This window comes from Panicum virgatum, chromosome 5N, assembly GCF_016808335.1.
Source record: "Panicum virgatum strain AP13 chromosome 5N, P.virgatum_v5, whole genome shotgun sequence".
NCBI lineage: Eukaryota > Viridiplantae > Streptophyta > Magnoliopsida > Poales > Poaceae > Panicum > Panicum virgatum.
The window spans coordinates 19615455-19687082 of NC_053149.1; the positions used below are offsets into that span (position 1 = coordinate 19615455).

Here is a 71628-nt window from a genome sequence, read left to right on the forward strand (position 1 = left end):
GAAAATTCTTAAGGATATAAATTTTTGAAAAACCTAGATATTAAAGTGAGAAATACTGAAAAGGTGAAATAGCGAAGACCTAAAGACTAGGAAACTATTTCGTCACAATTTTTAACTTTTACATCTTATTTTGTATCTAGTTTTTCATTATGTAATTGTTGTTCACCGTCATAGGTGGCACCCTAAATTGGTGACGCTTAAACAACCTTGGTTAGTTTGATAAGAAATTAGTTATTTGTCTTTACTGAAGTGCAATAGCTAGCTTCTGCAAATTCTTACAGAGAACTAGTGCCAATCAAAGTGTGATAGCTTGGGTTGGAAACAAAGGATGATTTTGGTTTGATAAGAGAAGCAAAGGGTAATTACTCGGGAAAAACAAAAAAAAAAGACAGAAAGGGTGATGGATGTCTTCTATTTTAATAGAGGGTGATAGTATTATCACCATCATGTCCATCCTAATGATGGAAGCAAATCAGATTCGTGTGGAATCGGATTCAGATAGCACTTTTTACCATATTTTAACTCGAATACAGATACAAGTTCGGATATTCTTGAATATGAATGCAGAACAGAACCTTTCTGATTCGGATATTTACTCGATACATAAGATAATATTTAGCTATTTTCTTTATGAATTGTTTTAGAATACAAAATTTTTATACATGTACAAACTAATAAAGTATAATGACATAACAAAGATAGATTGTCAAAATAGCTTATTCACAAATATTTTCGTAAATAAATAATAAACTAGAATTTAAAATATATTTCAATAAAAATATAAACAATTTTTATTAATATAAAATAAATAATTATAAATATAATTTTAATAATAAATAGATAAATTAAGAATATTTAGAAGTAAACTTAATCTTCTTATACCTTTATTATAAAAAAATAATGACATTGGTTACAGGAAATGAATATGATTTCTGAAATAGTTTTAGCGGAAACGGATATGAATAGTGTCGAATATTGTTGAATACAGATATTGAATCAGACAGATAAAATCAATGAAAATTAAATTAGGACTACCACATTTAAACATATTAAATTTGAATACAGAAATGAATATTCATATTAAACATATATGGATATTAGATATTTCGGATATCCATATTCATATTTGCATCCTTGCAACGCCGTAAAGTCGTACTCCATCCGTTTCAAATTATAAGTCATTCCAAGAATTTTGGAGAGTCAAACCATCTCAAAGTTTGATCAAAATTATAGAGAAAAATATAAAATTTTTTGACATCAAATAGGTATACTGCGAAAATATAGCTAATAAAGAATCTAATGATATTTAATTAGTATTATAAATGTTATTATCTTGTTATATAAATTTGGTCAAATTTAAAAAAAAACTTTGAATCTTCAAGAGTTTTAAAATGACTTATACTTTGGAACAGAGGGGTGAGATACGTAGAGAGCGCCATTGTGTGCCGTTTAGGGCCAGGCTCGGGGATAAGGCTTGCTCCAACGGAGCCCTCCCCCACCCCATATCGGGGGAGCTATGGGGAAATCGTTTCCAACGGTTCCCCCTATAGCTCCCTCTATATATGGGGGAGTTTCAACTTCCTCCATATATAGATTGAGTTTCAACTCCCCCTATATTCTAATCACACTATTTCGTCGCGATATTAATCCGGTTTGAGCCCCTAACATGATAATAATATGTATTATGATAATACAAATACTGTATGATTTTTTTAAATTCAAAAATAATAAAAAATAGTTAGTTAATGAGTGATAATATATAGGGGGAATAGATATGGGGGAATGGTTGGAGAGAAGAAATTATAGGGGAAGGAATTTTTTGGAAGGAGATAATAAAATATAATAAACAGTACGTTTGGGGGAGTTGGACGGGGAATGGTCGGAGATAGCCTAACAAGCAGCCGACCCGGAGACGCGAGTGAAAAAAAAACAGCGGCGGAGCAATGGCCGGGCAGGAGACGACACCGAGCTCGAAAGCAGCGGCGCCGCCGGCGACCATCGGCCTCGTCAACTTCATCTCCGAGGAACAGGCAAGGCACCGACCACTCCCTTCAGCCTCCTCGCCCCTCTCGCTCCCCACTCGCCTACCGCCAGCCCTAGCAAGTAGAATAGCAATTCACAAAACCTAGGAAGAAATCTCGCTGAAATTTGTGGGGGAAGCGCTGAGATTTGGTGGTTGTCGAAAATCGCAGCTCGATGAGGTGAAGCGGACGCGAGGGGAGCGGGTGGAGGACGGCACCGCGCAGCGGGACAAACCCCTCTTCCAGGTGAGCTCGCCCCTCTTAACCCTTTGGAGTTTGGACCCGCTTTTGCAGCTAATGTGTCTTCTCGTGTCTCCCTCCCCTTTGCAGATTCTTCAGGAGAACAAGGAGAAGAAGGATGCGGAGTTCAACGAGCGCTTCAAACACAGTATGTCTGCTATTCATATGCCCTGATACCATCTATGGTCTGTCTGTGTTTGCGCAATGTGGACACAGTTTGTCATTTGGATTTAGGTGGAGTTTGTTAGTTATAATCTTCATGAGAATGCAGCCACCAAGAAATTGGACAATTACGTGTGATTCTGCCATGCTTTGTGGCAGCTAAAGCATCACCTGTAGGAGCCAAATGCTTACTGGTCACTGAAGCATGTGAGTAGTAGTAGTATGACTAAACATTGCAGCTCAACTGTTTTTCTTGACTTTAGTAATAGAGGATTCTGTCCTTGTTCTAGTGGGGATTAATTGGAAGAAAGTTTGCAGCTCTGCTTAACTTTTCTAACCTGCTATTCACCTGTCCATTGCTATTCTGTTCCTGCCTGGGTAAAACGAGTGAAGTGTAGGGAACATGAACACTAAAATTTTGAAGGTTGATTGAAATTTGTCTCTTATTTTGATATTATCGCTATCTATTCTACCTAGGACCTCCAAAAGCTTTGGATGAGGATGAGACAGAGTTTCTTGAAAAATTGGCATCGGTAAGCATTTAATGTAACATAGATTGCTTAGAAATTCAGTTGAAGCTCCAAAACAAAACTGCATGTTTCTACCTTGTCTACATATCACTAAGCTGAAATATTTAACAACAGTAGGATTGTATAGCTGAAATATTTAAAAACAGTAGGATTGTATTTTTCCATGCTTCCTGATGTATTTTTATGTGTACACCTGCTTAAGGGAACTTCCCCCCAGCCCTTATTGCCACCTACTAGGAGCACAACATTGGGGTGTGGACGGCTGCTGTGTAGAGAAACACCATTTGTTCATTTATAAGATATTAAAGGATTTAATAGAGTATTGTTATCCTGATCTTTGTATTGCTCTGTCACTCTTCATTCCCCTTTCATTTATGAGGGGTAAATACTAAAAACCTTCAAATCAGAAGCCTTCCGAACTTGCAGGAACAAAGTTTAACATAGTATAATAATGATAGTTTCTAATGTGACTAAAACTAGACTACAGTGCTATAGTTAATGAAAAGGCAGTGACTACTTGAGCTGCTGGGAATACTATTGTGATTATGTCTTGTGTCATCCCAGGTTCCTAATAGGGCAATTGCCAATTGATAGTAGTAACCTTGTGGATATTCTATATTAGGAGAGGCTTCCCAATCGCACTGGATCAGGGTGAGAGGATAAGAGGATTTGGGCAAACTAGGGCTCTTGAGACTTGAGAGGGGAGTGGTTTGGTGAGGCTAGACTGAATGTTCAGTAGGCGGGCAAGATTGTCCTCCCATGTTCCTATATTTTTTTCCATTTTGATTTTATGAATTACTTTTGAGGTCTTGAAGTAACAATTCAAAACTGATGGACTGAGTAGTGGCGGATGGAAGGTAAATGAGTCAATTTCAGTGGCAATTCGTTCTTTGATAATTGCAAATTCGAGCCAATGGGCTGAAGTAGTGCGAAATTGCAATTTCCATATTATTTACTACTTTGGTTAACATTATGAGAAACATGAACTGTATTATTCATGTTCTGAAAAGGAATTCCAGGTGAGTATGCTAAGGGGGGACAAAAACATATACGTGCTTTTATTTTCCTCTTGATGAGGATCAGTGTTTGTTATCCATGAATCGTGAAAATAATCTGCCCATGGTGTATATTGCATCAAAATTATTGGGTGTAAGAAAACAATCTGAAACCTAATTTTTGGTTAGCCTGTTTATGACCTTCATAGTTAGTACGCATTTACTATGTGAATACATAAAAATTTCAGATGTAAACATATTGGGTCATAAGTATATTAGCTTTATTTGCAACATCTCAGTTCCTTGTTTCATGTTACTTCGGTGCAGTCAAGGAGGGAATATGAACAGCAAGTGGCCAATGAAGAAGCGGAACAACTCCGCAGTTTCCATGTGAGTAACATCTAAATGTAGTAGACTAGTAGAATAGAACAGCACATTGTGGAGCTTCTAGATGCTCCATAGTGCTACTTCTTAGTTTTATCTTAAGCTACTTCCTCTGATTTCAAATATGTCCATTACAGTCTCCAATACGACACTTTGACTAACAATATCTAAGAAACATATTATTCTATGTAGAAAGAGTTATATATCATGAAATGTACTGTGATGAATCTAGTAATGTCCTCTTTTAGAAATTGATGGTCAAAGCCAAAAGCTTGATTAGGGCAATCGTAAATGGACTTGTATTTGGGATGCAAGATAGTAGTAAATTTCAGTAATTGTTTGTATACTACGAGACTATTCACATCTGTTCTCATATACCAGGCAAAGTTCACATTACTGACTTATAAGTGTTTTTCTTTTCAGGAGGCTGTGGCTGCCCGATCCAATATTGTTCATGAACTGGAGACTCCTACAGTCTCTAGACCAGAGGTATGTTGGAATATACAAATGCAAAAGTAGAATTGTGTTACTTGCGATCTTGTCATAGTTTTAAGATGGGATGAACAAAATATACATGTAACACATTGTGCTCCTCTTCTCTCTGTGCAAGTTTTTTAGTTACATTCCTCATCATGTTGATATAAATGGAGCATCATGATACGTGTTTCACAAATCTGTCTTGCTGAGCCTGAGCTATGCATGTGACTACTACTCTTTAGGAGAGCAGGCCTAAGCCACCTACGAAGAGGAACCAGCCTCTCCTGAAAAATGTAATAATTTCTGTGAAGCCGCAAGCCAAGAAAGCAAAGGTTGATGCGGAAGCTAAGCCTGCACCCAAGGAGCAGCGGTCTTCGAGTGGTGATGACGCTGACCAAAAGCTACCATTGGATGCCACCAAGGTCACGCTGGGCTCTCTGGTGGCTTATGATGATGACGATGACGAAAGTGGTGACGACCAAGATTGACAGCGTTTTTCTAGAAATCAGGTTTGGATACCACAAGCTCATAGGAAGAAATGCAATGGACGCGTGGAGCAGCTGCAGCCTGTCAGGTTTGCTCGACCAGAGGCGAAATGGGCTTTCTCAGGTTGCCCCTATTCACAGGAAGGATCTGCTGAAATTTTCTTGTACGAAGGTTACGCAGACTGTTTGATTTGAACATGTGCTGACTAATGAACTCTGTAGCATAGGATTTCTGTTTTTGTAAACCGAATTCTGTAGCAAGTAGTTGCATTTATCTGGTCAGCCAGCATTTTCTCCATGGATTGGTGATTAATTAGGTTAAGCTAACTAATTCAGTGGCTGCGTATATCAACCAGATCGGAACACGTGGCTATCTACCAGATTGGAACATGTAGCAACTAGCAAGAAAAAAAGAAAGATGTATTTTTTTTCGCCACCTCTATATATCTCCGGTGAAAACGGTGCCTCGTTTTGGAACCAAGTTGACGAAAATGACAGAAATAGGCCATGGCCGTGTTTAGTTACAAAAATCAAAATTCCAAAAAAAAATTCCGGCACCTAGACTTAAATCTAGACGAAATAAAAAACGCATTGCGACTGCTGTCTGTAAATGGCGAGACGAATCTAATGAACCTAATTAGGCTGTAATTAGATGCTAAATTGTTACAGTAATGCTGCATTAAATAATCTCTAATGACGGATTAATTAGGCTCATTAGATTCGTCTCGTAATTTACATACGAGTTTTGTAATTATTTTTGTGATTAGTTTATGTTTAGTATTTTAAATGTAGAAAGATGCATTTTCAAAAACTTTACAACGCGCAACTAAACACGGCCATGCGTTTAGATCTTTACCCGTAAACTCCGTAAACACAAAAAAACATCACATCGAATGTTGGGACACATGCATGGAGTACTAAATGAAGTCTATTTACAAAACTTTTTGCATGGATAGACTGTAAATCGCGAGATGAATCTAATGAACCTACTTAATCTATGATTTGCAATAGTGATACTACATTAACTATCCACTAATTATGGATTAATCATAGATTAATTAGTATTATTAGATTCGTCTCGCGATTTACAATCCATCTATATAAAAAGTTTTATAAATAGACTTCATTTAGTACTTCAAATTAGTAAGATTTCAACTAAGATTCCAACGTAAAATTTTTACACGTAAAGAACAACCCATCGGTTTCCTGTCAGAAATTTGACAAGTGAGAGGATGTACTACATGGCCTGCTGCCGCTGGAATGCTGGATGTACGAGCAGGACAAGTCGAGACGATGGTTTGGTGAGCTGCTGCTCCTGTGTGTGTGTGCAGTACGCGTTGTACTGACGAGGCCAGGACGCCAGGTCCGCCCGCGCCTGCTGTGCTGTGTACTCCACTCCAAAGCTCCAGGCGCGTTGTTGTACTGACGGGCGCCACTCGTTGCTTCATTGGAATTGCAAGACTAGCAAGCAGTACTGTACTGCACCGAGACGGGAAGCCAGCGTTCCGCTGTTTATATATATATAGATCTCCGATTAGGGTTCTCATTAGCGTCGATTGCAGCAGGTTGCCAGGTTTGGGCGTTTGGTTTGGTGTGCAGGTTATGTGCAAAGGGGAGAGGGACAGAGGGTGAAGGTGGTCTGGATTGGAGACAGGGATGAGGCAGAGCATGGGATGGGGCCATCAACAAAAAAAAAACGTTTCTTCCACTGCGAAAACATGCTTGTTCGCTTGCCTGCGAAATAGGGGAGGCAGTTGTGAGAGGTTCTTCATCAGGCACACAAAAGGTTGAGAGCTCCGCTGGTGTTGTTGCTCCCTCCCCTGCACTGCCTCTTCCCTGGCTCCCCCATCACGTCCGGCCCATCCCTCCCTCTATATCGATGCCCTTTTGTTTATTTTTGCCTGCTTATTATTATTATCTTTTCATAGTACATGTAGTAATTTTGTTTTTTTTTCAAATTGGACTGGCTATCACATTTGTTATTTGTATCGGTCAAAGTAGCCCGAAGATGTTTTTAACTCAATCTACTTTCCACTTTCTTCCTCCCGGGGATGTTCAGACAAAACCTATGACTTCGTGTATTCTTCTAGTGGACTCTATTTACGTTGTACTTGAAACTGTTTTTAGTACAGATCCGGGGGGACGCCAGTCCGACGGAGTGTGGACAAGAAGCCAGCGACACCTTCAAGATTACTCTGAACAAGGCCATTGGCAAGGACAAAGAAATGCCTATTAGATGCTAATTCTTAGTTACATTTCAAAATTTGTTTTTTTTCATGTATCAGTTTCCTCTCTATATACTCCTACATATGTAATCTAGTAAGGAGTAGTGAAGGTTCCAGAGATTCCCAAACACTTCATGGTGTCAGAGCGAGGCTGGGCGACGGTGATGCCGGCCGTTGCGCCAAGCTCGCCGTGGTGAGAGCAGGTGGTGCTGCACGTGAGGTGGTGTGTCCGTGAGCATTGGAAGGGTGCAGCCGGAGGAGCATACAGCGGTAGAGCTGGTTGGAGTTGGCGAGGTGAGATCCCAAATCGAGTTTTGGTTGGGTGCTATCGTGCTCTATCAGATGGGATTTCGTGAGAAATCAGCAAGGATTTGAAGCTGCTTGGTGCTATTGTGCTCCTTCAGTTGGAAGGATTTTGTGAGGAATCGATATTTATCTCCTCTGTTGGAGAAGACATCATCACTCTGTCTCTTCCTGCATCACGTGGTCATATGGTTGTTGACATTTTATTTTGTGCTGGGTGTCACAACATTTATTTTATTCTGTTTGGGTCATCATCTAGTGCACGCTGGCCATTTTATTCTAATCCGTATCTGTTCCTATGGCAAGTAGTGTCAATAACTTTAGATCATGGAAAATCCTTTGTTGGTATATGAGACGTTTGAATTCAGATAAAAAATAGGATGCTATTCGTGATAAAATAGCTGAGTCAAATTGTGATATTATTTGCTTACAAGAAACCAAGAAAGAAACCTTTGATCGATAGTTTATCAAAAAAATTTGCCTACCTCACTTTGATGCTTTTGAATTCTTGTCATCAAATGGTGCATCGGAAGGGGTGATCACCATATGGAAATCACACTTGTTTCAAGGTAGCCTGGCTTTCAGCAATGAGTTTGGCATTTATGTGGAGTTCACTTCAAATCATAGGGCACTAATTGGCTCCTGACCAATGTTTATGGTCCCTATACACCATCTGAAAAGCAACAATTCACCATATGTTTAAAATCCATTCAAATGCCTGATGATTTCCCTTGGCTTCTCGTTGGTGACTTCAACCTCATGAGATCCCCAGAAAATAGAAATAGACCAGGTGATGACAACTCCGAAATGCTTCTTTTTAATGAAGCTATTAGTGGGGTTGTTGAATTACCCCTCCAAAGAAGAAAGTTCACTTGGACTAACAAGCAGGATCCTCTTCTTCTCAAAAGGCTAGATTAGTTCTTCACTTCCAATGATTGGAATTCCACCTTTCCTGAAACTTCAGTTTCCACACTCACTATGAAAACTTCTAATCATGTTCCATGCCTTATGATAGCTGGAACAAATATCCCAAAAGGAGGCATTTTTAGATTTGAAAATTATCTGATGGAGCATGATCACTTTTATGGATGTGGTTCTTCATGCATGATCACTTCCCACATATCAGTGTGACATGGAAAAGGTGATCACAACAAAATTTAAAAACTGAAGGGAGTCAATTAAATATGGCAAGCACATCTGTCAAGTCTCAAAGCCAATATTGTCAATGTTAAGATTGTCTTAGCTTTCCTCAACCTTTTGGAAGAATTCAGAGATCTGACAGTTGTAGAACAGAACTTCAGAAAATCATTGGAAGACAAATTGCTTTTTCTGTTGAAACAGCAAAGAATTTACTAGAAACAACGTGGCATTGTGAAATGGGTGACTGATGGTGATGCTGACACCAAGTTCTTTCATGCCAATACCACCATCAAACACAGAAGAAATTTGATTACTTCTCTAGTTTACCAGAATGGCACCCCCCCCCAATTTGCACACCATCTGAAGGCCAACATTCTCTGGGATGCTTACAAGGATAGGCTTGGCAAATCTGAATTTTAGTCTATGGAATTTGATCTAAATGAACTTCTCCTGGCTTCCTATGAATTGAATTGTTTAGAAGACCCTTTCACAAATGAGAAAATTGATAAAAATCATTCATAATTTGCCATCTGATAAAATCCCCAGGCCCAGATGGTTTCAACACAGGCTTTGTTGAAAGATGCTGGCCAGTTCTCAAGCAAGATTTCTACAATCTTTGTCATGCATTTCACATTGGAAATTTAAGCCTTCAAAGCATAAATGGATCCTTTATTGTTTTGATCCCCAAAAGTGATGGTGCATCCTCTGCCTTAGATTTTAGACCAATCTCCCTGCTAAACACCTCCATGAAAATTATCATTAAGCTCCTGGCAAATAGACTCTAGTCAATCATTCAGTCTCTAATTCACAAGAACCAGTACGGTTTTATCCAATCAAGAACAATTCACGATTGTCTTGTTTGGGCCTTGGAATTTCTGCATATTTGTCACAAATCTCAAAAGGAACTTATCATTCTTAAGCTAGATTTTAAAAAAGCTTTTTACAAAGTAGAGCATCAAGCTATGATTGATATTATGATACACAAAGATTTTGGTCCCAAATGGTTATAGTGGATGAAACTCATCTTCTCCACAGGCAAATCATCAATTCTTTTAAATGGAGTCACTGGGATAACAATTCATTGTAGAGGAGGGGTACGCCAAGGAGATCACCTCTCGCCACTTCTGTTCATTCTTACAGCAGATCTCTTTCAGAGTGTGCTCAACCATGAAAAGGATTTGGGTCATAGTCACCTTCCCATCCCTCTACAATTTTCTCAAGACTTCCTAGTCCAATATACAGATGACACAATTATCTTTATGGAGGGTAATGATTTACAACTCAATCATCTTAAAGCAGTCTCGCAGACCTTTTTCTGTCTCTACTGGTTTAAAAGTTAATTACTCAGTCCATGTTAGTCCCTATAAATTTGACAGATGACAGGGCTTCATCTCTGGCACTGTCATTTGGCTGCTCCATTGGCACTCTACCATTTACCTATTTGGGTATTCCATTGGGACTAACCAAACCAAAGTTGATTTTCTTCCTTTGATGAACAGATGTGAAAGAAGGCTGACCTGTACATCTGCAGTGCTCTCACATACTGGCAAATTGGAGGTCACCAATGCCATCTTCATAGCTCTTCCTATGTATTTGATGAGCACATCAGTTTACATAAGACAGTAATTAAGCAAATAGATGCTTATTACAGAAAACAGTGTCTTTGGAGAGGGTCTGACATCAATGCAAGAAAACCTCCTAAAGCAGCTTGGGAGATGGTTTGTTTGCCAAAAGATGAAGGTGATTTGGGTGTTAATCTAAGGACACAAAATGATGCCCTTATCCTTAAGAATCTCCACAAAATTTTCAATCGAATGGATATTCCCTAGGTTCATCTTGTTTGGGAGATGTACTATAGCAATGGTACATTACCATCTGTCCAGAAAAAAGGCTCATTTTGGTGGAGATATATTCTCAAATTGCTCGATTCTTTCAACGGTATGTCCATGGTCAACTTTCAAGATGGTGCCAGCTGTCTCTTCTGGGAGGATCTCTGACTGTACAAAGTCCCAAAACATAGTTACCCTGAAATATCTATTATGCTTGCTTCATACCTTTGGATGTCATGGTATACCTTAGTCCTTTCTCCTTCACTCGAGGATGAGCAAAGGCTAAGTGTGAGGGTATTGTTGACGATTCCTAAATACCTATTTTAGGCCATCAAATCCTTCATAAATGCTAAAAAGATAAACATCAACTTAGTGGTAGGGGTTTATTACTAACCATTTTTATAAGTGTTGGTAAATATTTGTATGCAGGTGTAATAGCGTAGAAAACACACATCAAGAGCAAGGAAACACACTCCTCTATCCAAGGCAAAAGGTGCCAACCAATCAGAGTGTGCCGTCATTCAGCCTCACATGGATCAAGGGGCCCACAAACACAAGCAACCGACTTAGGACAGTGTTTGACTCAGGCAAAACCGACCTTAGGGCCTACATAGCAGTTGCCCAGTTGAAGATGAGCCAGTTTAGAGCCAAAACCAAGTCGGCCGACCACCCCGGTCGGTCGACCAAACATTGGCGCCACTCTTGGCAGTCCTTAGCCTAATAGAATAAATTGGCAAGCGTACAGATACCGATGTAGCTTCCACCTTGAAACATTCCATGGTATCCAATCCACGAGGAATGAGAAGTGTACTAGTAGTGACTCTTGTTTATCCAGGGGATATAAATGGGAGTGAAGAGGTCCAGATAAGATAGGTAGATGTGGCCTAACGTCGTCTTGCTCCTATCAAGAATACTTGACTTATACCCTAGTTGCTTCGGCGGCCTCAGAGAAGGACTCAGACAGGGACGAGAAGGGAGTCCAATAACAGTTGGCCATTACTGCTATGAAAGTACCCGAACGTGATGGACTACGAAAGACGGATAGGGCTGTCACCATCTGCCGCCTATCACTGCAGTTCCGTGAGATGGAACACGACTCAAGGTAACTTATTAAGACTAGGCACCACGCCTTACTGACTCTTTGCTAACTCTTTTTGTGTAATATGAGGCCGTCGTTGTAGCTCAGCAATTCTTTTTGTGGATGCTAACTCTTTGCTGGAGGAGCCTCCTGATAGTTTAGCTTAGGCATGTGCACTGAACGAATCATGTAAAAGGCGTACCAGGAGTCCCCAGGACTGGGACAGGTTGTTGTAGCGTTGTATATGGGTACTAATAGTGAATGGAGTATTCGTTTTTGTATAAAGAAAACCTGACCAATAGGACCATTAATTAGCTCGCAGGTAGATAGCTTGGCCTGTGAACGCCTGAGTGCAGGCTACAAGGACGCAGTGTTGTCTCTTCGCAGCGTGATCTTGGCAATTTTTGGTTTCCAACTGAGCTGATCTTTGAAATCCAAACTGTTGTCTTCACAGACTCCTTCCATCACCATTCGCCAACGTTGCACTTTTTTTTTTTGAAAGGCACCAACGTTGCTCTGCCTTTGATGGAAATGAAAATAAGCAAGACAGTCCACAGAGAACGGCAAGGCGAATTCGTTTTTGTGCAGCCTAAATAGCCCACAGAACACACTGGACAACAAAACGATATATAGAGGCCACAAACCAGCCCAATAATACAAAAAAAGCCTTGGCCCAGTAGCCCAGCCCAACAACCCATTTCGTCAAAGTGATCTGACCCGTCCACTGGAAATCGGACGCCGCCACACAAAACCCTAGCACCGCATCACCTATATAATCTCTCCCATCACAGCCTCCCGCCGCCTCCATCCGCTCCCCGCCCACCAAAACCCTAGCCGCCGCCGCAGCGGCATCCCAGGTAAGGAAGAAGGAGCGTTCCCCGCCGCCGCCGCCATGAAGCTCAACCCCCGCGTCACGAGCTCCCGCCGGAAGTGCCGCAAGGCGCACTTCACGGCCCCGTCCTCCGTCCGCCGCGTGCTCATGTCCGCGGCGCTGTCGGCGGAGCTCCGCCACAAGTACAATGTGCGCTCCATCCCGATCCGCAAGGACGACGAGGTGCAGGTTGTGCGCGGCACCTTCAAGGGACGCGAGGGCAAGGTGGTGCAGGTGTACCGCCGCCGCTGGGTCATCCACGTCGAGCGGATCACCCGCGAGAAGGTGAACGGCTCCACCGTCAACGTGGGCATCCACCCCTCCAAGGTTGTCGTCACCAAGCTGAAGCTCGACAAGGACCGCAAGGCCCTCCTCGACCGCAAGGCACGCGGCCGTGCCGCCGACAAGGCCAAGGGCAAGTTCACCGCCGACGACGTCGCCGCTGCTGCTGGCGGTGCCGCCGCCACCGGTGCCTCCCTCCAGGAGATCGACTAGGCGCTGCGCGGCGGGGGGATCTGATGGCGGTCGTGCCGCCTTTCCCTTCCTATCGCTCGCTCTAGTTTTGCTACCAATGATTATGTGCTAGGAGTTTATGTTACTTGAAAACTGCTGCTTTAATATCCTTGAAATGCCTTGGTGAGAGTTTTGGAACCTAATGTTGATCTGTGTCTGAGATTTGAGATATGAAGTACTCGTTATATGGTTTCATTGTTCATATCTGCCTAGTGGTTTGATTGTACTGCATCATTTGTTCTATCTTGGCTAGTTGTTTGTTAGTGTTATATCAAATTTAGTTCGAATTATGTGTCCTCTGTTGAAAAAATAGCATATTGTTTGTTACTGCATCATTTGTTATATCTTGTCGGCTGGTTGCCGAGCAGTTTGTTATCTAAATTAACTTGTTCTCTGTGTTTGGAAAATTTTAATCTGTATTTGAAATACGATGATACAAAGCAACAAGCCAATGAATGTTCAATCCCTATACTTCTGTGTACATGTTCTGCTTGTTAAATATCTGATGTAGTTAGATTGTACATTCAGTATGCCTGGGCGTCTAATTGTTTGGTTGTTAACTTGTTATTGATAATGTTTATGTTTAACCAGTACGACTGGGCGTCTGATTGTTTGGTTGTTAACTTGTTATTGCTAATGTTTATGGTTAACTTGTGATTATACTTGGTCTTAAAAGTTACCACTGTAGACCTCATGAGTATAGGTTTGTATGAGTAATGAAACCCCTCTTATGCGTGTTGATGTTTTTTTATGAATGATTGTCCAGTATGCGTACATATAGCATGGAGACCCCTTTTCTGAAAGACTGATTTTTTGCGTATCTGATGGTGACTGTTAATCTGTTACTCTAGCATGTTTCATCAACAAAGCATAGGTTGATATTCTGGCCTGTTATATAGTTTGTGCATTTGTGGTGAATTGAATGATAACCTTTGTACCTTTGGCCCTCGAACTGTGCAAGTTATTATCTCATTCATCTGTTCTTTGTTGACCACTTGTGCTATCTTTATCCGGTTGTTAGTGTGGAATGTGCTGTAGCTTATAATCTGACTGCCTCGTTGTGAAGATGTTTACAGTGAAACATTTTTTGAGCTGCTTGCCACTTAAAGCCCAATTTCTGCAAGCATATTCGGAGTGAATTTCATGTTTCACGCAATTTCTTTGGAATCATGCCTTTATCGGAACAAATAGCCTGTATGTTTGATATCTGCTGGTTGTTTGGAATCATGTACCATCTTTGCCTGCAGGAGCCTTTGCCGTCACCCCCCGAAGCAGCCCAGCGCCGCCGTGGCCTGGCCTCGCTGGAGCACTGCGTGATGCGGCCTTGAACATGCCAAAAGCCCGCGCACGCGCAAACCCTAAACTCTAACCACGTTCCGGCAAGCTGCAAGGCCAAAGCGCTCTTGCTCCGCCGTGCCGCTAGCCCTTGCCGTTTAACCTTGCCGTGACCCTGGAACGCCAGGTCGTTGCGAGCACGCGCGCGCACAGACAACCTGTGGTTAGGGTCGGGGCTAGGCACCCGCAAACGCCACTGTCGCCGAGCACCTTGGTGGCGGCCCTGGAGCACACACGCGCCTAGGATACACGCAAGCACACATGAGTATCTCCGTGCAGCAGACGCGCGCGTAGCGCGATGGTGGCGCCTCCAGTCGTGGAGCGCACCCGCCCGCGTTCGATTCCCAGTTGGGATCGAACCTGGTGCTGCACCGGGGTTTTCCCCCAAATTTGCTTTGCAGGTCGTGGACGTACGCGCCGACCCACAATGGTAGTACGATGTGTACACTCTAGGGTGTGTGTTGTGTGCGCGTGTAGGTGTGTTGGAGTGTGCATTCAGATACTACATCTGTACCTTAGTTGTCCAGGCTCAAAAAAAAAAAAACTATCTCCGTGCAGAGACTGACCTACGGAACCCGTGTGTAAGAGAGTTTGACGCGTGGGCCAACTCTACCCGTGAAGAAAGGGAGAGAGGAGAGCAACCGGGCTGAGCTGTGTGCTGGCCTGATGAACCGCAGGTCGAGCCGGTTCAATTCAACGAGCTAAGCGGAGTCATTTTGGGCCCAATCGAGCCGACCAAACACTTCCGGCCTATTTTAACCAGGGTTTACGTTACCGACCGGTCCGGCCAAATCGGTAGAATTCGGTACCGGTCTACCGGATCAGTTTGGTCGGAAACCGGTCCAAATCGGTCGAAGTCAAATTTGAATTTAAAATCCTCTGTGCGACTGGTAACCGGCCAAATTCAATTTTTTTTCTTTTTTAGTTTAAATTCAAATGCCTGCAAAGTATACTAAATGAATGTTTGTATAATATGTTTTAGCCTAAATGAACCCTCCAACCCTCTTTTGTACTATTTTTACATTGTATTTGTATACTTTTGTATGCACGTTTTTTTGTTTAACTTCAAATCCCCGCAAACTATACTAAATGAACGAATTTTTGAGAAAATTTGACACCATTAGATTCGTCGCACCTAAAAGTATTTTTAGAATTTTTTTTGAGAATTTTTCATTTTTTGAATTTAAATTTGAATTTTGAATTTAGCCCGGTTTGGTACCGGTCCAAACCAGAACCGGACTGGACCGGTTTGACCGATAACCGGTCAAACCGGACCGATTCCCACCGGTTTGGTGAACCCTAATTTTAACCTGCTGACCTGGGGGGCACATGTTAACCTAAGGGTGAGGCTGACCAATGGGACCATTGACCCATGCACCCATTTGATCCTTGACTGTTAACCGATCAAATGCTGATATCGACTCGATCTCTAGATGATATCATATCAGCATACCACGTGGCACCCTGGTGCTGCCTGTCTAAATGTCTGCATTAGCTTTTCGAGTTTTGCTGGGAAATGTTAAAAGAGTACCAATAAATGCCGTCCGCCCGCTAAGAAGAAATATTTGCCGTCGGAACTCCGCAAGCTCACAGGATTGAGTCCTTCAGGCAGTCCCAACCATGATGTCCATAGATAGTATCTATATTATCACATCAGCAAGACACTAGTGTTAGAAACTACAGTCTCCAATGCAGAGTTTCTTCGCTTGTATCAAAAATAAATTTTATTTTCTCTCTCCCTACCTATCGTCCTCTCCCTCTCTCCTCTCAGTCGTTTCCTCTCATGGTTCCCTCTCTTCTCCGTCTTCTGTAATTCCATCTCTGTCAAATCAAAGCTCTGAATCTACCTCTGCAGCAACAACTCTTGTTTTCTCCAAATTCAATTCACTGAGCAAGTAATCGATGGAGGGCAAGCGCTCCTATATGCTCGGGATGCAAGAAGTTGCAGCTCAATCGATGTTAACAATCGTCTCTGAACACTCAACCTGGAGGCGGCCCCTCTTCCCAGTCAAGTCGGGTGCTGTGTTGGCGGCAAGCCGGCCGGCGCAACGACGAGGCTTGTGGGTGGGTAGTGGCTGCGGGGCTCACGGCGGGAAGCTCGAGCATGGCGGATGGTTGCAGCTTGGCAAGCGAGCGCAGGCGGCAGCACGACTAGCACCGGCCATGGCGCAGGGTAGCAAATTGGGGATGGATTTGTCCGATTGTAGCTCAGTAGCTGGCGAGCAGAGAGATTGAAGAAGGAAGAGATTGGGGGAAAAGGAAACTGTGAGATAGATAGAGGGAGGCGGACCTTGGCAACACACCTTGGCGACAGGAGGATTCGCACGTCAAAGATTTGTGGTTCCATAGCTCACGCGGAAGAAGCACGGGATGGGCATGGCAGCGACACAGTGGATCGAGAGGTCAAGGAAAATCGGGGACGAAGAAACGACGAGTCGGTCCAACGCTGATTTTGCCAGTTTCCAGCGTATTGGTCCACGCGCCGATCCGGTTTCGTGCATGCTACCCGGTTTCCTCAATTTTCATTCTCTCACCTCTTTAATTTCCATGCCACATCAAACTTTTGCTTAGTTGGCACTCTAATTAATTTTAGGGAAAAGTCTGTTTTTCAACCCTGAACTATCACGATAGTCCGATTTTGACCCTTAAACTACAAAACCGGACATCCTACACCTCCAACTAACGAAACCATTTGAAAAACAACCCTGACTCAGCCAAAGGCGGTTTTGCTAAAGTAAAATTTCCGAATTTCTGGAATTTCACACCTATCTCAATTAAATAATAAAGAAAGCATAGTTAATATTGTCTAAAAATCATGATATTTTTTTGGGGAGGTAGATCAAAAGACAAGGAATCTATTTTGGCTAGATGTGCTACAATAGACATAAAGGAATTTGAATTATAAAATTTTAAAAATAGGTAGAATTCAAAATTCCTTGAATTTTTAGGTCAGCTAAACTTATGATAAAAATTCATTAAAAATATGATAATTCATAATTTTTTATTTAGTTTAGTTAGTTACTTTTTATTGGCCCAAGTTCTATAGAAAATTCATAAATTAAAATTTGAGGAATCAAATTTGATTCAAATTTGAGCATTGCGAAGGAATTCAAAAACTTTCATAAAAACTTGGGCCAATAAAAAATACCTTATTAAACTAAATAAAAAATTATGAATTATCATATTTTTATTTCATTTTTATCAAAGGTTTAGCTAACCCAAAAATTCAAGAAATTTTGAATTCTACCCATTTTTAAAATTTTATAATTCAAATTTCATTATGTTTAATGTATCACATCTAACCAAAATAAATTCCTTGTCTTTTTATCTACCTTCCAAAAAAATATCATGATTTTTAGACAATATTAACTATGCTTTCTTTCTTATTTAATTGAGAGATGTGTGAAATTCCAGAAATTCGAAAATGTTACTGTAGCAAACCACCCTTAAAACAGCTTGCTACAGTGCTCAAGGGGGTGATTCGGACGGTTTTGTTAGTTCGAGGGCTTAGGTTACCCGATTTCGTAGTAGGAGGTTGAAAAACAGACTTCTTGACTAGTTCGAGGTTGTAAAATAGACTTATCCCTTAATTTTATCTTTATACCATTAAAAAATGGTGATTACCTATGTATCACTAAAAAATTAGCTGGCACCTATATGTCATGGCACGAACTTCATTTTATGCGTGTACCATTCTGTCTACAGCAGCCAGTAATTGGAGCTATGAAAAGACAAAAATACCCTCGGGCCCACCTGTCATTCTCTTTCCATTCGCTGCCCCGCCGATGAAGGCCGCGGCGACGAGCACCAGCGCCCCCACCGTCAGGTACTGGCGCCGTCCTTGGCCCGGAGTACGCGTAGGAGGCCGAGCATCTCCTTTTCCAGCTCCAGCGTCCACCCGTTGCCGCTGCTGCTGCGGACCAGTTCGCGCTGAGCGACGGTGGTGACCTCAGCTCGCCCGCGTCGCGAAGCTCCTACTTCAACTGGTTCCACTTCTCCATCGCGTGGGGCTACGCCACGCCACGACGGTGCTGAGCTACGTCCACTAGCACCCAACAGTGAGCACGCACCAACTCACCAACTTCTGCGATCTCGTTTCATGTGACAAGTTCAGCATCACAGTCCCTTCGCCGGTCAAATCCGCTCGACTCCCCTCCATGGATTTCAAATCCACCGCATCCGAAGGTCACTCAGCTCCCTAGCTCCCTCCCCAACCCCTCCAAACTCAGCTCCGACCCCCACAACGCCGGGAATCGGAGATTCCCCGGCCGCCGGCCATCAGCGCCACACGAGCTCCACCTCACCATCGACGACCTACCCTCGTACTCTCTCCGCTCAATCCAAGTATAGAAATCGATTCCTCTCTCCTCCACTATGCTCATGCTCTCCCTACTTCCTCGCGTTCGCCGGCCAATCGGCCGGAACGCGGCCGCGCCGCCGCACGCACGTCGGGCGCCGCCCCGCGCGCCCCTGCGTTGCACCACGGCGAACCGCAGCTTCGCCCGGCCTTGCTGGTCGTGATGCCGCTCTGCCCCTCCGCCAGTCGGCCTCTCCGATGGCGAGAGCGCCGCGCCACACGCCGGTTTGGACCGCCGGCTCTGTTCTGGGCCTCGACACGCGGCAACCTGGAGGCGTCCTCCAAGATGCGGCGGCCGGGGCATAGGTCCCCCGCGCAGGGGCTGCCGGAGGTACAGGTAGGGATGGCGCGCGAGCGGGGGCCGAGGGTGGGGGCGAGGCAGGCCGGAGGTCGCCGGAGGTTCCACGCAGGGGCAGCGGCACACTGCTCTAGATGAACAAGGGCAAAATGGTCAATTGACAAGGAGGACCAACATGTCAGATCTTTCGATCCGTTATCTATTAACAGAAGGGGGATAGAATGGCACAAATGTAAAAGAAAATTTGCGCAATGGTATACAAGTGTTTGTCAACTTTTTAGTAATATATAGGCAGGGGCGGAGATAGGGGGCGGACAGGGGCCTGGCCCCATGGTCCCCAAATTTACACTAGAAATTTAAATTTTGATTAAATTTTTATATAAATTTGTATGGTTAGCCCCTCTAACAATGGAAAAATCGACTTCTTGGCTCCGCCCCTGTATATAGGTAACTACCATTTTTTATAATGGTATACAAGTAAAAGACTCCACAGGATTACATACTGGCGTAGGCGTGCCCCCGTGACTTTCGCCATCGTATCGCCGCTGTGACCAGGCGGAACCACCACTAGGGCAAGCTAGGGCAGCCGCCCTAGGTCCCTCTAGACGAGGCCAGAGCAAATTTGTTAACAGCAGATATAGCATGGAAGAAAAAGAATGGACCTGAGGAACATAGAAAGAATAGAGAATTAGCTTTCGGAGAACATGTTACTTGAGAAAGGAGTAGGAGTTTATACAAGTTGTTCGATATCATTCCTCCTCGCACACATTCAGTATTTAACCAGCGACTCTCTTGTGTTTACATGGTTGGACCTGATACGTGCGCGCAGGCACATCTAGTGAACCCATTCGCTGCCGCCAAAATGAAAACTAGGCTTCCTAGTGCGGCGGCTCATAGTAGTAGATGCTTCTTTTGGTTCGTGGGTGCTGATAATATTCCCCATTCTCAACTCCGGCAGGGGCTCGTGACGGTGCGGCGGTGCCCCCGAACGCGAGGACGATGGTCATGTATCACCGAGAGTCGTGAGACACTGATTGGGCCATTGGGGCATTGGACAAGAGGACTTTGTGTCCTTGTGGGCCGTCCGGTCCATCCGGTCAAATGGGCTATGGCCTCTTAAGCGTTTCAGCTTAACGCCCGAGCCCAGCGATGCGTCTTCTCGCCACCAGACGCCACTGCTGACTTCGGCAGCTCATCATCCACCCCTGCCTGCAGTCCCTCTCAGGCGCTCACGTCGGCGCGTCACTGCCGTTGCGCGACAGCGCTCCACGCCCGTCTGTCCTGCAGCACCGCCTCGCCACCCGCCGACCGTGCCAGCGAATCCTGTGTGCCGCCTGCAGCCGAGCAGTAAGCCTTGACGCCTCGCTCTGGCCGTGCAAAAATTTTCTCGTAGAACTCTCCCTAGGTCATTTTCCGAGCGGGCTTCGCCACTGACAAGCAGGCCACGTGCGCCTTTGTTGGTTTCATCCGCTGCGCTTTTTCGGCTCTTCTCTGCTGCCACGATCATTCATGTTATGTTCGGTTGGGCTCAAGCTAATTTCTAGGCAGGGCTAAACATTAATCGGCTAAAAATAAGTTGGCTAACATTAACCTGTGCTGTTTGGATAAAGTGCTAATAGAATGTTGGAAATCTATTAGTCCAAATTAGTCATATTTAATTGACTCATGGGATAACAATTAGCCCGTGTTTGGTTGCGCGTTGTAAAAATTTTGAAAAGACATCTTTCTACATTTGAAGTACTAAACATAGACTAATCACAAAAATAATTACAGAACTCGTCTGTAAATCACGAGACGAATCTAATGAGACTAATTAATCCGTCATTATAGGTTGTTTGCTGTAGCATTACTGTAGCAATTTAGCATCTAATTGCAGCCTAATTAGGTTCATTAGATTCGTCTCGCCATTTACAGACAGCAGTCGCAATGAGTTTTTTATTTCGTCTAGATTTAAGTCTCCATGCAGGTGCCGGAAAAAAAATTTGGAATTTGGAATTTTGCATCCAAACACGGCCTTAGTGAGAGAGTTTAGTAAAAATTAGCCCACCTTTTATCAACATATTTGCATCAGCTAATGCTACTCCCTTCGTCCCAGTATACATTCAGGTGTAACCACCTCTGGTTCAAAGACCAAGAAACATATTTAATTCTCTCTATCAATACAAGTATTAGTGACCAAGAAACATATTTAATTCTCTCTATCAATACAAGTATTAGTGTATCAATTTACATGTCTAGAGAGAGAGCGCGCTTTATATTAAGAAATTTGAGTAAAAAGTGGTTACGCCTTATATATTAGGAAGGAGGGAGCAATTGGTAGCTGGATCAATATTAGCAACTAAATCCAACCCCACCATCACATCGCTCCCTCTAGCCGATCCACCCGTCTCTTCTCGTGTGGCCCTGGTTTTCTCTCCAAATCAACTAAAAGAGCTTGGAGTCGAATACTATCTTTTTGTGATCTTTGTGCACAAAACCACTCTCTTTCAAAATTTATTACTTCGAGATTAGAGAATTAATTCCGGTGACATGATCATTTCTCTAAAAAAACAACTCCAATAAATAAGGGAGTGACTATATATCACTCGAGTAATTTTTGTCAGGCTTTCGATCGATTTTTGCACCAATCTAATCATGCACGTAGCAGTGCGGGGAGGGGAAAAAACGAGTGACAACCAAATTATATTCTCTGCGGGCCTGTGGTGGGGCGGCCGATTCTCTGCGGGCTGGAGAATTATGCAATGGTGCCACTTAAGATGAGAACGGTGTCAAGCCAAGGTGATGATCCTTTGACGTTTTTTGTGCTGAATTGATGAAATATTAGGATACCAGCAAATTGACCCCGCTTGCCCTCTAAGCTCTAAGGGCGTGATTGGTTACTTGGCTTAGCTTAAGCCTGGCTAGGAAATAGCCATGGCCAGACTTAGCATGGCTACACTAGTGCATGGTCATGGTGTTTGGTTGTTGTGCTAATCTTAGACTGACTTGCCAAGACTGTGTTTGGTTGTGTCACCTGTACTGTATGGGCTCACCTCGTTTTGCATGTTGTGAGTTTACCTCACGCTTTCTGACCACACCAATCTTTATTCTTCTCCACAAAATAACCGCTATGCAAACCATCAATCTGCAGTAATTTTCAAAAGCAATAGCAACAAATTATTCTTCCCTTCTGCCCCCTCCTTCATTTTGGTCAAAATCAGAGCGTTGTTGGACCAAATTCCTATCCTCGCTAATTGATTCTTTCTCTCCAAAACCAATGCCAGAGCATACCTGCCATGCTTCTACCTCACACAAGTGATTGACCAGCTATTAATCTCCATTCCTCTTGCTACTTGCTAGCCGCTGCAGCGCTTGGATTCGCGCTAGAGCCGGAGGCAATGGTCTAGTTTGCTGCAGGCGGGCGTCAACGAGAGAAAGCAAGGGAGGGGGCAAGCGACGGAGGAAGCTCGACGCACCGCAATCTAGAGGAGGAGGTCGGCCTCCTTGAGCCGGATCCGGTGAGGCGGGGGCTTCTTAACCCTAATCCTGGGAGGACGAGAGAGGGAACCGGGCCCTAATTTACCTCTGAATTTACATCGTATCCTCCGTGTACATGGCAAGCTAGCAAACAGAGCAGCTACTAGTGCTGCATCCCATCTCTTGTCTCTTTCCTTTTGCTTCACTTTCAGCCTCTCCAAACGGCAGCAAACAGCTGCAGCACGCAACTATCTCCCTCTTCTGAATTTCCTTCAATCCAATTAGCTTGAGCTCCTCCATCAAATCCCTCGCTGCTGATCCTCTCTCAGTCCAGCGATTCTCCCACTTGATGTCTCATCGATTTGGCGGAGGAGCAAGGCCAGCTGCTCCATGCCATCCGCGGCCAGGGCCTCCGCCGTGCGGGCATGGGCACCAGCAGCGGCACCTTCACTCGGTGGCGAGCACAACGCTAGGTGCCCGGCGTGGCATGGGTATGGGGACTGGGAGCAGGAGGTGACCGCATCACGCCGCTTGGCCAACATGAGCTAGCACAAGCCTGGCTTACCTAGCACGGCCGATATTTGCGTTCTAGCTAAGCCAGGATATCTCCCCTCTTTTGCATTAGCTAAGCCCGGCCAGGAACACATCCAGGCAACCAAACATGCAAAAGTTGCATTACATAAGCCTGGCTAGGAGCTAAGCCATCCAACCAATCACACCCTAAGCTTCTTGGGTTGGTCTCGGCAGTGGCTGAAATGAAGGCACTGAAGGAGTCGCTCAAACTTCCTGCAAGGATGGGCTGGAATGGTGACCCATGTGCTCCGAGGGTGTGGGATGCATGGGAGGGAGTCACTTGCCATCGCGGTGATAAAGAACTTGTGATCACCCAACTGTAAGTATATGCCTAATCTTCTGAGATTGCTGTTTTCATCTGGGATGTGTTTCATTGGGTTATTTCTGCATGTCATCATGTGTTTACTGCGCTGTTAATTCTTATCACAAAAGTGTACTTCTGTGACACTGAGCGTTTTGCATCGAAAAGGTTCTGGTGTTTGCCATCGGCTGAAGTGGAAATATATATAACAGACAAGTAGACGTACCAACAACCTGTCTAATTTAGTTTCTCAGCTGAGAATCACTCTAATAGTCAACAAAATGTAAGTTACCCTAAAAACTGTAACTGCACGATTCAAATTGTAGTTTGGTTGCTTTAGTTACCGGGCTTTCAGTTGTTTAGTTTGAGTGCTAGTAGCTGCCAGTGTCTTGTCCTGTTACGTAGCATTTATGTACAACTGTATTATCTTTCGAGAAAATGGCCCTCTTTAGATCCTAAAACCCAAAATACAAAATTTTTATAAATCGTTTGCATGGTGTACTAAATGTAGTCAAAAAATAAATCGCATTACACAAATGGACTGTAAATCGCGAGACGAATCTAATGAGTCTAATTAGGACGTGATTAGACACTAAATTGCTACAGTAATGCTATAGTTAACATGCTCTAGTGATGGATTAATTAGACTCATTGGATTTGTCTCGTAGTTTACAGACGAGATCTGTAATTAGTCTACATTTAATACTTCAAATGTTGAAGATTCTCTTCCAGAAATCCAAAAATCCAAAATGCAAAGTGATCTAAACAGGGCCAATGTCCGGTGGTTGGTACGGTGGAATAGAGCTGCGGACAGTCTCTTACTGGGAGGCGGATAGTCCGCCAGTTTCTTGTTTCAGTTTGAATAAAACCGTTTTTGGTTTTGGATGAAGCTCCAAAGTGTACAGAGGACAGTCCATTCTGCTGGGGTGGACTATCTGCAAGTGACTTACAGAAACATTTCCATTCGTACAACCTAAAATAATGAAAGACGGTTTGGATGTCCGAATATCTTTAAAGACGAATGGTTCGCCTATGGACCGCGGATAGTCCATCAGCTAGTGTTCAAAAGGTGGACGGTCCGTCCTGGTTAGCAGATGGCCCGATCTGGGCGCATTTTAAAAGGCAGGGTCGCCTGCCTCTGGTTGGTCCGGCGGAAAGGGCTTACCGCCGGACCATCTAGTGGTAGGTCTACGGTGTGACTTTTTTTTTGTTCACCATGTAAACCTGAGCCCTGAGGTGCTGCTACTATATGTTGTTTTTTGTTCACTACGAGACAATTACCTTTTATTTTCATCATGTAACAACAGAATTATCTTTCTAACTTTATTATAGTTGCTCTTGATCTCTACTCAATATTTTATCCTTAGTATAAATCCTTAGGAGTGCTGTTGGATGCTAGCTTGTCAGCATTGTTCTTGCTTCAAGTGTACACATACTGCATGCTCTGTTTCTGGCTGTCCAGATGATTGTATAGGCTATAAAATTTCAAGCAGACAGCATCTTAGCAATACTGCAAGATTTTCTAATAGAAAGAATCTGCATCTTCGACCTCTAACAGAAGTGACGAGGCATGCCTGTCTCCTAACCACCGCTTGGAGTCAATTTGGCTGCTCAATTGACAGGAACTACGGCTTTCCATAAAAGTTCCATTGATTTGATCCTAAGGGTCTGTTTAGATCACTTTGGATTTTGGATTTTGAGAGAGAATCTTTCAACATTTGAAGCATTAAATGTAGACTAATCACAAAACTAATTATAAACCTCGTCTGTAAACTACGAGACGAATATAATGAGCCTAATTAATCCATCAGTAGCACATGTTCACTGTATCTTTACTGTAGCGATTTAGTGTCTAATCACGATCTAATTAGGCTCATTAGATTCGTCTCGCGGTTTACGGTCCTTTTGTGTAATGCGATTTATTTTTTGACTATATTTAGTACACCATGCAGACGATTTATAAAAATTTTGGATTTTGGGTGTAAAAGATCTAAACAAGGCCTAAGTTGGAGCTTTCCTGATGACATGAACCAAAGTACCTGAGGGTCTGAATGGTCTCACCGAGAGACTGGGGCCAACCTACAAGGTAGCGCTCGGAGAAAGGTTTCTGCCAGAGTACCTTTACCTTATGATCCTGTCATAATCTTTGCTTTTAACACCATCAACCACCCAAAAGCATATTTTGCCAGCCTCTAAACTATTTTGGAGTTTTCCTTACTCGATTAATTGATCCATTGTATATATACAATTAGAAAATAAAGTAATGCTCATGTGTGTGTGTGTCAACATCACCACTGAACCAACTAGCTGTTGGCGCAGCTCAAGCTCATCCGAAGTGCTCTTCCTTCGCTCGTATCCACTATGAAGACTTTAACTAGCAGCAGGTAAGCTCTTCCTTTTTTTTTTCCAACGAGCCGGATGCCTATTTCATTGATAAAGAAGGGGTAGGTAAGCTCTCTAAATCCCATCGATGAGCGTGAAACCATGAGTGCTAACCAGCAAGTCAAGCTGGATGGATCACACGTTAGCGCGTGGAGTGCGGATGGATCACAGTAAGCATGATGGTTGGCGGCTCTCTGAATATTGCATGAAAAACTAGTGTGCCATGGGCTTCTGAGTTCTGACGGGTGTTTCTTACTTGCTCAGCACATAACATTGGATCCGGATCATCATCCTACGGGCGCCGCGCGTTCTGCTGCCTGCCGCCCGCCGTCCAGCACGTGGGCCCACCAGATCTACGCGCATTCGTGGCGAGCCAGCCAGCCATCCCGCGCGCGCCGCCGTCGCATTCCTGTGTGTCCTATCCTCCCTGGCTCCCCGCCGCCCACGGGCGCAGGCGGCCAGCGGCCGAGGCGGACCCGTTCCGTGGTCCGTGGAGGAGGGCCACGGCACACGGAAAGAACGGTCGCACGCGCGCGTTCGCGAGGTCCAGGTCCGTCCGTCCGCCTAGGAGTAGGAGAGTCGCCGGTCTTGAAGCACCCGCAGGCGGGCGACCGGATCTCGCACACGTACCACATGGATGGAATGGAACCAGTCCATTGCCTGAAGCTTTCCTTTCGTCTCCCGTTGGGGCGTCGCCTTCTCATATCTACCTTCAAACTTGCATACCTGCGGCTGAAGCAAAGGAAGCCGCTGTGCACGCGCAGGCTCTGCCTACGAAAGTTTGAAACCCGGTCAAACTTTTTCAGTACAAGTTGTTTTCTCCTTCTCTCCTTTTGACTAAGGCCTTGTTTAGATTCCAAAACGGCAAAATGCAAAATTTTCTTTATGAAGCTAATTATAATGACATGCTTCCCTTCTCTATCTAGAAGACCGTACCCATCACTCCTGGAGTCCTTTCAAGATCATCGGTTGGTGGTGTTGGTAAGTTGTCCGGGCAAGCGGCGTGACGTTGATGCTGCTAGTCTATTATGCAAGACGTTTTATTCTGGCATGATGGTCACATGTATTCTTTCATTCAAGGACGTCGTAATCAAACGCATTGGTCACCTAATGGCTAAACTATATATACCTCTTGGAATGCTCCTCTTTATTCCTAATTCGTTTTGAGCGCTATGTCCGTGTTATATTTGAGCAAGCAAAGGATCCCAACTTTACCTCTGAATACTCATAGATAGTATTTTTTTCGTCAAAAACAAAAGGAAGAATTTTTTTTTTGAACCCGAAAGAATCCCCTAGAAGAAACGATGGGCCAAACAAAGATCACGAGACATGGAAGGTGACCCCTGCCAGCGCTTGGCGAAAAGATGCAGCGGAATTTTCCATCTCCGAAAGGAAAGGAAAAAGAGGTTTAGGAGCGACCCGGAGGGAGGAGGCGTGATAATAACCGAGGCCGAGGCGAACTAATCACATGTTGATGTTGGCAGCGCATAATCCATAGCCGACTGACTCCAGCGTCCGATCTGCGTGTGTACAGCTTATACCACCACGCCGCCGATACGGTGCAAGCAACGAAAGCAATCCTGCACCTGCTGCCGCGCGCCGCACGCAGGTTAGTTGGTTCGGTGGCACCACCCGCCCGCCGTTGCCAGTCTATCTCCAGCCGGCCGCGCAGCGCAGCCTTCGCATTCCCTTACCCCGCAAGCCATAGAATAGAGACGCGGTTTGTTGCCGCCACATTTAAAAAGGAAGGCGCTACGCGCCTACGCCATCCATCCAGAACCCAAATCCATCAAGCAACTACGCCTGTTTTCACGTCCATTCCCTCCCTGATTCTGATCGTCGATGGTCCACCACCATCGGGCGAGCCTGCTGGCGCCCCAGCAGCGCAAGGTCGAGGCGGCGGCGGAGGACCCGGAGCAGGGCGGCGGCGGCAGGATGAAGGAGCTCCGGCGCCGCCTGGCGGACTACGCCTGCCACCACCACCGGAAGCACGGCCACGACGCGCTGCTCCGCATGCTCGCGGGCTTCGCGCTCGCCTCCTGCCTCCTGCTGCTGCTCCCGGGCAGCCCCATCGTCTCCGGCGCCATGGACGAGCTGCTGCAGCTCGGGAGGAGGGTGCGCCGCGACCAGGAGGCGGCGCCGCCGTGCGCTGCTGACGACGTCGCCGACGGCACCGTCTGCTGCGACCGCTCGTCGCACCGCACCGACGTCTGCGTCATGCGCGGGGACGTCCGCACCCAGGCCGCCTCCAACTCGCTCTTCCTGCTCGTGCCGCCAAACGCGTCATCCCGGGCCGCCGCCGCCGCCGACGAGCGCATCCGGCCGTACACGCGCAAGTGGGAGTCCGGCATCATGAGCACCGTCGACGAGCTCCGCCTCCGCTCCGCGCCCGAGGGGGACGCCGCCGCGCCCGCCCGCTGCGACGTCCGCCACGGCGTCCCCGCCGTCGTCTTCTCCACCGGCGGCTACACCGGCAACGTGTACCACGAGTTCAACGACGGGATCATCCCGCTCTACATCACCGCGCGCCGCTACAACAAGAAGGTTGTCTTCGTCATGCTCGAGTACCACGACTGGTGGATGACCAAGTACGGCCACATCGTGGAGCAGCTCTCCGACTACCCTCCCGTCGATTTCGCCAACGACCGCCGCACGCACTGCTTCCCGGAGGCCGTCGTTGGTCTGCGCATCCACGACGAGCTCGCCATCGACGCCGCGCGGACGCCAGCCAACCAGACAATCCAGGATTTCCGCCAGATGCTTGACGACGCTCACCGTGGCCGCATCCAGACAATCATTGAGGAGGAGGAGAAGGAAGCCGTCGCTGCTGCTGCTGCTGCTGCGGCGGCGGCGGCGGCGGCGAGGAAGCAGCAACACCGCGGCAGCCAGAGGATCCGACGCACCAGGACGGCCGAGGACGACGACAGCCCACGGCTCGTGATCGTCTCCCGGAACGGGTCGCGCGCGATCGAGAACGAGGCCGAGCTGGTGCGAGCCGCGGCGGGCGCCGGGTTCCGCGTCTCCGTGCTCCAGCCGCGCCCGGACACGGAGCTTGCCAAGATGTACCGCGCCCTGAACGCGTCGGACGTCATGGTGGGCGTGCACGGCGCGGCCATGACGCACTTCCTGTTCATGCGCCCCGGCTCCGTGTTCATCCAGGTGGTGCCGCTCGGCACGGACTGGGCCGCCGAGACGTACTACGGCGAGCCGGCGCGGCGGCTGGGCCTGCGCTACATGCCCTACAAGATCCTGCCATCCGAGAGCTCGCTCCGCGGGCAGTACGCCAAGGACGACCCCGTGCTGACCGACCCGGACACCGTGAACGCCAAGGGGTGGCAGGTCACCAAGCAGGTTTACCTGGACGGCCAGAACGTACGGCTGGACATTGCACGGTTCCGCCGCCACCTGCACCGGGCGCGTGACCACTGGGCGACGCGACGCAGGGCCACCGCGCGGACTGGATCAGGGGCGGAGCAGCGGTAGCGTTTGCGGATCTTGTTTTCATTTTTGACATGGTGAATGTTGTATAAAGTATGACATATAGAGAGGGTGGCTGAGATCTGTTGTACATGGCAGTAGATACGTTGATTTCTTTTTTTTTTTTTACATTTGGGACACAAACGGAGCTGTTGTGAAGTACATAACAAGACAACAATATCAATGTATATTTTCTCACCCAAATTGGATCCGCCACGTTAGACCCATCTGCCAGAGTCGAGGGAAGTGGAAGTTAGACCCATCTGCCAGAGTCGAGGGAAGTGGAAGGAAGGATAGATCCATATAAATCGTGAGTTGGGAGTGCCAAAAGATCTCTATTTTTTTAACCGTGACCTGCTGCATTCCCTTTTTTTCTATCATGCCCCTCCGCTCCCGGTGATTTGTTTTGATGCCACGATGAGTGGTCTGATGTCACATCAGATTGGATCGATCGAAGCAGCGGTAGCTACAACGCGGCCATCGACGTCGACACCCATATCTCAATTGGGTGTCCCTGTGAGATCTCCAACTCTACCACCTGCGAAGTATTCCTCCCAGAATACCATCTGAACGCTTTGGTTCGATCAAATGATTTGTGGTCGTCCTTCGTGGGCAAGATTGATAAAATCCTATGTATGGCTTGTGGCTCTATGCAGTAGTGGCTCCTGCCTCCTGGAGAGAAGCTCACTGTCGGTGTTTTTCTACTACCAGCTAGTGATTCTCGTGCTTTGCGGGTTTAGCCCAGATGGTGTGCAAGGAAAACACAAGGATTATACTGGTTCGGACAGAATATCCCTTTATCTACTTCGTCGCTACTCATGTATCTTGCATTGGTTTGCAGTAGGGGTTACAAACGGACGAGAGAGAAACGAACGTCATAAGTCTCTGGTGTCGTGCGTCTGAGTGTTCTTGCTCTTGAACCTCAGTTCTCATCCCTGGGGTCCGAGCGTTCTAGGTGTGTGTGAGCGTGTGTTCTCTGTGGGTCAAACCCTCGGGCGAGGGGCCCCCTTTTATATGATAAAGAAAAGGGCTGGCTTACAATGTAGAGAGAGATAGAGAGTGAGAGTCTAGAGTTGGAGGAGATCTTCCGGGATCCTGCCACACTCCCCCAGATATGGGGGGCCCGCCTCAGGGATCCTGCCACACTCCCCCCAGATATGGGGGGCCCACCTATCTTGCCAGCGCCGCGTCCTCCATCCTTCATGGGCCCCATTGGCCCTATCGTCGCCACCCTTCTTCACCATGATCGGGTCGTTCCCGTCGCCGGTCCATGGAGCGGGATCGTGGCGGCCTTCCGTACAGGCGGTGCATGCCCCTACTCTACGGTATGTTTCCTTGTAGGCGACGAGGGGCGTGCGCTCCATTGTTGCTATGTTAGCATCCGTTCCCTCGCTGGTCAGCGGATGGCGTGAGGCACTGTGTGCCCCTTTCAGAGGTCAGGCCCACAACCGTTCCATTTTCGGGGATCGGGTGAATGGCCATCTCTTCGGCAAAGGTTGGGCGGAGCCTCCTCGCAGGGGTCGGGCAAGGCGGAGCCCTCCCGCAAAGGTCGGGAGAGGTGGTTTCCTTCCCCGGAGGTCGGGCATAATGGTCTAGCACGTTAGCCTTCCTAGCTGATCGGGGCGCGTGGCCGCTTATCCCTTGGCTTGGGGTATCCCTAATATTGATACCCGACACTCACTCATCTCGTAAGGTGCCGCGCCTGATCTGATGGCTCCCGCTGCAACATGATCCTCGCCTCATTTTGGAATCAAGGCCCCTTTGGGACGACTCTTGCTCTGCCTCCTTCGGCGCCTCCTGCTGAAGCTCTATGTCGGTGTTTCGATTACTGGCTAGTAAATTGTGCCGTGCTTCTCCATATTCGATGGCTATAGTAATTTGTGTCGCGCTCTCCGTAGTCGATGGCTAACACTCAAAAGCAAGAGGTTTAGGCTAGTTCGGGCAATCGCTCTACGTCCAATATGGGATAGTGTGCTTCGTGTTCTTGCGTTCGAGTGCTGGGTGTGTGTGTGATGATATGTGTCCTTACCAGTGGCTCCAGGAGACTTTATCTGTGTTTAAAATGCCAAAATTGGTGTAAACTGCAAAAGTAATTGAGCAACAAAATCCTTATACATTGTAATCTGACTCAATGGAGTATTTACAGTTGCAATGTCACCTCTAACTATACAGATACTGAATTGAGCTTAATAATAATAGTTTCCGTGGGATCTTCGTTCCAGAGATGTTTTTGTTAGGCGCTATCCCTTCAAATGCTGGAACGTCGCAAAACTCTATACTGAATTTGACAAAAATGCGCTTTTCTAGGGAAACAAAACCATTGGTGGGACTTCCGACTGGGGCCTGAATTATCCAAAACTGTTGAGCAACCACCTTTGCATTCAACAAACCTGTAGAGAAGAATGGATGATAGAACATTATACCATTTAATCCAAAGACTTGCCATGGCACATCTTACCTTCAGTCTATTTTGAAATTGCTACAAGAAATTCCTGTGAACTTCATAAGAAATAAACACCCCTGAACTGTAATCATTTGTGTCCATTCCAGTTTGACCGATTGCAAAACACAGTTTCTCAACTGCTTTGTGCTCATTGATGCAATGTCATCTGATTTTCTAACCAAGGAAATTAAGTTGGAGCCTTTTTTTTTATGGTAACGCTCACTAATTTATTTAGCCAGCCGTGGAATCACAGGCCACAATATTGTTTACAAGACTTGGGAGGAGATGCATCCAAATGATCAGATGATCCGGGTCCGATCACGACCAATGCAAGCTAATGCATGAGCCACAGGATTACAGGAACGATAAACATGGACGATCGACGTCGAACTAAACATAGTTGCCAGCATGAATTTTGCCTCCCTGAAAAGCACACCTCCCTTTGCCAAATCGTACTTCGTCGACTGCAGAGCCTTGACCAACGGTTTAGACTCTAACAATGTTTTGCATTCCTTGGATGCCGCTGCTTGAAGCGCTGCAACACAGGCGTGGGCCTCCGCACACAGGGCATCTGTCACCACATCCAACTTCCCTGCACCTGCCAGCACCGCAGCACACTGATTATCGTGGACAACAAAACCCAGGCTCCCGACGCCTCCTTTTCCCAAAAATTCCAGACATCAGGCAATGGAGGAACCCATCTCCGATCATTTGCCCTTGCAACCACCGCGCTTCTGCCAGCTTCTTCTTGCTGTACCATTTGACTTAACGACCGAGCTTTAAATATGACTTCTTCAGTGCTTCTCATCCCATCTCCTGCATTTGATTTGTTGCCGAGCATTCCACCATGACCAGAAAAGCCAAACGATTAGCGGCATCTTCTCATTCTGGGCATCTTCAGGATATGTTCAGTTACATTATTGGCATCTTCAGGATATGTTCAGTTACATTATAAGAGGATGACAGACTGCTCAGAGCCAGCCGATCACCTTCCAGGTTTAGAGCCCTCCAACAATACTTCAGAAACAATGCACCCATCTTCATCCAACCTCCAACAAATAGGGCATCTAGTATCAATGTCCATCCCACGCCTACAGATATTCCTGCGAAGGGGCAAACTGTTGTGTAAACCTCCACAAAATGTGTTTTACTTTAGGTGGGCAATTTAATTTCCATATCTTTTTCCAGCTGAAGCTAGGTTCTGTAGCTCGGCCAGAACTCGAGCTGCTCTCTCCCTGCTGGTGACGAGCAACCCTCCTTTGGTCATCAACCAAAACATGGTAACTGGACTTGACAGAGAAGATGCCCTTCTTGTCATAGTGCCAGGCGAGCAGATCATCCATGCCTGCCTTGATAGGTATGCCCAGAATTCGCCCCCAATCTTTCTCCCAAAACACCTCCTCTATCAGCTTCATAAACCATTCAGAGATACTAAACTAGGGCAGGATACAATGGAACACATTGATTCTATATGCACCAAGGAGTCGATAATTACCTATTAAATACCTTCCAGATCTCTAAATTGGAAAACCAAATACGGCCTATTTAATTAGCACTTTAGACAGCTGGATAACCATGTTGCCAGGATTAATACAAACAAGTATACAAAAATCAAGGCTTCCATATCTTCATCGTACAATCTTCCGCGTAGGTGGCAACCAAATTCCTATGAGGATGGTGCGTAATGCCTATGACATCCTTCTCATGGACCTGCAAAACACAAGGTACAGAGTGTTAACGTGTTATCATAAGAATAACTTTATTCACAAAAAGAAAGATCACAAGAATAACTTGATACAGCATAATCATAAATGTAACAGGTCAACAAATTTGTGCTGAAATGTGAGGAACTTCACTTGACAGACCTTCATTAGATGATCCAGTTTACCAGACTGGTAGCTAAAGCAATACATGTTCCTGAAAACAATAACTCTCATTTAGCTGTCATTATAAACAGATGTAAGAAGCACACATCATGACATTAGATAATAAAGAAAGTTTATAGTTTATCCTCACATGTCTTCACCAACACAATATAGCCATTCTCCTTTTGGGGAAACTGAAGCTGCAACAAAGTCTCCCCCTTCCCGTTTACCTGATGAGAAAGTCTTTACAACCTAAAAGAAAATTTGAAGTCAATGGCAATTTATGGCCATGCACTAGAAAAAGTATCTCAAAATGGCTGACATGTCCTTGTGTTGGTCTTTTTCTTTCAGCATTTCTTACAAAAAGAAAACAATAACATTTACAGTTTGCTCAATTTAATTTCAGTAGGGGTCTCTCCTCCTATTTCCCATTAAAAAGGTAAGTGGCGGACCAACAGATGAACAGAGGATGATACTATGAGAAAATAGGGTGTTCTGAGACAGTACATTATGTTTCCGAAGAATATAGAGGTTAACTAGATTCCCATAGAGCCCTCCATTCTACAGGCAGAAAAGCATAAGCCAAATAAAACATAGGATGCGTATTCACAGTACCTGTCCTTGTAAAGTCGTGATGAATATTGCCGAAGTCTTACTACAGACAACAATGTGGTCGGTATTTTTGGGAAATAAATGGACAGAATTAACAGATGCATCTCCTCCCTGGGAACGAAAAGATATGGATAAATAAGCATTACTAAAGGCTATGCATGTTTAAGAGTCGAACTTGGACAGCATGAGAAGTCAGTACCCTCAAAGGAGGTGGTGGCTTGAAAGTATGCAAGCAATCTGTTGTTTTTGAATCCCAGACCTACATTAAGAAACAATAAATTAATAAGCAATTAACCGTGAACTGTTCAAGAATAGAAAGTTGAACTGCATATGCAATGAGATGAGTACCTTAACAGTACAATCACTGGAAGCTGTAATAACACGGCTACCATCAGCAGTAAAGATGGCATAATTCACGTAGGAATTATGACCTCGGAACTCTTTCAGCATTTTTCCAGACTTGAGGCCATGTACTCTGCAAAAAATGAGGGGGGAGAGTAAGTCTAGGAAGTAAAACTGCTTAGAACTGGGATGTGTGAAACTGAAATTCTGAACCCAAAAGAAAGAAATAAAAGCACAATAGATCTAAAAAAGGAACTCTGCAGGTCATTGCATAAGCAAACACAATTCAGTACAGATAGACATCCCATATTTCCAATGCTTGAATTGACCACTCTTACTTCAAAACACTTAGGGAGACCCTTGCAAATTCACCATGCCAAAGTTCAAATTCAGATTTTAGTTTAAGTTGGAATCATAGCTAAGTGAACTTATTTATGCAGATGGAGTGAAGGCTGCAGACGGAAGTTGCACAATTTAAAACGCCGTTCTAAAATTTTAACACGACACAGTTGACTTGCATACATTTTCCCATGTTAGGCAGGGAATTTAACATTTTTAAACTTTTAATCAGCAGGTAATTTTTATTCTAGATTTAGTCTATCTCATATCAAAAGGGCCTACTACTTAAAAATGTAGCTAAAAAAAATAAAAATCAGAATAATGTTCCGAACCTAAGGTGTAGCTTCATTCAAGTAATCTAAGGAAGGGCTCATGTAATAATTGCATCATACTGCACAAAGATACATGCCCTTGAACTAGTAATTACCATCTTGAACCATTATTTTTTGAAAGAATGAAAATGCAAAATATGAATAAGGATAATTCATTAGTATAAATTTAGGCTGGTAGCTTATGGTTGTATGAAACCTCGCTGTAGTGTCAAAGGATGTACTCAATATCTGGGTCCCGTCACGTGAGAATGTCACACTTGTAACACCTTTCGAATGTGAGCGCTCAAGGCGTCGCAAGCACTGGCCAGTTCGTATACGCCAAACCTGGCAATGGATAAATGGGAGATTAATATGGAGATGAAGTAATTCATTGTAATTTCGTTTGACACACAAGAACCAAGAAACTAGATAGATACTAGACCAAATGACTGGTGAGATATTGACAACTAATTTTGCTTTGCCAGATGATTGTAGAAAGTTTTGTTGAACAGCATATACTTGTAAGAAAGTTTTGTTGAACAAGTGTCATCTATGAAATGCATTAAATGATACTATACTCTACCAATGCAACGACAACAGAACTAAAAAAGCAGTTTGATATATAGCAAATATCTGTAAACAGTCTGAAATCAAACTCACAAGGAAATTTATGAGTAACAAACATTAACTTGCTAGTTATTATAATATGGCCTGAGCAAAAGATATTTGAGTGCAACATATATTGGTGATGGCCAATATTTCCTGAATCGAAAGAAATATAAGACTGAGTAGAGTGAACCTTAATCTTTCCATCCTGTGACCCAGATGCCAGCATTTCAGAATCTCTACTAAAATCAACACATAGCACAGCATCATCGTGCATCATAAAACTTTCCTGCAGTGTTTATCCAAAAGACAGCATACAAAAGATTAGCATCCCTATCCATATCTGATTAAATGGAATGGGCATATTTAGTTCCCACGAAATTATTAAACTTAAAAAGGCCTTACATCGGCTTGATATTGAAGATCCTTTTTAAGCTTCCCGCTAATATAATCCCAGACCTGAAAATTTTAGTAAACTTACTTCAATGATTCCATCAACTGAGCATGAAATATAATCAGCCAAACTAGATTAAAGAAGCTGATATGCAAAGGTGGACAAGAAAGCAACTTACTTCAATGATCCCATCCACTGAGCATGAAACAAGGTACTGACCATCAGGTGAAAACCGAGCACATTCGGGATGGGTTTTCTTCCCAAACTGCAAGGATAGCTCGAGGTTATGAGTAGTAAACAAAAGCCTGATAAGAGCAACTCCCTTAGCACATTCATATGGTTTTTATTCCATTTTTCAGCATGCAAGTGAACATGACAGAACCCAACCATCGCTTGTTCATCTTCATCAAGGATGATAAAAACCAGCAAATATACAGATTATGTTCAGTCATCCGAGTTACTTCAATAATTCCATTTTATGATGACCGTGGTTAGAATGTATAGCTATCATCACAAGTTAAACCATACCCATTACTCTAGTTTAGCAATCACTGTTAATACATACTCCTTATTATCAAGTAAAGATAAGGAATATAACAGGGTAAAAACAACAAACAGAAGCAAAATCACCTTTATTTGATGAGACAAAGTAGTAGGGTATGTCTCTTCTTCATCTTGCTTCATAGCAGCAGTTCCTCTGAACAAATCAAACTGTGTGCCAGGAGGCAACAGTCCTATGCAATAGAAAAAAAAAGATGGGGATCTCAAGACTAATTCATGACAGTTACGACAGGATATCATTATGGTGGAAGCCAATACTGCACGGCAAGGAGTACCTTGATGTTGCTGCCATTTCAAAGCCTGACCAATCAATGCCATAAGCCGAGATGGCGGGACTACTGAGACTTCAGAAGCAATAGCTGAAAAATTGGCACAATAAAGGAATAAGAACTAATGGTTAAGAATTAGAATTGTACAGAACAGAATTTTCCAGGTTAGCTACTAGCCTACTAGGACCAACTTATTAAAGTCCAGGTTAGCTATATACTTAATCATTTTTCTTTCAGTTTTAAAACTTGAAATTTGTTGATAGGTGCTAAAAGAATTATATGGTACTCCCTCTGTTCCAATTTATAGGCCGTTTTGTCTTTTCTAGATACATAGTTTTTGCTATGTATCTAGACATAGAGTATATCTAGGCGCATAGAAAAATTTATGCATCTAGAAAAGCCAAAACAACCTATAATTTGGAATGGAGGGAGTACATTACAAACTGTGCTCTAAACTCTAAAGAAATGATAACCCAGCATGTAAGTAAGAGTGTAAGACAATAAGCAAGCTCACCCTGAGCGATCTGCGCTCGCCGCTTCTCCTTGGTGGATTCTTGGTAGGCCTGTTAGCATTGGGATACTCCAGAATTTCAAAATTAAGATAGCTCAGGGAGGACAAATAAACATAACAAGAACAACATGGCAAGAGCAAGTTGCCAACCTCATTGGGGTCGAAATACGTGCGCACAAGGAGGTGCTCAAGGCGGAGGTAGCGCTCAGGCTGCTCCTGCTTCATGACGCCCATTACCTGCGTCTGGCGGAGGATGGCACGGGCCGTGTCAAGCTCGCGGAGCTCAGCCATCTCCAACACAATCTGCTCATAGAGGTCCTCGAGCTTCTTGCGCGGCAGCTTGAGCTGCGCAACCTGGGGCAGCACCGCATCCCAGCGCCCGGCATTGATGTCGGCGATGAAGGTGTCGATGCTGTCCACGGTGTTGAGGGAGACCTGGCACTCATTCTGCAGTGTCTGGAACGTCTGCTGCAGTGAGTTCTCCTTGCAGAACTGCAGCACTATCTTCACCACGCTGCGCACAATAACAAAAAAAGATAGCTTAAATCCTTTCTCTGCCTTAAGCTACTATTGCTACCACGAGTCTTGAGGTACTCGGATAGATTCAGGACGGTGTGTGGAATTCGCAGTTCAAAATTTGTTCGATTTGTTGCTATACTGGAAGGTACTAATGGGGAAGCCGGATTGGCACACAAAGAGGTTCATGCGCGGACGGACGGATTGAAGAAACAAGCGCAAGGACCCTAGTAGGGTTTAGGAACTTCTCGGGTTGCTTCTTTCGTGGTTTCGCTAGTGCATAAGGAGGCTTTGATTAGTAAGGGGTAAAGAGGAGTTTGTACGTACTCGCGGGCCTCGATCTCGAGGGTGGACGCCGACGACGCCATCTTCGGCTTCTGCTGGCGGCGGCGGCTGGTCTGCGGCACCAGGTGAGGTCGGGAGAGCCTACCGGAGAGGAGGAAGGAACAGGAGAGGCGGAGGAGAGAGTGGGGAGGCTGTTGGCTAAAGCCCAAGCCTGATGGGCCAACGCCGCACGGTCTCCTGGGCCTCTTTTTTGAAAAGGGAAGGCCCATCATTCGGTGACTGAGAGTAGATGGAGAGTTTGCTATTTTTAACTTGCCAAATCTTGTGATCGCCAACTTCTAAAAGATTTGCCAAGCTAAAAAAAAGAATGCATCTTCAAAAATTTGCTATTTTTAACTTGCCAAATCTTTCTTTCCCTTTTATATATTTGCATCAGGAACCTTCTCTGTTTTTTATTTCTTTTTTCACCCTCCCACTTGGCTTCTCCTCGTGAGAAACACCCACTACTACAGAATAGGCCTTTGTTCCAGGCCATTTGTCCCAGCAATCTTTGGGCCCGGGACAATAGGTGGCTTTTGTCCTTGGTCCAACGGCTAGCCGGGCCAGCGGGGGGGGGGGGGGGGGGGACAGAGGCTTTTTGTCTCGGTTGGAGGCTCTAACCGGGACAAAAGGCCCACGCAGCCTTTTGTCCCGGTTGGAGCCACTAAACGGGATAAAAGCCCCCCCTTTTGTCCCAGTTGGTGTCTCCAACCGGAACAGAACTCCTTGGCTCCCTTATCCCCTTCCCTCTCCCCCCCCCCGCCCGAGCCATTCAGCTCACTTGTTTCTTGCTGTTCTTGGCTCGGGAGAGAGGAGTTCTTCCTCATTTCTTCACCACATTTGTGAAGATCTTTGATTCCCCGTCCATCCATCGGCGCTAAAGATTTGGGGCTTATTTTTCTCTTCTTCCTTAGCTTGTATAGCTCATTTCATGCTTTAGAAATAGAGAAAATGTGTAGCTAGCTCATTTCTTGGACATTTAACTAGATTGCATATGTAGGTGTGATTTTCTTTTAGATTTAGATGAGTATGTGGATAGTAGAAATTTTTAGAATGAGTGTAGACACTTCATGTGATGTACTTGTATATATGACCATATTGTGGATAGTTGATTTTTGTATTCATGAATGAATTAATGAAATGAGTATATTAGAATTTTTTGTATTATGAATGGATTATTTTGACACTCTAGTGATGTATTTATTCAGGCTCACATTGAAACCATCTAGAAGCTAAAAGAATCTTTATTTCGAAACAAGTATACGTCGTTAATCTCCATCCAACGGTGATGGCACTACCTTTCGGGGATACACGATGTGCTATAAGGACGTCGCGAATCGGTTGGTCGCATCACCAGCACTTCCGATAAGAAGATAGCATTTGACGTAGTCAGCATGGACGTTGTTGTACTGAGAGCATATCAATGAGCACGCTGCCTGTGCCAAGTGCTGTGCCTATTAATCATAAATGTTGGTTATGCGACTGGCTGATTGGTGACATCCTTCATCACCGCAGGGTTGAAGTTACTGACATATACATTTTCTGAAATAAAGGTTTATTTTTCTTCTAGAGGGTTTCTGGATATTGAAAAGAGTGTACTCCTGGAACTGAAGGGTGTCAAAGTAATTAGAAGTTATAGAGATTTCTTTCAATTAATGATATATTTCCTCTTTTTTATATGATTTCATTGTTATTTGCAAGAGTTATTAATCTGATAATTGTAATTGTAATAGTAAATAATTTTTGCATTGTAATGGTAAGAATTTATAATTTTGTGGAAAATAAAGGTATTTTTCAGTAAAATATGGCTTCAGCAGCTGGAGGGAGTGGCGCCGGTGGGGGTGATCATTGTCCTTCTGGAGAGAAGGGCACAACTCGAGTAGGTCGTCGGTCCAAAAAGCCTAGTGCTTTTCATAGGGCAACGCTCCGTTATTTGGAAAAAGAATATAGATAATGCATGGCAAGGGGCGAGGAATCTCCGTTTGATCTTGAGGATTTATTGCGGCGTTACGGTTCGTCACCACCAAACTCGGAGGTTTCAGCTCCGCCATCTTCTTCTGCGCCAGTAAGAAATCCGTTAGAGCATTCTGCATTCCAACGCAAGGACGGTTGAAAACCTATGTGTTGTTGTCCGAATTTTTAAGTTTCATGTATAATACTCCTTTGTTAAGTTATGTAATGGATTAAGTACTCCTTTTAATTAATCAAGATGTATGATGGATACTGCAGATCTTTTAATTATTCATGTTATGTTACATTTAGTTTAATTTAGGTTTGATATATTTTATTTATTCGATACGTGTAAAGAATTCAAATTGATTTATTGAAAATGTAAATGGACCGGCAATGGATGTACAATGCTGACCGGCGTTCGAAAGAATTCATTGATGGCCTGCATTATTTTTTGTTTGTGGCTGAGGCAATCAAGCAGAATGGTTTTATGTGCTGCCCGTGTGTTCATTGCAACAATAACAAGGATTACTCATCTTCAAGAATCCTACACAGCCACATTTTCCCAAATGGTTTCATGGAGAAGTATGTTTGTTGGACGAAGCACGGAGAACAGGGGGTTACCATGGAAGACAATGAAGAAGAAGATTTTGACGACCACTTTCCCGGGAATGCTGGAATCGGTGCATTCGATGACGATATTCCCATGGAAGAGCCCGAAGTAGATGTAGCAGAAAATGATCCCAGCGACGATCTGGGGCAGGCATTGCACAATGTGCGGGCAGACTGTGAGAGTGAAACGGAGAGGTTGAAGTTCCAGAAGTTGTTAGAGGACCACCGTAAGTTGTTGTACTCATATTGTCAAAATGGATTGAAGAAACATGGCACCACCTTGGAGTTGCTGCAATGGAAGGCGACAAATAGTGTATCCGACAAGGGATTTGGTGAATTACTCAAACTTGTTAAAAAAATGCTTCCTAAGGACAACGAATTGCCTGCCACAACGTATGAAGCCAAACAACTTGTCTGCCCTTTAGGAATGGAAGTGCAAAAGATACATGCATGCCCCAACGACTGCATCCTCTACCGAGGCGAGTACGAGAATTTGGATGCATGTCCCGTATGCAGTGCATTGCGTTACAAGATTAGAAAAGATGATCCTGGAGATGTCGAGGGGGAGCCTCCCCGGAAGAGAGTTCCTGCGAAGGTCATGTGGTATTCGCCTATAATACCACGTTTGAAGCGTCTGTTTAGAAATAAAGATAATGCTAAGTTGATGCAATGGCACAAAGAAGAATGCAAGAAAGACTCGATGTTGAGACATCCCGCTGATGGGTCGCAGTGGAGAAAAATAGATAGAACGTACCCTGAATTTGATTTGGATGCGAGAAACATAAGATTCGGTTTGAGTACGGATGGCATGAATCCTTTTGGTGAGATGAGCAGTGGTCATAGCACTTGCACTGTGACTCTTTGTATGTATAATCTTCCACCATGGCTCTGCATGAAACGAAAGTTCATCATGATGCCAGTGCTTATCCCGGGTCCAAAGATGCCTGAAAATGACATTGATGTGTACCTAAGACCATTGGTCGAATAACTCTTATTGCTCTCGGGCGATGAAGGTGTACGGATGTGGGATGAATATAAACAGAAAAACTTCAACCTACGAGCATTGTTGTTCGTAACGATCAATGACTGGCCTGCTCTTAGTAACTTGTCAGATTCGAACAAGGGATACAAAGCATGCACACACTGTTTAGATGATACCGATAATATATGGTTGACTCACTATAAGAAGGTTGTATACATGGGTCATCGTCGGTTTCTTCCCATCAGGCATGCGGTACGGAAGAAGGGCAAGCATTTCAAAGGTCAAGCGAACCACCGAACAAAACCGATGCACCGTAGTGGTAAAGACGTCTTCAACATGGTAAAAGATCTAGAAGTTATTTTTGGGAAGGGGTCGGGTAGCCAACCTGTTCCGAACGAAAACGGAATGGCGCCCATGTGGAAGAAGAAAGCTATATTTTGGGAGCTACCATATTGGGAAGTCTTAGATGTTCATCATGCAATTGATGTGATGCACCTCACGAAGAATTTTTGCATCAATCTGATAGCATTCTTGGGAGTGTACGGAAAGACAAAAGACACAGTAGAAGCACGTCAAGAATTGCAATGTATGGAAGAATGAGATGCCTTACATCCACAACAGCGAGATAATGGACGACAATACTTAAGTCCTGCCAGCTATACTCTTAGCATGGAAGAGAAAGAAACCATGTTTTACTGCTTGAGTAGTATAATGGTTCCATCTGGATACTCATCCAATATAAAAGGAATCTTAAATTTGGCAGAGAAGAAATTTACAAATCTCAAGTTCCATGACTGCCATGTGCTTATGACCGAACTTCTTCCGGTTGTGCTGCTGGGGATTCTGCCTGATAACGTCCGGTTAACCATCGTGAAGCTATGTGCCTTCCTCAACGCAGTTTCTCAGAAAATAATTGACCCGAAGAATTTGATAAAGCTGCAAAACGATGTGGTGCAATGTCTTGTTGGCTTTGAGCTGATATTTCCACCATCTTTCTTCAACATCATGACACATCTTCTAGTGCACCTTGTGAAAGAGATTGATATCCTCGGACCAGTATTTCTACACAACATGTTCCCATTCGAAAGGTTCATGGGGGTACTCAAGAAATGTGTTCGTAATCGAGCTCGTCCAGAAGGAAGCATTGCCAGTGCCTATGGAACTGAGGAGGTCATTGACTTTTGTGTTGACTTTATTGATGACCTTAAACCGATTGGAGTCTCTGAATCGCGATATGAGGGGAGACTAACTGGAAAGGGTACATTATGAAAGAAATCTTATGTCTGAACAGTTGATTTCTCATTCAAGAAAGCGCATTATACGGTTCTTCAACAATCATCCTTGGTTGACCCATATATCGAGGAACACAAGAAAATTCTGCTCTCCAATTTCTCGGAAAAGTCTGAGGCATGGATTACACGTGAGCACATGAACACTTTCTGCAGCTGGTTGTGGAAGCATCTAATGCATAACATGAATATAAGTGAACAACTGTTCTTATTGGCTAGGCGACCATTTTGGAATATCTTAACATACCAAGGGTAAGAGATAAATGGAAACACATTTTATACGATAGCCCAAGGTAAAAAGAGTACTAACCAAAACAGCGGTGTTCGTATGGATGCCACGGACAATAATGGAAAAAGGACACATATTACGGCTACATTGAAGAGATATGAGAGCTGGATTACGGTCCCAATTTCAAGGTGCCTCTATTTCGTTGCCAATGGGTTAAGCTATCTGGAGGAGGAGTAACAAAAGATGAGTATGGGATGACAATAGTTGATCTCAACAATCTTGGGTATAGAGACGAGCCATTTGTCCTAGCCCAGGATGTCGCTCAGGTTTTCTACATTAAGGACATGTCCAGCAAGCCAAAGAAGGGGATAAACAAGCAAAAGGATGAACCTAAGCGACACATAGTTCTATCAGAAAAGAGAAACATCGTTGGATTGGAGGACAAGACAGACTTGTCAGAAGAATATAATAATTTTGTTGTCATTCCACCTTTCGAAGTAAATGCTAATCCATGCATCCTGCTAGCCAATAATGATGCTCCATACTTGCGCCGTGATCATAATCAAGGGACATTTGTGAAGAGAAAGTCTATTACCGCTAATCCTTCATGTACTTGAATCATTTTATATTATTGTATAAAAACGTAATCGCAATTCGAATACTTTTATTATATATGTAATGTACAATTATACTTTATGTGTTATATATATCATTTTTTATATTTTTCACTTAATTACCGGACTCAATTATAATTTTCATTCAATAATGGATTACTCAACTGATTTTATTTATTTCATGAAATTACATTCACATTAACACACTATACTCTCTCACTAACACACACAATCTCACTAACACACACACTATCTCTCAAACTCACACACTACTCATTAATATCATGAAATTGCTTAAGTTTATCTAAAATTCACTTTTTAAACATTAATATCGTGATAGAATCCACTTTCTGTCGAAAAGAAACAGTTTGAAAAAATTTGTTCACCTAATATATTTTTGCATGGTCATAATAACAAATATGATTTCAAAAAAGTTAGATATTTCGTTGACCCAATCACTTGAATGAAAATTAATTATTTTTGTTGCCTGTATCAAGTTTATATAGAGATAAGAAATTTTGTTCCATAATTTTTGGAATCATAATTTTATTAACTGAATTAATAAATGAAAGCCAATTTTAAAAGAGAAGTAAAAAGAAACAAAAACAAACATAAGATTTGGCGGAAATGAGGGAAAACGGGCCCCTTTTGTCCCGGGTGGTAGATCCGCCCAGGACTAAAGGTGGGCCGCGGGCTGGGAATTTTCCCAGCCCGCCCAAAAACACCTTTTGTCCTGTCCCGGGTCGTGGCTCCACCCGGGACAAAAGACCCACCCTTTTGTCCCGGGTGAAGCCACGACCCGTTGTCCCGGGTGAAGCCACGACCCGTTGTCCCGGGTGGTGGCTTCACCCGGGACAAAAGGGGGGCCCCTATATATGTCGCTCAACCTCCGCCTTCCTCCAACACTTGAGCATTTTCCTGATCTACGCCGCGCCGCCGTTGTCTCCCATCGCGCCTCCTGCTCCGCCGCCGTCCCCGAGCGCCGCCCGAGCTCCGCCGCCTCCACGCCCCGGCCGCCTTGGACGACGACCCCGCCAGGCCGCTCCCCGGTGCGCCGCCGTCCCCGGCCACGTGCCACCTCGTCTTCGCCGGCCCAGCCTCCACTCCGCGCGCGCGCCCTCGTCTTCGCCGCCCCGGGCGGCCTCCACTGCACGCCGCCGCGCTGCCACCCTCTCCGCTGCGCGCCACCGCGCCGCCAGCTCCCCGCCTCGTCGTCCAGGGCCGCCGCCCCTAGGTTTCCCCGCCCTGTGTGAGTAGTGTCGCCGCCGGCATTTTCTTTTTTCTTTTCAAATTTTATGTTTATGTAATTCTGTTTTATATTAACTAGAATTCAATTATGCATATAGATATTTTTAGAATTATATTATGGATATAGTGTTTTATTTATTATATATTAAGTAGAATTGATTTATAAAGACATTATTAGAATTTAATTATGGATATAGTGTTTTCTTTATTTATAGAGATATAGTGAGAATTATAGAGAAATAGAGAAGGAAATAGAGAATTAGAGAGAATTTCTTTTATGATGTATTTATTATTTAATTATGTCATTCAAAGACTTTAATTATCATATATTCATTATTTAATTATGTCATTCAAAGACTTTAATTTATCTTGTATTTATTATTTAATTATGTCATTCGAAGTCTTTAATTTATCATGTATTTATTATTTAATTATATCATTCGAAGCCTTTAATTTATCATGTATTTATTATTTATTTATGTTATTTATATTACTTCTCAAGCTCGCAAACTCGCGCTAACACACAATCGTTTCTGATAGTTTCCGATTGTTACCGATCCCGACCGAATTGTTTCCGATAGTTTCCGATCGTTACCGATACCGACCGAATCATTTCCGATAGTTTCCGATCGTTACCGATACCGACTGAATCATTTTCGATAGTTTCCGATCGTTACCGATCTAAATATGTGGATTATTTAGAGAATTTTTTAAGGGTTTTCTTTGTATTCATATTTTAGTTACGATGGACCCGCGACACACAGACACAGAAGACAAACAGTTCCTGTTGAATATGACCTCGCCAAACATCCAGCCAGCATCGGCAGCCTTGCCGTTGACTCCACCGGCACCACAGGCAGTATCAGCTGGTGGCCAACAAATCAACTGGGCATCCAAGATTGCTGAGGTGATGAGAGATCAATTTGGTTTGAAGCCAAAGCAGCAGAATCTGATGTACAGAACTCCATATCCAGCTGCTTATGACCAACTGCCATTGCCCTACAAGTACAAGCTTCCAGATTTCACCAAGTTTTCTGGACAGGGGGAAGTCTCCACCGTGGAACATATCAACAGATTCATTGTACAGTGTGGAGAAGCAGCTCAACAAGACGCATTAAAAGTGCATTTGTTTTCTATGTCTTTGCCTGGATCGGCCTTTACGTGGTTCACTACGTTGACAGCCAACTCTATTATATACTGGGCCGATCTGGAGAAGAAGTTTCACCAGTTTTTCTACTCTGGTGTAGAGGAGATGAAGCTGACCGATTTGACCAACCTGAGGCAAAGAAACGATGAATCGGTCACCGCCTTCATTCAGAGGTTCAGAGATGTCAAGAACCGGTGCTTTAGTCTGGTTCTATCTGATCAACAGCTAGCAGAGGTTGCCTTCCAGGGACTCCTACCATACATCAAGGAGAAGTATGCTTTCCAGGAGTTCTACAGCATTATTCAGATGGCTAATAGGATGACAAGGGAGGCAAAACCATATGAGCAGAAGAGGAGCAACTACCAGAAGAAAGTCAACTTTGTTGACTGCTCAGATACTTCTGACTCAGATGATGATCAGATGGTGGGATCGGCTGAATGGGTTCAGAATAATAAGAAGCCGATCTTATGTCCTTTCGGCAACAAAGAACCTGAGAAGTATGGGTTCGATATTACCAAGGCTGACAAGATCTTCGACCTGTTGCTGTCAGAGGGGCAGATCAAGCTGAAGCCATACCATAAAATCCCAACAGATCAAGAGTTGAAGAATATCAAGTACTGCAAGTGGCACAATGCAATGTCTCATGATACCAATGAGTGCAAAGTGTTTCGTTAGCAGATACAATCGGCTATAGAGCAGGGTAGGATCAAGTTTGAGACACCCAAAAAGCCGATGAAGATTGATGGGCATCCGTTTCCAGCAAATATGGTAGATGTTGGAAAGAAGGGTAATGCTTTACAAACAAAGATGCTTACACCACAATCGGCCAAGGAGTTTGGTGCTGTTGATCCCAAAGCACAGATAGCGGCCGATGAAGCTAAAGGCAAAGGGCCGCAACAGAGAGAAGAATCAGTAGTGCCTAAGAAGAAGGTCACATCTCAGATGCTGTTGAACAAGTTCCAGCGTGATCAAGAAAGAATACAGTACCGGAAAGAATCTACACAATGACGTGAAGGGCATTGGAAGTGTCCTTTCTTTGTGTACTATTGGGAAGAAAAGTTGACTCTGCCGACGGTGGATAATTGTCTAGAGTGCAATGGTTTCTATCGTGAAGACTGGTCGTACAAGAAGCCACGTTTCGACCAGAGGCCTCGGGGGCCGATCATTAGAGAGAGAGAGGTGATGATAGACACGTCTCTGTACATGATCGGCTGGGGGCAGGGTTTCTGTGCATGATCGGCTGGGGGGCAGGACCATGCTACGTGATCCTACAGGAGGAAGGATTTCTGCTGATGAACAAGTTGAACAAGCTGCTACTGCTCAAGTTCCTGATGAATACCCACACCGCAGAGATCCAGAAAGAGTGTCTGTGCATGATAACATTGATCGGCCTCGATGGTGTCCGGGAAACCTAACCAGATCACAGAAAAAGGCGAGTTCAAAGTCTACGTCAGATAGAGGCACTGGAGGAAGAAGAAAGAAGAGAGGCTTCTAGGGGGGAGTCAGATATGAAGTCTGGCGTGTCAAGTCAAAAGTTGATGAGGGACAACAATCAGAATCATCGGCTACATCCGTTAATGTAACTTCCATGCTTTTACCAATCCAAGCAGTCGGTTCTCCCAACCATTCCTAATGGATGAGTTCCTAGAAGATGAAGGGAAGTTGGGGCACGGGTTCACATCGGCCGATGCATTGGAGGAAGTAGATATTGGAGATGGAGATAGACCAAGGCCGACGTTTATTAGTGCTAAGTTAGATCCCGAGTACAAGCAGGAGTTAGTGAAGCTGTTGAAAGAGTACAAAGATTGTTTTGCTTGGGAATATTATGAGATGCCAGGTTTGGATCGATCTATTGTTGAACATCATTTGCCTATCAAGCCTGGGTATCGGCCACATCAGCAAGGTTCAAGGCGGTGCAATCCTAAGATCTTACCAGATATGAAGGCTGAGATCACAAAGTTAATAGAAGCAAAGTTCATCAGGCAATGCAGATATGCTGAAAGGATATCCAATGTGGTTCCTGTATATAAGAAGAATGGGAAGCTACGTGTGTGCATTGACTTCAGGAATCTCAATTAAGCTATGCCGATGGATGGTTACCCAATGCCAGTTGCCGATATGTTGGTAGATGTTGATGCAGGACATAAAGTGACCAGTTTTATGGATGGTAATGATGGGTATAATCAAATAATCATGGCTGAGGAAGATATTCATAAAACTGCATTCAGATGTCCAGGGCATGTCATTTTGTTCGAATGGATTGTTATGACTTTTGGTTTGAAGAACGCTGGAGCAACATACCAGAGGGCCATGAATTACATCTTCCATGAGATCATCGGCAAGATTGTTGAGATTTATATTGATGATGTTGTGGTGAAATCCAAGGGGTACCAAGCGCATTTAGCCGACTTGCGCAAAGCTTTGGAATGTACCAGGAGACATGGATTGAAAATGAATCCTAACAAGTGTGCATTTGGTGTGTTGGCTGGACAGTTCCTTGGATTCATGGTGCATGAGAGAGGGATCGAGATCAGTCAGAAGACTATTGCCGCCATTAACAAAGTAGTGGCTCCGGAGACAAAAGTTGAACTTCAATCGTTGATCGGCAAGATTAATTTTATTCGGAGATTCATTGCTAATCTATTCGGTAAAATACATTCGTTCAGTCCTTTATTGAAGTTGAAGGCCGATCAGAAGTTTGTATGGGGAGAGGCATAGCAAAAGGCGTTGGATGAAATCAAACAGTATCTAACATCGCCTCCTGTGTTGGTTCCACCGCAAAAGCACAAGCCGTTTAAGTTATATTTATTAGCTGATGAACGTGCTATCGGATCGGCCCTTATTCAGGAGTTTGAGGGAAAAGAGCGCGTGATATATTTCATCAGTAGAAGACTCTTAGATGCTGAAACCAGGTATTCTCCTGTTGAAAGATTATGTCTTTGCTTATACTTTTCTTGTACCAAGCTTAAACATTATTTATTATAGGCTGAGTGTGTTGTGGTGAGCAAAGATGATGTTATTAAATACATGCTCTCGTTGCCGATTCTGAGTGGGAGAATTGGAAAGTGGATTTTGGCCTTGTCTGAGTTTGATTTGAGATATGAATCGGCTAAGGCAGTTAAGGGACAAGTTATGGCCGATTTTTTTGTTCAGCATTGTGGGCCAGAATTGGGAGTTGTTGATCTAGTTCCATGGACATTATTCTTTGATGGTTCATCATGTGGAGTTGGATATGGTATTGGCATTGTTTTGGTGTCGCCTCGGGGGGCAACATTTGAGTTGTCTTTTCCGATAGAAGCTACTGCTACCAACAATAAGGCTGAGTACCAGGCTTTGCTTAAAGGAATTCGGCTGTTGCAAGGAATCGGAACTGATGCAGTTGAAATATTTGGGGATTCCATGCTGGTGGTTAATCAGTTGATTGGCATATATGAGTGTAAAGATGATGTCTTACGAGTTTATCATGAAGAGTGCTGCCAATTGCTGAAAGAATTCAAGAAAGTGACCATCGAACATGTACCCAAACTTTACAATGGAGATGCTAATCGGTTGGCACATCATGCTTCTGGTTATCGGCCGATAGGAGGTGTGATGACTTTGGAGTTGCCTACTAATGATTGGAGGAAAGAGATTGTAGAATATTTAGAAAATTCTTCCAAGAAAGTAAGCCGAAGAATCAGGTTTCAGGCAACTAAATATGTGTTGCTCGAAAGAGAGCTATATTATCGGACAATTGATGGAGTTTTACTCAGATGTCTTGACAAAGAGGAAGCTAAGATCCTGATGGGAGAGATACATGAGGGTGTATGTGGTTCACATCAATCGGCATACAAAATGAAGTGGGTAATCAGGAGGAACGGATACTTTTGGCCAACCATGTTAGAAGATTGCTTCGCTTATTATAAAGGTTGTCAAGGGTGTCAGAAATTTGGGAATGTGCAGAGAGCACCGGCGTCGGCTATGAATCCTATTATTAAGCTGTGGCCGTTCAGAGGATGGGGAATTGATTTGATTGGACAGATTTATCCGCCATCTAGTAAAAATCACAAGTTTATACTAGTAGCCACAGATTATTTCACCAAATGGGTGGAAGCAATTCCTCTGAAGACTGTGACATCCAAGGAGATGATTGAATTTGTGAAAGAGCATATTGTTTATCGGTTTGGTACTCCACAAACCATTACGACCGATCAGGACAGTATGTTTATTTCAGAGAAATTTGGAGGGTTTGCTGCAAGTATGGGAATTAAATTGTTAAATTCTTCTCCATATTATGCTCAAGCCAATGGCTAGGTAGAAGCTTCCAATAAAGGGATCATTAAGTTGATTAAGAGGAAAATTGAAGAATAGCCAAAGAGATGGCATACGACTCTTAATAAAGCTTTGTGGGCCTATAGGATGTCTTGCCATGGGGCTACTAAAGTGTCTCCATATCAGCTAGTTTATGGACATGAAGCTATACTTCCTTGGGAAACTAGACTCGGTTCCAGACGGGTTACATTCCAGGATCAGTTGACAGCCGATGATTATACTGCGCTAATGAAGGATGAGTTGGAAGATTTGGTTGTGCATCAGTTGAAAGCTCTCATCAATATTGAGGCTAATAAGGCTAGAGTGAGCCAATGGTATGATAAGAAAGTCAAAGGCAAAACTTTTGACCAGGGAGACTTGGTGTGGAAACTGGTTTTGCCGATAGGAACAAAAGATCCCAAATCCGGCAAATGGTCTCCAACATGGGAAGGGCCGTACAAGATTAGTAGATGTGTTCCTGGAAATGCATACATTCTGGAGACATTGGAGGGAGAAGAATTTTTCAGCGCACTTCACGGCAAATATTTAAAGAAATATTACCCAAGTGTTTGGGTGGATGCATAGCCGATTACGTGAGAAGATCGGTTGGGTTCAGAGTAGCCGATACAGAAAGTGTATCGCCTTTAGTGCAAAAAAACAAGGAAAGACTTGATCGTATCGTAATGCATTCAAGTGTTTTTGTGGCCAATATGACATATATTGCCCTTAGATCAAAAATCAAATCTAGAACATGTGGTTCAGATTTAATCTAATTTTATGTTTGATTTTGGATAACGAAAAGGTGTTGGTTTGTTCGGCGCAATTGCAAGGTAGAAATCAGTATGAAACACAATAAAGTTAAGAGACGAGAGCCAATGGGGGAAGCCAGTTCATTGATTATATTTACAAAAGAGCCAGATATGCTATTACATGCTACAACCTAATCTTTCTCCTCCGAAGAGGTTGCTGATGACCCCCTCCAGACACACGTCGGCGACGATGGCATCGGCGGGAAGGCTGACATCATCAACCAACTCATCGAAGGTGTTCCGCGCCTCTCCCCACTCGGGGAAGACTGGCTCCCATTGCTGGTAGTCCGCCCCGGACATGTGGGAGATGACGGCGATGGCCCTGGCAGCGCTCGCATGGACCCCATACTCGGCGAGCTCCGTGATACACGCTGGGATGTTCCGAAGGCGTGCGGCGACGGTGCTTCCCCTCGCATTAACCGAGTCAAACGCGACTCGGGAGGCGTCCAGAAGGTTTTGGACCTGCGACTCCAAGTCTGGGAAAGAAAGGATTAGAGCGGAAGATGTGAAGAAGAAATTGCTGAAGAAAGACATGGCCGGAAATCTTACTGGCAGCCTTGGTGTCGGCGTTGATGAGCTGGCCGCAGACAACGACCTGATCCGTCTGTGCCCAGTCAAGATCGCGGCGGGCTTCGTTGAGCTGGCGGAGGAGGTTGCGGATGTAGTCCTGGGTGCCCTCATCTAGGGCCCGGATGTTGGGGGGAGCTCCATGGCGGCATAACTACAGAGAAGAACAGATGGTCAAAGGCAAACCTGAGGTGCAACATTGGCGGAAAAGAGAACGATGTCTTACCCCAAACGGGGACAGAGCGGCGGAGGAGCATCGGAGGAACCCTCGCCGATGCGCTTGTTGCTGGCCATTTGTTGAGGCTAGGGTTTTTTTAGGCTTGAAGAGGAAGAAGGCAAGGAAAGGCTCTGGCCGATGAAGAGACTGCAGTGCCGATGGGGCGATTTATAGCCCAAGATTGGGAAGATGAATCGGTTGCGTGCACCGACATGGCCTTTACTCCTGGCTTCAATCGAGGGACATATGGGTAAAAAGATGGAAGGTGGATCAGCAGATTCCCGTTGTGCGGACAAGAAGGTGAAAGGCTGAGGGCAAAAAAGAGATTTTTACTCGCCACCCGCACGGAAAGCGAGATGGCAGTGAGTGAAGAGACCGTTCAACAGCGTAATCATGGCAAGACTTAATTTCAAAGTAAAAAGAACATTTTACTCCGAAATTGGGTGGCATGTGTTGACACCAAATTTTGGCACGTGTCAAGAAGGCGTGTTGAAGAGGAGAAAAACTTCTGCGTTGTATGATCGGTGGATTTGGGAGAATGATCGTGTGCCACGGTCAAAGATCTTGCTGACCGAAGGGGTGGAAGTTGACCAGATATTTTGGCTTCGGTTTGGCAAGAATTATCTTATTTTTAGAAGTAGTTTTTATTCCCTAGAATAGAATCATGCTTTGCCGTAATCGGCTAGGATTGTGTTAGAGAGGGGTATAAATATGGACCCCCAGCCATTGTGAAAGATTGATACACATATAAACAAACAAACTTTACTATTCACAATTTACTTTCTTGTCGGCGACTTCGCCATCTTTTTTCTTCTCGCGAGCTCTTTCAAGCCGATCAAGGACGTCTCACCATTCGAGCGACTTGGTTTGCTGGTAAGTTTTTGTTTACCGAGTAAATCTGAGCTTTAGCTTCCGGACGCATCGCTGTTGCTTCGTTCAGATCTATTCAAAATTTACCGAAATTATCTAAGCTTTGATCTCATATTGCTGTTTTCTCATTTAGATTAATTCACAAACTACCCCGCTTAGTGATCTGTTTAATTGGTTGTAAGCTCCTTGTTTATTACGATAAACCATGTAAAGTCGATTAGATTGAATCATAAGCTTAGCTTTGTCCAGATCCACACATTCGTGGGTTTGTACATTGTTACTCGGCACGCGTCGGCTTTAGATCTAGCCGTCCCGGTTGCTCATCGGCATCGACAGCTTATTGCCGATCCATAATACATTGCTTTTATTACACTCTCATCTCGCACGATCTTTTGTCGCCTTTGAATCGGCAGGGCCTTGCCGATACCCCGCGTAAGAGTGATTCGAAAATCCAGCCGATACACTCTTGAATTTGACGGTTTGCTATTTCCTTGTCAATTTATAGGTCAAATTGACTGACACGCCTTGGTTCAAATCAGTGCAGTCCGGGATTGGCGTACGAGGCTCCTGGGCTTGGTGTGTGATCATCTCGCGTCAACACATAGTCACAGATCTAGCACAAGTGCAAGATCACAAGCTAAAAGACGGAGCAAAAGGTCACAATCTAACAAATCCAACAGAAGGCAACTTGTGGCTCGAAGCTAACAGATCAGATCAAGCGCACCGCCTTGGGTCTTCTGCCGACTTGGACAGAGCAAATGGACGGAGCAAGAACGATGGAGTATCCGGCATGCAGCCCTCGTTGGTTGCGGCAGCAAGCGACGGGAGCAAGACCAGCTCGCGCGGTGGCCAAGGACGCGCGTGTTGACGGTCCTTAAGTCAGAAATAAAGCCATCAACTCCTGCATCTTTTCGTAAAATGTAATCACCAAAAGTAGTTATAGGACTTATTTTTAATTATTTCCACGAGTTTTGGTGATTCTTGGATTACAGGCACTCATACACATAATAAGGAAAAAACAGACAAAAGACGCAACACAATTGCACAGAATATCCAACGCTGTGTCATACATACAAAGAGGGCCCACAAACCGGACCAAACCGACCAACCAAGCCCCGGCACCAACCATCTGACATCAGGACCCACCAGGCAACAACCCAGACGAAGGCGGTGGCCAAAGGCGGCCAAGGGTGGTCGGCCGACCCCACCTGGAGGCCTCTCCAGGAGATTTTTGGCGGGAACGTCGTTCTTATCCTCTAGAAGGCAGTTGTCAATGTTCCCATATTTGTTGAGGGCGGGAACCGACCTTTGGAGCTATAAAAGGGGCCTCCACACACCCTCTCAAGCATTCACAATTCCCATTTCATTCTCATACACTTCAAGGAGGAGAAGTAGTAGTAGTGTTCCACTTGTATCTTTAGAGTAGGGAGTGTGCGAGGAGGAGGATCGGAGAAGAGCCGGACTTGTCGGCCTCTCTTCATCTTGTACCTCGACGGGTACGAATCACTTGAGTAAGTATCCGGAGTTCATCTTCTGTTAAGTTCTTGGTTAAGTATTCTTAAGTTATTTATTCATTTACGGGTTCATCGTACGTTCTTGTAACGTATGCTCTGGTAGAGGGCCCTTGATAAAGACGGGTAACCCTGTACGCCGCGAGAGTAGTAATCAAAGGATTAGACATGGTGTCTAGGCCCTAGACTGCCTTTGTTTGCCTCGTACTCCACAGTATTGTGGGGTAGACCGCAGATGGTGACAGTCCTGTCGGACTGGTATGAAGCTGCTTCATGGTTAGTGCACTCCCCCCTATCCGGGTACGGCATAGAGCAACAAGCTGGAGGTCCCTAACAGTACCTGGGTCAGACCGGTGCCTGAAGTAAACGAGTGAAAGCCTAAGTCTACCTTACCTTGATCCTTATCTTTTGATAAACCACACTACCCGAAGCTCTCCTACTTCTTGTTCTCCTGGGTTAAACTAGCCAGAAGATCGTTACACCTCCGTTCCCTGTGAAAATACGATACCCTGAATACTCTCCGGGTGAAGTGCTACAACGGTATCTTCTGTGCACTCGCGGATTATTCTGTGAACGTTAAGAAATACCAACAAGCATTTCTTGCGCCATTGCCGGGGACGAGCTTAAAAACCCTATTCCTAGTAATTGTGCTAAGAAACGTCAACAAGTATTTTTGGCGCCGTTGCCGGGGAACAGTTGCTATAGTTATCTTCGAACCTAATTTGCCAGTGTATCTTTTCTTTTACCTTTTCTTTTTTTACCCCATCTTTGATTTTATCCTTATACCATGTCACACCCTTCTATCCACCAACTCACTACCGTCGAGGATGAGTTCTCAGAGCCATCAACCTCTCCAAAGCCTTTCATGGTTTCTGGCTATGAACTTGATCCTGACATCATTGCCATGGTTCGAGGACGAACCTTCTCTGGTCTAGGAATTGAAGATCCCTACCATCATTTACTAGAGTTCAAGGAACTGTGTTCGTACTTGGTAATCCCAAGCATGTCACAGGAAACCTTGAGGTGGAAGTTGTTCCCCTTTTCTCTCGTAGAGAAGGCGGAACAATGGTACACTCACAACGTGGGGAATGCGAATGGTGATTGGGAAGAGCTCCGAGATGACTTTTGTCTCTCGTTCTCTTCCTTATCCGACGAAGCATCTCGACGAGGTGACAACATTGCATTTAAACAATTAGAGAAGGAGTCCATAGGTGCAGCTTGGGCTAGATTCTCACACCTTTTAGCATCAAGCCTAGACTGGTCTATACCCGATGACATATCCTTGCACATGTTTTACACGGGATTAGACATGGACTCGGCCGACGATCTCGACATCGCCGCTGGTGGTTCGTTTGTCCATAGAACTCCAATAGAAGAAAGAGAAATCCTAGATCACATCTTAGGAAACTCTTCTTTTGTTGCTTATCCTTGCGAGCCCCAACAAGAGTCCCAATCGCACCTTGAGAGTAACTCATCAGCCGAATTCTACCCTTGCACATTCCAAGATTCGTCTGTTGAGCCCTTTCCCGAACCACGAACATCGAAGGAAGAAGAAATTCAACCTTCGAAGTTCTCTTTCCAATTTGAGGATGATCCTTATGAAGACCTTAGAAACACCTCGAATTACCTTCATTATAGGAGACCTACGACACCCCTTTATCCTTCCAGCAAATCCATGACCGAAGAATGGTTGAAGGAAGTGAGACGCTCCTCCAAGGCAATTCAAGTTAGCTCATCTTCCACGACATTCTATTGCTCTATAGGGGGGAATTCCGTAGAAGCCCTTCATGGCTCTACTGCCGAGGCTTGCATCATGTCTGAATTCCTCATGGAGACATTCATAGGAAGCATGCCTCTAGACCCGATCGACATAATCTTCCGAAGTCCTTCGGGACTATTCTTTGAATGTCGAGGGATCGCGCGGGCAGTGTCGGTCAAGATAGACAAAATCGAGGTCAAATTGGACTTTCACATCTATCTGATCCTCGATTTTGAAATTCTCATAGGCTGCCCTTTAGAAAAACTTCTCCAAGAAAAATCTTTGCAAGGGAGCTTCAACCATGATTCCGGGAAAACTGCTTACGCCACTCCTATCTCTTGCCTGGAAATTCCAATGGTAGAGCATCATCTCGACCACAACCCACTTGAAGAGATGATATAGGAATCGTCATTCGTCTTCCCAAACACTGCTTCACCTCCCGATCCTCTCAATAAAGCATCCCTCAAAGAGGACATGAGGGAGGAATGGACGGATGGAATAAGACACTTCTCCGAAGCAGTTTGGAGTAATTCGCCCTCCACGATCATTCCATGTTCTATACAGGGAATCGCCATAGAAGTACACCATATTCCCAACATGAAGGGAAATATTATGCCATGACACTTAGCATACACCCTTCTGGGTAGTGTTGCGCCGAAGCCATCCGGCAAGCTCTTTGAAAGTTGTCCCTTTGGACACATTCTTGAATGCCGGGGGATTGTAAGTGTCGTGCCTGTCACAATAGACAAAATCGAGGTCAACCTAGACTTTCACATCTTTGATATCCTCGATTTTGATCTCTTGATAGGCTACCCCCTAGAGAACTTTCATCATTCACCTCTAGGGAGCCTTCATGAAAAGCTTGGGGAAATGACTTCTGCCTCACCTTGCTTAGAGAACCATGGTCTTCCATGATGGACCTTTTGAGATAGAAAACTCTTGGGCTAGGGAATCTAGTGAGGCACTGAACACCCAAGGTGATTAAATTATTAAGATGGTGGTTCAGTTGTTAAGCAAGGCATTTGAAGATAAACGAGTCTTTATGAGCTAAATGTCGTTTTTGGAGTCAAAGTTGACCAAGTCAACATTTCAAGTTCTCAAAGTTGGAAAATTCAATCGAAATATCAGATGGGCAGTTTGAAGCATTTAAAACTTAGTGGAAGCATTGTTGGAGCCAAATCCAAGTGGCAAGTGCCTCGACAGGAAAAAGCGCAAGAGGAGAAATCGGACCTTAAGGTGTGTGGTCTGAAAATTGTAAGTCTGAAAATAGAAGTGATTAACCATGTTGGAGTCCATTTTCTGAATAAATTTATATGCAAATGTTGAGATGTGATGGATTAAAAATGAAATTGAAGTACCAAGGATTATTTTAGTCAAGTAGTTCACGGAAAAATGTGGAGAATGATATTTCTAATCAAGGCTCAAAGTTGCAATGTTGGGCTGATTCTGATTTCAGGTGCTTGCTGAAAATGACTAAGTCTGAATGGCTGAAAACAGTGATAAATGTCTTAGTTTGGGAGTGAATAAAGAATATTTAAAGCAGAAAATTTGAGAAAAATGTACCAAAATAGAAACTAGGATTACTAATATTCACAGTGGCACTAATTGGACGTACGAAAAATGGCAATAAGCAATTTAAATTTGAATGCAAAAAGTGTTGACTGGAATGTTTCTGCTGAAATTTTAGAACTAGTTCGAAAACAGCCATTTTCAGAGCCATTTTTGACTACCTCAGAGGCAAAATTAGAGGATCCTATTGAAATAAAAAATGTGAACTAATGATTGGTCTACAACTTTTGTTTTGTAATATTTGAAAGTTTACTAGTGAAATTTGGAGAAAAAGAGGTCTGAATATAGGTACTTTGTTCAAATTCAGTCTGATTCAGTTTGCAATAGTGCTGGTCATCCTTGTCTTCCACCGAGCGCCGACGAGGTGATTCGGCGGGCAAATTCAAAGCTTCCACGCGTTGAGCATGCAGGGGATCCACGAGCAAGCAGGCAAGCTTGAGGTGGCTAAGGGATAACGGTGAAATTTCAAATAAATACCCTGCAGTAATTATCTTTGTCATCCTCCCGCCATTCTGTTTCCCCAAACTGAGTTCTCTGTTCTTCGCAAGATTTCATCGCCCTCGCATAATCTTGGTTCAATTCCTCGCACATACAACCTCCCAGGATCACTACCAATCCATTCGAACCCTTCCCGAGCCAAATCCTTCACCGCAGCCTAGGGTCCGAAATCATCTTCTTCCTTTGGTGATCGTCGTGCTTGGGGGTCGCCGGTGAGTCTGGCCCTCCCGACCTTGGGTTTCAGTTCTGGGTGTACTAGAAGCGCTAGAGGAGGTTGCAGATGGGGTAGGGGTCGTTGGTCGGCCCGTTCCGTGGCCGGGATGGCCGGAACGCGCGCGCGCCGGCGTGGCCACCGGGGGCGCCGCGGAGCTCTGTCCTCCGGTGGTCCCGAGGCTCGGGTGATGGCTGGGATAGGTTCAGTGAGTGGTGGACGTGCTCCTCAATTTAGGGATTTAAGCCGGGAGGGGCCTGGCGCAGTCGTTGCCGCTGGCCGAGCTGTGGCCTGCCGTGCGCCATGGCGCCCCTGCTTGACGTTAGCAGAAAAGGGGGTTTTGGGGGCCCGAGTGCTAGAGCAGGTAGAGGAGAAGACTGCGGGCTCGGGATGGCCGCCGGCGAGCCGCCTGCTGCTGATGCTGCTGTCTCTGTTCGTGCGGCTAGGCAATGAAAGCAGAGAAGATGGCCTTCCGTGAGGGAAAAAAAAAAGAAAGGACCTGAGGGAAGAAGAAAAGAGAAGTGAGGGGGTTAAGTGAAAGAAAGAAGGGTTAAGTGGAGAAAGAGGAGAGGTTGGAGGGGTTTTCTGTAAAAATGTTTAGATTTTATTAGAAATTAGATTTAATTTATGTTTTCTTCCAAAATTCCTTATAATTTGTAGAAATGTCCAAAAATAGTCAAACCAATTTTATTTGACTTGTTTTATTTTCTTTTATGCATCAAAAGTTTTAAGCCCTAGGAAAAATAATAACAATATTGAGTATTTATTTCCATACCTTTTATGTAAGGTATTTAAATAAGTACTTAATAATTATAAAAGGCATAAAATTTGAATAATGCTTTATTTAATCACAAATGCTTAGGATAGGTTAGTAATTAAGAAAAGAGTGGGTTAAGCTTTTGCGGGTAGTTTTTTGTCGACTTACAACGTTATCTTGAGATAAGTTGTACAGTCTTCTTTTATCAAAAGTTTTGCATTCTAACACTGACCTGCATCCTACCGTAGAACCTGAAGCACCTGAAGACTGAAGTGGAGTTTGTGGAATTATCTGAAGATCCTCAGGAGACCGAGGAAATTCTTGAGCTTGTTCCTGTTTTTGAAGGAATTCTTGAAGATACTAACTTAGCTGGGACCCAAGGCAAGCCCCGGTGCATTTATACCTATGCTTTTACAATTATTATGCAATCATCAAAACTGGTTTATTTTCTGATTGTGCATTAGATCTAGGAGTTGATTGCAACCCAGTTCTCTTATGCATAATCCATCCTTGTTCAATAGGACATCTTTGCCACCTTCTCAAACTTAATTAGTAATGTCCTATGCTTAGCAATGCTTAGTTGTTACTTTGTAGTAACCTTGTTGCTTAATTACCTAAGGTAATCTGGTACTCACTTTGATCAAGGAAATGGCTTGTTTAAAAGTTGTGGGCAGAAGCTAGAAATGTAGTTCTGTCCATTGGAATTATTTTGATAAGGACCGTTCATTGTCTTAACTTTTGATCAAGTGATACTACCTGGTCGCTTACTGCCATTGGGAACCAGCAAGCCCGGTAGATTAGTTGGCTCTTGGATTGGAAATAATTTATACTCGTGCTTGACGAGCGGGAGAAAGGCAGGGGCGTAGCCTGAAACTCACATTGGAGATCAGGCCAGACGTGGGGTCCCATGTGGGGGTGCGCCTCTGGGTTTGGGTAACTTTGTTTCCGGTCCTTGGGTACGACTAATTGAAAGGTTGTTACGTACAGCCTCGAAACTGTATTTAACTGGTGATTAGGTATCTCCTGCAGGATGTAAATCGGTCTGATCGCCGCAATTCTCGGTTTTGAATGCACTTGATCAACGCTTGAGCATCGTAGTTAAGAAAGATAATTCTGATGTTTTTCTTGGAATTTATACTACTGGATTCTTAGTGCTTCTTGTAATGAAAAATATTGTTTTACCACCTACATGTTAAGTAATTATTAAATTGCAGTTAAAATCACAAAACAAGGACTCACTATTAGTAAGCTTTTTGCAAAATTGTCAAGTCAGCCAGTCCACTAAAGGCCCTCATATATACTCCTTGGAATTTTATTTTGGTTAGTCGGATCAGTCTTGCTGAGTACCTTCATACTCAGGGTTTTATTTCTTTGGTGGTTTTTCAGAAGTGCAACAATGTAAGGATCACCGAGTGTCCGACCCTAGAGGGGGAGGGAGTGAATAGGGTCGCTAATTCGCTTTCTAACCTAGGGATCAATCTACTTGCATAAGATAAACCTAACACGTCCTACACATGCTAATTATGACTAAGATTTATCTATGCTACTCTCTACTTACCCCCAAAAGACTTGCAACCTATAGCCAATCCTAATCAAACTAACTAGGAAAGTAAAGGCACACAAGATAGAGTAAATGCGGAAACGTAATACGTTAAGTAAAGAGGTAAGGGAGAGAATATGCAAACTCCCGTGAAGACACCAAGACACACGATTTAACGTGGTTCGGTTAGGACACCAAGTCCCTCCCTACGTCCACGGCCACTTATCCATCAAGAACAAGTGTGAAGCCGAGTCTCTTCGCTTGATCACCGTTTTGCGTTCGCCACCAAGGCTTCCGGCAAGCAAAGGCTAATTGACGCCAAGTCACCAAGACAAGGCCACCGCCACCGTCTCTCTCGAAGCATCACCAACGGCACTGTCTTCACTATCGGAGCTTCTCACCCAGAGGGGTCTCATTCCCCGCACAAAGTGTCGTTGCCTCTCCACACCAAGTCGGAGGGTCACACGACTAGTACACGGTTGCTTGCCGCAGCAAGACTTTGCTCAAGGTTGATCTCGCAAGATCAAGTCCTCCCAAGCACTAAGCTTCTCAAGCTCACACTTGCACTAAGCTATTCTAAGCTTGAATGTGGCACTAAGCTCAATATGGTGGATGGAGTTGATGTTGATCTTCAATAGAACTTCCAGAGTCTCCAACCTTCCCAAATAACCCGGCCTTGGGGGTATATATAGCCACATACCCCAAAAGAGCCGTTGGAGGAAAGCTGACAGAAAAAAAACGTAACGCCGGTTAAACCGACGCTCCTCCAATAGCCATCGTCGGTTCAACCGGTGAATGTAAACTGCCCACTGAAAAACTATCCGTTACTTATACGGGCAATCAACCGACGTATCATTGGTTTAACCGGTGAATGTAACTGTCCCCTGATTCCCAAAAAACCAACTCTCAAGACAATTACACCGACGTTCACTTTTCCTTCATCACCGGTTCAACAGGTGTCCCTCTGTGTCTGACCTCACTTCAGTCATTGTACCGACGTATGTCTTTTCTTTATTGTCGGTTTAACTGACGCAAAACCCTAGCCTCAGCTTCTGGGTCCATTGCACCGGTGAGTGCAATTTGCTCATCATCGGTTTAACCGGTGATAGCAAATTGTCTCTGTCTTGTTTGTTTTGACTTGATTTCTTCACGGTCTCTTCAATTCTTATCCTTCGGGCCTAGCTTCGCCTTCCTTCTATTTGTCATCACTTGAACCTAAAAGCCTGAGGATGTCATCTAAACAATCGCATTAGTCCAGGTGTTGTGTTGTCTATATCAATCACCAAAACATTATATTGAAATGTGGCATAAGAGGTCATTTTCCCTACAATCTCCCCCTTTTTGGTGATTGATGACAACACAACCAAAGCAAGCAAGATGAATTGCAAGAATATCAAATTGATACCAATTTGAAAAGTTAGAAACTACTTAGCTTGCTCGGATGACATTTCAATGCTCATTTAAAAAACCACCAAGCATTTGATTAGTCCATAGGACGAAATGCTTCCGGCTTGATAGCAATTGTGAAACAATGGCTTGTGGCCAGTGTAAGACAATTGTGTGGTTTGAACCATATGAGCAATGAAAATTTTTGTACCTTAGTCCATGGGATCATCAATTTGCACTTCTCCCCCATATTGACTAAGTACCTCCCCCTATCACCATGCATCCTTTTGCATTGCATTTTCCATTCCTCCCCCTTTCTAATGGCATCATTCACTCCAAACTATTTGCTTGCTTTTAGGGTACATTTCTCCCCCTCTGTCATCAAACACCTAAAAGCTCCATAACCACTAACAGCAATGAGAATTAGTAACAAAAGGAATTTACTAGTGATAGAGTGTTATACCCACTAAATTTGGCATATCTCCCTTTGTTTGAACAAGCTCCCCCTTTTTCAAAGCTTGTGGCACCTCCTATCTTGACACCAATTGTGATGCCAATTGTGATTTGTAGGGGTAGTGTTAAAAAAAAATTGAACTCATGGAGATAGCTCTAGGTGACTACAACAAATAGCACTTGTAAAGCATATTAGTCACACAAATATAAGCTATAGAGTTAACTCCCCCTAAATGTGTGCATTAGAGTTTGAATCACTTTTAAACAAATATATGCACTTGTAATTCACATAATGGGGATTTAACTTTATAACTTGCTAATCATGGCACCATAAGCAAGCAATTGATATCAAAAGCATTTTTACCACAAATATGAGAGATGTCAAATTGCAAAATATGCTATGGAAGACATATGCCATGTGAGAGAATCAATTAAGCTCATGTAGGTTGCAACAAGATATGATAAAATATGGATAACCTACCATGTGAAATTTTTAGGAAGGCATATCAAATGAAAGATACCAATAGTAAAGATAAGATCATGGAATCCTAGAGAGGCATTGAGCTATAATAATGCATGAAGGATATCAAATGAAATTGAGATCATCCTTTTACCTTGCTCATTACCTCATATGTAGCGGAGGGGAATTTGGGTCACTAATATTTAATCCACAACTTGGCTTTAATTCAACTTTGCATGATGCATCCCTACTCATGCATCCCAAACCTTGTCAAGCCTCCAAATTTCCCGTAGTGCTTGTTTGACGCCTAAGTTTTAGGGATCCAAACCTTTTGAGAACCATCCATGGTATGAATAATATCCTTGGGCACCCAAATAGGCCGGTTCCATCCATATGTTCTCCACCCCATGACATGAGCCACCACCTTGCCATTCTTCTTCTTTTCAAGTATGTAGTGGTTGCTCTTTTGCTTGTTCTTGTGGGTGGGCTTGGTGTACATGCATGAAGCCTTCAAGTATGGAGATGTGTTTTTCTTGATTTCCTTAGCCTTCTTGTGTCCCTTCTTGCTCTTGTTCAAGTTCTTGGGCTTACCATTTTCTTTGCCCTTTGCTTCGCCTTCTTTCTCCTTGCATTGGTAGGACTTGTGGCTTTCTTTGCAACACTTGAAGCAAGTCACGGTTTCTTCCTTCTCAAGCTTCTTCACGCCCGCGGAGGTGCTATCTTGAGAAAGTTGGACTTGCCCTTGTGTGCCTTTGTCTTTGAGCCGCCTCAAATCCGCCATTAGCCTTTCTACCTCTTGTTTGAGCACATCATTTTCCTTAGCAATGAGATCATCACATGTTTCTACAATCACATCCTCATTGCAAGGGGTTAGATCACAAGAGGTAGACGCATCTACCTTGATGATAGGTGTTGCACAAGGAATATTGCAAGGAAATGATTTATCCGATGATGATTCACTTTTAGATTCAAGACTCTCATATTTCATTTTAAGCTCTTCATGCTCATTGTCTAACAAATTGTATTTGTTTAGCAAGTTCTCATATCTTGAGACAAATGAGGCATGAAGCTTTTCTTTAGCTTTGAGAGTTTTGATTTCCTTATTTTGTTTAATGAGATGTTCTTGTTGATTATGGAGGAGTGTCATCATCTCACTAGTTTCATCGGTTTCAACATCGGATTCATCATTTGAGGAGTCATCACTTACATAGCTATTACCTTGTGCCATAAGACACATGGGTGGTGGTGATAATCTCCGAGGGCAACGAGTGATGGAGCTCTTGGAATCTTTGATGCTCTTGCTTCTTGAGCTTTTACCACTTTTCTTGGGCTTGTGGATGGCGGAGAGAGCTTGAGCTCTTGACTTGCTCTTTTTCTTTGCCATCTTCTCCATCCCTACCGCACTCTCTCTAATGAGAGTTCTGTACCCAAGCTCATAGAGCTCATATACATGATTGACTATCTTGTGGTAGTGATATAGCACGGCGCTTGGGTATTCTTCATCCTTACTTGAACTTGATTCATCATCACTTTCTTCCTCATCCTCTTCTTCTTGTTCACTTGAGCTTGATGAGTTTTGTCGCCTTGGTTGGTGCTTGTATGAGTGCTTGGCGGCGAGACTCTTGCGGCTTGAAGAAGAGGTGGACTCTTGCTCTTTCTTCTTTGTCATCCCCATATTATATTCATGGGCGATGATTTGATTAATAACTTGGTTTGGTGTAAGCTTGATAAGGTCTTCCTTTTGCAAGAGTGTGTTGATGATGTCGTAGTCGGGCTTGCAAAGGCTTCGGAGAATCTTGCGGTTGATTTCTTCATCTTTAAGTTGATTGAGACCTAAGGCATTGATTTCATTGACAAGAGTATTTAATCATGAATATATGTTCTGAGCATTTTCATTGGGAAGTTGCTTAAAGCTACTCAGCTCCTCGCCGAGAATATGATATTTTTGATTGGCAACATCCTTTGTGCCCTCATGATTCTCGACAATTTGCTTCCATAGCTTATGAGCATTTTCACAAGCAAAAACATGATTAAAAACACTATCACATAAAGAGGACAATAAAGTAGATTTAGCAATGACATCATATTGCTTCTCGGCCTTAGTCTCATTCTTTTTGCCCAACTCGGTGACACGCCAAACATCAAGCCCCCGGGCTTGAAGATGTGCTTGCATAAGCACTTTCATCGTGGAAAACCCGTGCCATCGAAAAACGGAGCTCTATCGGTACTCATCCCTTCCCCGGACAAGATACTCACTAGACGGTGAAGTCGACGTGTCTCCTACGAGTTTTCTCACAAATTTACTAATGGAATTAGCTAATCCTCATAAGAGGTGTGAGACCTGGCTCTGATACCAATTGTAAGGATCACCGGGGTGTCCGACCCTAGAGGGCGAGGGGGTGAATAGGGTCGCTAATTCGCTTTCTAACCTATGGCTCAATCTACTTGTATAAGATAAACCTAACACATCCTACACATGCTAGTAATGACTAAGGTTTATCTATGCTACTCTCTACTTACCCCAAAAGACTTGCAACCTATAGCTAATCCTAATCAAACTAACTAGGAAAGTAAATGCACGCAAGATAGAGTAAATGCGGAAACGTAATACGGTAAGTAAAGAGGTAAGGGAGAGAATATGCAAACTCTTGTGAAGACACCAAGACACACGATTTAACGTGGTTCGGTTAGGACACCAAATCCCTCCCTACGTCCACGGCCACTTGTTCATCAAGAACAAGTGTGTTGCCGAGTCTCTTCGCTTGATCACCATCTTGCGTTCGCCACCAAGGCTTCCGGCGAGCAAAGGCTAAGTGACGCCAAGTCACCAAGACAAGGCCACCGCCACCATCTCTCTCGAAGCGTCACCAACGGCACCGTTTTCACTATCGGAGCTTCTCACCAAGAGGGGTCTCCTTCTCCGCACAAAGTGTCATTGCCTCTCCACACCAAGTCGGAGGGTCACATGACTAGTACACGGTTGCTTGCCGCAGCAAGACTTTGTTCAAGGTTGATCTCGCAAGATCAAGTCCTCCCAAGCACTAAGCTTCTCAAGCTCACACTTGCACTAAGCTATTCTAAGCTTGAATGTGGCACTAAGCTCAATATGGTGGATGGAGTTGATGTTGATCTACAATAGAACTTCTAGAGTCTCCAACCTTCCCAAATGACCCGGCCTTGGGGGTATATATAGCCACATACCCCAAAAGAGCCGTTGGAGGAAAGCTGACAGAAAAAAAACGTAACGCCGGTTAAACCGACGCTCCTCCAATAGCCATCGTCGGTTCAACCGGTGAATGTAAACTGCCCACTGAAAAACTATCCGTTACTTGTACGGGCAATCAACCGACGTATCATTGGTTTAACCGGTGAATGTAATTGTCCCCTGATTCCCGAAAAACCAACTCTCTGGACAATTACACCGACGTTCACTTTTCCTTCATCACCGGTTCAACCGGTGTCCCTCTATGTCTGATTTCACTTCAGTCATTGTACCGATGTATGTCTTTTCTTTATCATCGGTTTAACCGATGCAAAACCCTAGCCTCAGCTTCTGGGTCCATTGCACCGGTGAGTGCAATTTGCTCATCATCGGTTTAACCGGTGATAGCAAATTGTCTCTGTCTTGTTTGTTTTGACTTGATTTCTTCACGGTCTCTTCAATTCTTATCCTTCGGGCCTAGCTTCGCCTTCCTTCTATTTGTCATCACTTGAACCTAAAAGCCTGAGGATATCATCTAAACAATCGCATTAGTCTAGGTGTTGTGTTGTCTACATCAATCACCAAAACATTATATTGAAATGTGGCATAAGAGGCCATTTTCCCTACAAACAGCCGCCTGCTGAAGAGGATTAACTGAAGAACTAAGTATTTGAAGGTCTCCAAATACTTAGTGTGAGCCGTAGTTGTTATGTTTAATTACCGCTTACTGGCTTGTTTGTTTAAAACTCCTAGACTGGTGTAACCTGCACTTAAGTTTGTTTCAAAGTACCGGTTTGTAATAATCCGTACCTTTCAGTATTTATGTAAAATGCATGAGTTGTTGATGCTCTCCCTTCCCGGAAGCGATCCTGATGTATGGTTGGGATTCATGTTGTATGTGGATGATTCGAGTCGTCCTGAGGACACTCGACGGACTACCGAATTTAAGCTGTTTTAAGTGCGTTTACAAGAAATGACGACTGTGGCAATAATTTAGCGCACTTAAGCCAGTTTAAGTTGGGCGGTTGCGCCACATGCACTAACTCTGGAGTTCAAAGAAAATAACTCTATAGACGAGCATGGTAGCTTCATCGTCGAAACATCACCACCATGCTCCTTTAGCACCCCTCCAGAGTCAGCCACTCGTTGCACCATGAATGCCTTTGCGAGCTGCAACCTCCTTAAAGCTCTCTCTAGCAAAAAGTTTGGAAGCATGGTTGTAGATGCCTTTGTTTATCATAAGCATTGTAAATTTCGTGGTTGCACTATCTCACTAACCCTGCAGCTTAAGAACAATTGATGAATGGTGGTGAAGGTGGGGGCTACATCACCAATTGATAGCAGCAGGAAGAAGCCCTAGGGTCGAGCTTATGACCTTAAACAAAGCACTACCGGGAGATAGCCTGAGATATAAAAAAAGAATATTTATAATTCCTTCTTTAAAAAATAATAATAAGCTTGAGCATGTTTCTAGGATAGTATGGACCTTCGGGTATTTTTTGTCGCTAACCCTTTCAGGTTAAGATTAAAAAGAACGAAGGACATGCGATGCCTAGGAACAAGAGAACTGCTCCAACTATACACTGGGTATTCACTGGTTATAGAACACATGCTGAAGGGAACACCAACACCACGCACTTGACTCTTGGAGTCCCGACACACAAAAGTCCAAGTGTGGGGGAAGTTGGTAAGCAAATCACTGCAAGTTCTATTCAAAGAGTATCCTAGTCTACAGAAGGATCAGCTCTGGTTTACTTTAAAAAAAGGAAAGAAAAAGAGAGAGAGAAAAAGAGAGAAGAAAAAAAAGAAGAAGAAGAAAGTATAGAAAAAAAGACAAGAAAAGAAAAGAAAAAAAAGAGAGAGAAGTGAGCAAGGAGGGGAGTATGAGTGAACCTGCAAGATCCACACGAGTCAAAAGGCTTCATGTGCATTGCCTTCAGGCCTTGGCCTTACACAGAAAATCATTCTGCTGCCTAGCTCCACTCATCCTTGCTCTCGCGCACGCTTGCAAAGCCTCGCCATAATCCTCATCCGCTTCTAGCTTTGCAAAGTGCCACTCTAGCAGCCCGAGCTCACACACCAGAGGAATGCTCCTCTTCTAGTACGGGGCTTTGCTACTCTAGTCCATTTGACACTCACTCGCACACATGAAAGGAGACGTATTTTGCGCCTCCAAATCATCGTGCCAATGGAGCATGCCAGCAAGGCCCAGGGTTCGTGCACACTAGTTGTGTGTGTGACCCAGCCTTGCAGTCACCTGAGTCAGCATGGTCTATGTGTCCTCCTTTGCTTAAGCTCACATCAAAGATGGAAAAGTCATCGACAATCAAATATGACCATGCCACCTCTGCAGCAATATCAAGACATCCGTCCTACATGCAGGTGGTAAGTGCACTCAGGTATGTAACCCCGAGTTCACCAATCTCCATTTGAACATAGCTTGAACTTTGAAATTCATGCTTCCGTTGTTTATGCTCGTATGCTCTGGTTTGGATGTATTCAATTGTACATCCATAGGCTTTTTAAATTAAGCATGGTGCTTAGGTTAAAATAGCTTTCTTTAATCAAATTAGACATAGTGTCGAGTTTGGTTAATGAACGTTGAGCTCATACTATCACAAACATTGGATGCATATCTTTTGTGGACTAACCCCTATAGGAAATTTTCAAAATTTGATGAGAAAGTCCTCAAGTTCATGTCGGAGATAAATGAAGGTGTGGGAGGCACGTTAGCAAAAGTTGCACAACATGCAAGGGAAGCACAAATCACCCTTCCAAGGTGCACTGTGAGTATATTGTCAAAATGCTCCTTTATGTTTGTGCAAGTTTTATCCCAGCCTTGTTTAAGATACAAATTTGGTGAACAACAATAAAAAAGAGATAAATACCTTTTGATAAACAAAAAGAAGAAATATCACTCTTGAAAAAAAATGCTGAAAATAAAATAATGGCAAGCATGCCAGGGATCCATGCCATTTGAACCTTGGAATCTGATTCTAGTTAAGCATGGATGTGAACAACAAATAAAAAAATGATGATGAAATTCTTTCAAAATATCTTTAGACCTTCTCGAATATTTGCTGTCCACTAACCTTTTGTAGGGAAATGAAAAGAAAACAACTAAGGAGCAGCATGAAGACATAAACACTCAGACAGCCCTCCTTGGTCCAAGAAGGAGACAGACGCACAAGGAGCCAAGCAAAACAAAATGCAAGGCTTGGCTTTATGAATATAGAGCTTAACTCTTGCATCTTTATTCAGCGATAGGTAAGTTTCATCAGGTAAAGATTCCACATACCTTGTGCATCCTCGTTCATTTCTTCACCCTGCAAAGTTACCCATGATGCCTAGCTTGCCATCATAAAAAAAAATAAAAAAACATACGTATAATAAAATAATAATAAAAAGAAACTTAGGCACTTAAGCATTTCATGAACCTTGCCTCAATAAAAATTTGACTCCCCGGTGATCCAAAACTGGCAGAGTCCTTGTTTGTATTGTTTTTCTTTTGAATAAAAAGCAGGTACAAGAATAAGTGTGGGGGGAATCTTTCAAACACCATTTACAAAGTCATTTGAGATCCCTCCCCCAACATGTTGCACAACATCGATGGTCTAGCACACTGAAGAACGGGACAGATGGGATCCAGAGAAGGATGACCGAATCTCTAGTTCAATCAAACCAACTCTGATTTCCCGTAGTCTCCACATCTTCCTCTTCAAACGACGGTTTGTGCAAAACACTCCTCATACTCCCTAAGTCTTTGAGTTTAATTGAATTTAATTCTAATCACTAAAATTGAACTCAACAAACCTTGCTAATCTCATGCACTCCATGCACTTCATGATAAACTTGCATACTCTTTATTCCTTGACTTTCACCTTGTTGTTGTGAACTAAAACATGATAGGGAACCCATACTATCTAATAATTGACTTTTGAGATATGGTTAAAACGAATGGAACCTAGTTCTTCCTTGCAAAGTACTAGGGATTTTTTTTATAAAATTAAAAAAAGTCAATAGCATGGCTCCTCATTTGTTTATGAAATTCCTATCCAAGGCCATATGTTGTTCAAAATTGAAAACCCTCTACATATGCAACTTGTTATCTCATTGAGCTTTGTCAAATTGTTGTGACCCTTTGTGAGATACATTTCATATTCCCATGATCAAGATCACGTACACTCCACATATATTCTGCCAACTTCTACACTGGAAGTTGCGTGAGAACATTTCACCCATCCATACATATCATCCCACAAATAAAACTCCATGTTATTCATGACTACTCTCTCCAAGTTATTATTTCAAGAAAAAGGATATGGGCTATGCAAAAATAAATAAAAGACATGCTCAAGAAAGCATGATGAAAAAAAAAGAGTTGGATACATGAAGGTCCAAGTATTCAAAGAAAAAAAAGAGAGAAAGAGATAGCCTATGTCCAAAGAATGAAAATGGAGAGAGATGGTTCATGAAAGGAGTTTAAACACCATCCATATAAAATTAAAATATTCACACTTGCACATCTTGATCAAGGTTTATGACTTGTTTCTCCTTCGGATCCAGTTTTTGACTTAGCAACATATGAGGAACAAGTATGCCATCAACTTTCTCCCTACCCTGAGCTCCACATAAAAGCCTTTCTAGAGGTAGGAGAAAAAGAAGGAAACACTTTGCCTTGGTGAGGAATCCAAGTAGCAACAGGAGGGACTGGAGAGAACAAACTGAGGAGCTAAGCTACGTTTGCTTTTGAAAATTCATAAAAGGGATTTTTGGCGGGAACGTCGTTCTTATCCTCTAGAAGGCGGTTGTCAATGATCCCATATTTGTTGAGGGCGGGAACCGACCTTTGGAGCTATAAAAGGGGCCTCCACACACCCTCTCAAGCATTCACAATTCCCATTTCATTCTCATACACTTCAAGGAGGAGAAG

At 44.0% G+C, this 71628-nt stretch overlaps 4 protein-coding genes across 4 annotated transcripts; 3 read left to right on the forward strand and 1 right to left on the reverse strand.

Annotated features, from left to right (window-relative positions):
* The first annotated feature begins 1873 nt into the window (after nucleotides 1-1873).
* Nucleotides 1874-5629, forward strand: LOC120674037. The gene is made up of 7 exons (XM_039955099.1): nucleotides 1874-2030; nucleotides 2193-2267; nucleotides 2352-2409; nucleotides 2901-2956; nucleotides 4276-4338; nucleotides 4756-4821; nucleotides 5052-5629. Exons 1-7 carry the CDS (start codon nucleotides 1944-1946, stop codon nucleotides 5295-5297), a joined length of 651 nt encoding a protein of 216 aa, XP_039811033.1. The 5' UTR covers nucleotides 1874-1943; the 3' UTR covers nucleotides 5298-5629.
* A 7026-nt stretch (nucleotides 5630-12655) lies between these two features.
* On the forward strand, nucleotides 12656-13540 carry LOC120674224 (60S ribosomal protein L26-1-like). The gene has a single exon (XM_039955367.1). The coding sequence runs from the start codon at nucleotides 12762-12764 to the stop codon at nucleotides 13233-13235; it is 474 nt and encodes a 157-aa protein (XP_039811301.1). The 5' UTR covers nucleotides 12656-12761; the 3' UTR covers nucleotides 13236-13540.
* A 14135-nt stretch (nucleotides 13541-27675) lies between these two features.
* LOC120676048 (xylan glycosyltransferase MUCI21-like) lies at nucleotides 27676-29636 on the forward strand. The gene has a single exon (XM_039957263.1). It carries the CDS (start codon nucleotides 27798-27800, stop codon nucleotides 29436-29438), a length of 1641 nt encoding a protein of 546 aa, XP_039813197.1. The 5' UTR covers nucleotides 27676-27797; the 3' UTR covers nucleotides 29439-29636.
* A 3642-nt stretch (nucleotides 29637-33278) lies between these two features.
* On the reverse strand, nucleotides 33279-38694 carry LOC120673465 (suppressor of mec-8 and unc-52 protein homolog 1). Its single transcript, XM_039954309.1, has 15 exons — nucleotides 38529-38694; nucleotides 37836-38199; nucleotides 37689-37737; nucleotides 37181-37264; nucleotides 36975-37078; nucleotides 36523-36609; nucleotides 36356-36409; nucleotides 36144-36239; nucleotides 35562-35689; nucleotides 34701-34827; nucleotides 34552-34611; nucleotides 34356-34463; nucleotides 33892-33992; nucleotides 33741-33792; nucleotides 33279-33585 (listed from the first exon to the last, which is right to left on the reverse strand). The coding sequence occupies exons 1-15, from the start codon at nucleotides 38567-38569 to the stop codon at nucleotides 33487-33489; spliced, it is 1554 nt and encodes a 517-aa protein (XP_039810243.1). The 5' UTR covers nucleotides 38570-38694; the 3' UTR covers nucleotides 33279-33486.
* Nucleotides 38695-71628: the final 32934 nt, after the last annotated feature.

Coding starts and splice junctions, on each gene's coding strand:
- LOC120674037 (XM_039955099.1), top strand. CDS start 1,944: ATGGCCGGGCAGGAGACGACACCGAGCTCGAAAGCAGCGGCGCCGCCG. Junction 2,031..2,192: donor ACTTCATCTCCGAGGAACAG/GCAAGGCACCGA, acceptor CGAAAATCGCAG/CTCGATGAGGTGAAGCGGAC. Junction 2,410..2,900: donor CAACGAGCGCTTCAAACACA/GTATGTCTGCTA, acceptor TATTCTACCTAG/GACCTCCAAAAGCTTTGGAT.
- LOC120674224 (XM_039955367.1), top strand. CDS start 12,762: ATGAAGCTCAACCCCCGCGTCACGAGCTCCCGCCGGAAGTGCCGCAAG.
- LOC120676048 (XM_039957263.1), top strand. CDS start 27,798: ATGGTCCACCACCATCGGGCGAGCCTGCTGGCGCCCCAGCAGCGCAAG.
- LOC120673465 (XM_039954309.1), bottom strand. CDS start 38,569: ATGGCGTCGTCGGCGTCCACCCTCGAGATCGAGGCCCGCGA. Junction 33,793..33,891: donor TATTGTGTTGGTGAAGACAT/GTGAGGATAAAC, acceptor TATTGTTTTCAG/GAACATGTATTGCTTTAGCT. Junction 33,586..33,740: donor AACTGGATCATCTAATGAAG/GTCTGTCAAGTG, acceptor TGTGTTTTGCAG/GTCCATGAGAAGGATGTCAT.